This window comes from Patagioenas fasciata, chromosome 25 (genome assembly GCF_037038585.1).
Source record: "Patagioenas fasciata isolate bPatFas1 chromosome 25, bPatFas1.hap1, whole genome shotgun sequence".
NCBI classification, from domain to species: domain Eukaryota; kingdom Metazoa; phylum Chordata; class Aves; order Columbiformes; family Columbidae; genus Patagioenas; species Patagioenas fasciata.
In genome coordinates, this window is record NC_092544.1 from 2055860 (window position 1) to 2113867 (window position 58008).

Below are 58008 nucleotides of genomic sequence, written 5' to 3' on the forward strand. Positions count from 1 at the left end.
TTTCATCAGCTTCGCACGTGTTTGATCATATGAATAGGGACTGAACCTCCCCACAAGTGACAGCAGCCTGGCTGCCCAGGGTCTGTCGGGGTTTTGGAGGAAAGATGTCTGTTCTCATCCAGAAACTCACTGTATTCTCTGTGCACATGGAGAGAATTTGGCTCCTCTTGTCTGGCATCATGGCAGGGAAACAGCTTCTCCCTCTGCCCTGGGACAGGCAGGTGGCCACGCGTGGGAAAAGAGCACTCCTAAGGCATGCCTTCCACAAGCAAGCTCAGAACAAACGTGACGCCAGCATGAACATATAGAGAAGAAAAAGGTCACCCGAAGCTCAAGCGAATTTTCTTTTCATTGGGCTTTGCTGGCAGGTGGGAGAAAGTGTCCTGGGAAATGGCGTGGGTGGCCATGGCACCGCCTGGGCTGCACCAGTGATGCTTCCTTGGAACGTGCACCTTGGAGTACGCACTGGGGGTCTGGCTGGTGGTTGGCCACACAGCAACCAGGAGCTCCTCCTGCCAAATCCTACAGCAGGAGCTTTCCTGGACATCTCTGCTGTAGGCAATACGTGGCCTCTGCATTTAAACCCATTTTGCTTCATCTGGAGAAGCTTTGAGAAATGAGTCCTGCTGTTGAGCTGGCTCTTCTCAGATTAATGCCATGAGGCTGAGCGAGGCCGCGTGGGCAGGGAAGGGCTGGTGGGGGGCACTCAGAGCCCCCGAGCACCCGCCACATGCTGTGCTGCTGCGGGACTGCTTCTCATTGAGCCCTCCTCAGACCATCCCTCATTTTCTATCAGGGTGTCCATTTCCACAAGCAGGTGGTGATTCTGTTTACCAGGATCCATCCTGAGACATCTGGAGGGAGGCTGGCTTTCAGGTGATAGAAGCAGATGGGCTTAGTGCCTGTTGAAAATTAGGTCCTTTCTATATTGTCCTGAAGTTTCTAGTGGGTTTTGGAAATACAAGCGGCTGCAAAAATCTCAGTCTCTCCAAGGCAGAAGGTGGTGATGCCTCTGCTTTGCTGGTCTGGCTCTGCGCAGGGCAGAGCCCGGCACAAACCAGCGCTCAGCCACGTACGCACAGCTGCTGCGGGGAAATCAGGAAAGTTTCACTGGATCCATTTTTCACCAGAGAAGGTCAAGAGGTCCGGGATGGATGTCCCACGCTGGGAGATGTTGGCTCACGCCAGCAAAGCCACCAGCACGGCGGTCCGAGCCGCCGGCGGGCCGGGGCGGTGGGAGTCCCCTTCGCCCGGCTCAGTGTGACCGGTGGCCATTGGCTATTCCGGAGCTGGTTTCCATGAAGACTTCTGTTTTTTTGTAGAAATGTTGAACAATTCTGGATTCCTCCCCATGTGGAGCGGGAAAAATTTTGAAATCTTGAACATTTTTGAGGGCTTAAAAACAATTTCCCACCCAGTTCTAGCCACCAGTCTCATCAGGATGCGTTTGAAACCACTCCAGCAGGAGCTGAGCAGAGCTGGTCTCAGCTGGATATCGCTCTCGATGAGAAATGCCGTGGTCAGGGGTCATGTTTCTTCAGAAAAAAAGTATCTTCAATAGCTCAGGAAGTTATTAGTGTCTGCTAACAATAAGAGCTTTGGATTGATTCAATAGATGCTCCTTTTAATTGTAAAATGCCAGTAATGAGAAATGTGCCATCCAATGACTCATTTTTCCCTTGTAAAAATTTTTGGACATTTTTATTAGTTTTACAAATGACAGGACCTCGTATTTCTGAGAACACTTTATACAAGCCTTGCACAAGCCCACTCTCATAAAAGCGTGTCTGTGGTGACACCCGGAGCCACAAGAAGGAGAGCGGTAGAAAGGCCCAAAGTGGTGAGGACAGCCCACAAGTGGAGCTGGCAGGATGGAAGCCCCAGAGGGTGGGAAGGGGTGGATACAGCGCGGAGACATCAGCCCGGCCGCTCCTTCCCAGCAGAGCCGTTCTGCAGCGGCGCGGGGCGGGCAGGGGATGGGTGCCAGCCGGCGCCCGCGGGTCCGCCCGGCGCTCAGCCCCGCCATGGGGCAGCCGCGCCGGCGCTGAGCGATGCGCCGGGCACCGGGAGGGCAGGAGCCAGCCCCGGCCGGGCAGAGCTGAGCCAAGGTAAGCGCCGGCACGGGCAGAGCGGGGCCCTGGACCTCCTCCTCCTCTCCCCACCAGCCGCTGCCTCGGCCATTAACCCCAGCCCCGGCGTTATCCATCTTGGCGTTATCTCTGCGGCAGACAGCGGGGCCGGGTGCGCACCCAGCACGCCTGCTCTTGGCCGGCTAGGCGCGAGATCAGGGGTCGAGAGCGGGCAGGTGAGGGGCACAGGGACAGTGGGGGACAGCAGGGGATGGCCCGGCTGGGGCGGCATCGCCACGGGGCTGGATGGGGTTGGTGGGGTGTTCCTTCTTCTCTGGAGAACAGGAGAGCTGCTTTGGCCAGACCGTGCTCTTTTATGAAATCCAAGCAGTTTCCCATGGAGAATTACTTTGCACAAGGGAGAAAAACATCATTTTAGAGAATTTCTCATTTCAGCCTTTCATTTCTCCTTTCTTGTTGACATCATTTGTGTTTTTATTTACATCTCCTCATGACAAGTCATCTGTAACTCTGCGCAGTGTACCATGAGTTGGCATGATATGACATAACACGAGAGCTGAGATAGCCTACTCCTATTTTAGCTTGGAGGATATTTTAAACTTTATGTTATCCAGGAAATTTCTGAAATATTTGTCTTCATTCCAAGCCAGAATGAAAACAATTTTTGAAATGTTGGAAGTTCCCGTGAAACAAGTAGCAAGAGCTTCCAGCTCAGCCGTCGTGTGCGACAGGGCGGCCGGCGGGGAGGCCCCAGCCCTGCGCAGGCAGCGGGCAACGGGCAGCAGGGAACGGGCAACGGGCAGCAGGGAATGGGCAATGGGCAGCAGGGAACAGGCAGCAGGGAATGGGCAACCGGCAGCAGGGAACAGGCAATGGGCAGCAGGGAATGGGCAGCAGGGAATGGGCAACAGGCAGCAGGGAACGGGCAATGGGCAGCAGGGAATGGGCAGTGGGCAGCAGGGAACAGGCAGCATGGAATGGGCAGTGGGCAGCAGGGAATGGGTAACAGAGAATGGGCAACAGGCAACGGGCAATGGGCAGCAGGGAACATGCAGCAGGGAATGGGCAGTGGGCAGCAAGGAATGGGCAGCAGAGAATGGGCAGCAGGCAATGGGCAATGGGCAGCAGGGAATGGGCAGTAGGCAACGGGCAGTGGGCAGCAGGGAATGGGCAGCAGGGAACAGGCAGCAGAGAATGGGCAGTGGGCAGCAGGGAGTGGGCAACAGGGAATGGGCAGTGGGCAGCAAGGAATGGGCAGCAGGGAACGGGCAATGGGCAGCAGGGAACGGGCAGCAGGGAATGGGCAGTGGGCAGCACGCCTCTCCCCATGCCTGCCACAGCCTGGCACACGTTTGCTTTGCAGCAGCACAAGTGCCATCGTGCGTTGGGGTGGGGGTTAACGGGAGAGGAGGCTGGGGGACGGGCATGGGGAAAGCGTCTGGCATGTCCCTGTGCCCACAGGCAGCAGCAGGCACAGGGAAGGCGCCGGCTTGGGCCCGGCATTTGCCACAGCATCCCAGCATTATCCAGGCACGGAGCTGGGATGGGGAGCAGGACGTGTGGCGGTGTCAGCTGAGGGCAATGTGGACAGGCAGCAGGGCTGCAGGCAGCAGGGCTCTGGCCCTGGCGCTGCATCTGAGGCACCGCGGGACAGGCAGCGCCGGCGGGGACCGCGGGAAGCCAGGGTCCCTGCGTCTGCATGGCTGGGTGGAAAGTGCTGCCAGGTTCCCAAAGTATTTGTCTTTGCCTCTGTGCCGAGACGCTCAGTCCTCAGAGCTTTGTTTTGTGTACTCTGGGAACTGACAATTTGTAAAGACATGCTGCTGGGCTAATCCTCCATCAGCTCCCGGCGCAGAGACCAGCTGGGCTCTGGCAGCTCTCTCCCTTCTCCCACTTCGGTCTGCTGAAATAGCGAGTGTCTCCGCAACCAGTAGCTTACAGGTTTTGACTTATACGCAAAGCAGAGCCGCAGCTTTCTGCAGTCGGCAGCTGGGACTGCACAGGCACGTCGTCCTCCCGTGCCAGCACAACGACCTGCCGGGACGGCACGGGGGCTGTGCCAGCAAGGTGCCAACGCCGCACCGAGCGCTGGGGGCAATGCCAGCCTCGGTGGTGAAATCATCTTGGCTCTCTCCTGGCTTTGGAGTCGTTGTTATGCCCTGGAGATGCTCTTAGGGAAGGGAGCTCTTTCCATGGCGTGGTTTGCTGTGGCTCCGATCCACGAGCTAATGCATCAGGGAAGCAATAAAATTAGACTCTAAAAAAAGGTACCTTCCTCTTTGTGCGCAGGAAACCTCATGCGCTGCGCAGAGCTTTAAACAGAGAGCACAGTAGCACCGTGAGCCTTGGGGCGAGTTAAAGACCGCTGTGGTGTCTCCTCTGCTGAGCCCCAGCGTGCCTGCTGGGTGAGCAGCGGCTCCAGCGCCACGCTGGAGAAGCACTGGGGAGGCCGTTAGGAATGGGGAAATACTCGCGCTGCTTCGCTCAAAGCAGGCTGGGGTGAACAGGGGGACCTCTGGTGTGCTGAGATCTCTCCGGGGCCAGGAGTCGGTGTGTAGGTAGGTGCTGGCCGGGGTCAGAGCCCGGATCGTTCCCATCGGTTGGCAGGGAGTGACCGTGCGGCTGGAGCCCCTGGGCGCTAATCCTGGGTCTGCCGAGGCCAGAGGTGGCTCAGGGACACCCTCGGCGAGGCGGCTCCGCAGCACGAGGGGCAGGGCTGCCCGGGCACGGCAGGAGCCAGGCGGCCGGCGGATCTTCCCTGGAAAACAGGATCATCCCACAGCCCCCCGCGGGAAGGCACCGGTGCCATTGCTCTGCGTGTAAAGGGCCTGTGATTTTTAAGAAAACTCATTTTGAAGCTGACTGGAGCCTGTCAGAGCAAATTAGTTGCAGTTTCAGCTAGCCACTTGTTTCTGGTTTAACCCTGGGAAAGCAACTGGCCTACAAATGTTTACCTTATGAGGTAAACCATCAATATCCTTGAAACTTTGATTAAAAAAATACCGGATTAGAGCATCTTGTGGGTTTCATTCTTTTTTTTTTTCCTGATTCATTTCACAATATGCCAGAAGAATGGCTTGAGTTAGGGCTTTGGCAGGGGCTTTTATCATGATGGATATAGTGGAGGATAGAAAAGAAATTTGGTTATCAGAGGATGCCAGAACTCAACTTCCTAGCACATACATTTAATAATGCGAAAGTTCTCCTTTAAAGGTCTCCTTAGAACAAATCCTAGTCATCACAAAATCCGCGGAGATAAATTAAATTACATTTTAATAGTGGAGAACTCATTCCTGGGCCGGGTGCAACAGTGAAAGTATGTTCTCTCTTAGACAAAAGTAGCCTCATCTCCCATCAAAACCCTGAATGTTACCATATGAAAAACTTAATTGGAAGCGAAACCCCAAAGCTCCCAGGGCAGAGGCACTACGAGAGGCTCTCCAGGCTCTGGTAGCTCTCTTGCCGACATTGCAGTCACTGGAGCGTTATTATTCTCCCCCTTGTAAATGAAAAGAGGTACAAACGCTTCCCATGCAGACAGAGATATTTAAAGTGGATGGTGTGTGCAATAAGTGCGGCAGCGTGGGGCGAGGTGGGGTGATGCTGCCAGGGCCAACGTCGCCTCGGGGTCCTGCGCGATGAACAGTTGCAAAAACTGAGAGAAACGGGGGGAAAAAGGCAAAAAGAGAGAGGGAAGCTCTTGTGTTCATCCCTCCCGTCGGGCCGTGGGCCCATCATGGGGCTGGGCCTTGCTCCTTGCCGTGTCTGTACAATTACCGAAGTCCCTCGGCAGAATTAGCTCCTTGCAGAGCACTGCATTCAATTAATTATATAGTTTAAAACACAATACGTAGACATAGCCCATCTGCACCAGCAAAGCTTTTGTCTCCGCTGGAAATCTCCGAGAGCCACGGTGCAGCGAAGGCGGCCGCGCACCGGCCTCTCCGTGCTCCTTCGGCGCAGTCCCGGGAGACAGGTTTTAATTGCAATTAAGATAATTACAGACGTACTGCAAATGTCTCGGAGAATGCAGTGGAGCAAGCACATTTCTACAGCTTTTGCTGTGGATTTATTTCTGCTGGGTTCGGTGCAGCGATGCTCCTGTCTGACCCGCATGTCCCTCATGAGTGGGGACACAGGGACAGGCACTATTCACCTTTCGGTGCCACTTTGGTACCACCCAGAGCACCAGCGTCAGTGTTGCAGCCATTTGGGGGTCATGGAGAATCTCTGGTTGGTGTCTGTGGGGTTCCCAAGTTGCCCCAGGGTCCCAAAACCATCCGAGGGTCGCAGTGCCAGCCCAGCCGGCCATGGCTCCCTCTCTGCAGGTCACTGGCAGGGGGACTCGGGCCTCCCAAGGCCACCAGCTTGTGTCCCCACGCAGCGAGGGGAGCCCACAGCAATTACAAGCTTCCTGCGTGTCCTTCCTCTGGGGTTTTGTCACACATGATGTCTCACATCTGGGATTTGACCAGTTGGTGGGGATGGTAGTGCTATTTCCATGCCAAGCTGTAGCTTTTTTACCCCTAGCCGTTTCAGGGCTTACAGCTATTGTGTGCTTTTTAATGTTGCAAGAATTTATATTGGGAAAAAGAGTGCCTTTTTTATTTTTTTTCTCTTTTCTCAATGCCTTGGGAAATGTCATCCAGCAGGAATGTTCCCAAGAGTTGCTCATGGCCGAGAGGAGGATGGGCTCGAGCAGGGTATGCCCGGCTCCCATCCTTGTGCCCGGCCACGCGGGACGGGCTCTTTGGGCTGCGGGTCCCCTGGGTGCTCCGTCCCTGCTCCCCCAGCTCCCGGGGAAGCGAGGCCAGCCCAGCCCCACGGCAGCACCCGCTCACGCCATGCCACCGCTGGGCACAATGGCAGCAGAGGCAGAAGGGAGGCGGCAGGAGCCTGGAGAGGGACAAGCTGTTCGCTGAGCCACTCCTGCTGCAAAGGCTCTTGGTTTCGTGTCCCCTTGGCTGTGCCGGTGGCCTCTTCCACTTACAGCTCTGGACAGAGTTACAAGAAACGCTGGGAGTCCCAGCCCTGTGGTGTGTCATCATTTAAACTTGTCTTTAATAGCGTCCCAAAGCAATTTACTTTTCCCGAACATCAAAACCCCCAGAGCGATACTGGGAGAGGCAGGGCTTCCCCTGTGGATCCCAGTGGCTCCCGCAGCCCCTGCCCTGCCAGGCTGGCTGTCCCCTCACATGGTGGCCCATAGAACAGACCCTGCTTTGGCCCAAGTGAGAGTGTGATGTGCTTTGGGAATGGATTAGCTCTGTGCGATGGATTGGGGCTTTGTTGAATGGCTGGACTGAGAAAGCGCTGGATCTCGGGTGGGGTTTGAGGGCAAGGGGAGGCAGAGCTGAGACACATTGGGCAGGATGCGAAGGCAGATCTTCCCGGTGAAAACACAAGTGAGGTTTATATCGATTGCCCCACTGCCTTTTTCCAGGCTCAGCGTCGCGTCACAGACCATTTCCACAGAGCTCATTATGGGACAGAAAAGGCTGCAGGCAAATGTCTCTGCGTTCGCCAGTGGTTTTGCTGTGACTGACCTCAAAGGGCTCTGTCGTATGTGTGGGGAAGGGAGGGCAGAGAGGAGCTGAGCTGATGAAGAGCTGAGTTGTCTGAGAAAGGTGCTTGCAAACCCGCCTGCTGTTGGGCTTTTACACAGTGGGGAACATAAACTCAGAGAGAGCCAGCAGAGGGTAATGCCTGGGGCCATCCGTGGGGCAAGGCATAGGGTATGGCCTGATGACTACACACCTCAAAAATCCAGCCCCAGGAGCTGGTACCAAGGGGGAAAAAATAAAGAGAAGAAAGAAACAGCGAGGAAATGCCAGGCTGCATCTCCTGCCAGGATCCGGAGTGGTCCGCCACCCTCCTGCGTGCCAGGGGATGCTGGGGGATGCAGGTGGAGCAGCCCCTCAGTGGGTGCCCCCCATCCCACCAGCCCTGCCCTCCTCCCCAGCCTCAGAGGTTTTGCAGAGGAAATTTTATAGAGAAAAATGTAGCAGCTCCTGCCTCTACAAACACAGTGCGCTGTTGTCCTTGCCAGAGCTCAGTGCTGGTTTGCCTCAAGGAATCTGTGAGATCCATCCTGCTGTGATCTGTAACAATATTGGGATTAAATTAGCTTCCCTGAGCTGCCGAGGGGTCAGCGTGTGAGGCCCCCTGGTTAATCCAGCAGGCCAAAGAGAACAGAAGCCTCCCTGCATTGGGAAAGGAAAACAACGGGGTCTGTTTGCAATCCATGGAGCTAATTCAAACAGCATTCCTCAAACAACAGGGGAAAAAGGCCTTCGAAGCGAATGAAAAAGGAGCATTTCCCAACATGCGCATAACATCGCTCCTTGGAAAGAGGCGAAACGTCCAGCCTGCACAGGGCACGGTGTCAGAAAGCACGGCAGGCATGAAAGAGAGATCCTGAAAAGCAGGGTAGCACTCCAGGGTGCACACGTCCGCCCTCGGACGCTACAGCCCTGCCTGGTAAGCACAAAAGCAGCCGGTCCTGCCAGAGCCCTCCAGACCGGTGCTGGGGCGCAGGGGGCACTGGCACGCTGCCCGTGCCACGACTGGGCTGGCACAGCGTACGCGGACCTTGCTCTTCCTTCACCCACAGAGTTACACAGAAGTGGTTTTCATGGCTCTACAGTTCACAGCTGCTCAGCACCAAACCGGGGTGGCTGCACAGGGACACCCCTGGATGGAGATGTGATTCCAGCAAGAGCCATTGCTGGGCTGCCAATGCCGTCCCTTCCGAGCGAGGCCACCGAGCAGCGCTGCCTGGAGGCCCAGGCTTGCCTGCTCTGCCCGGGAAGAAGCGGCATGCCCAGGTGATCCCACCAGAGTCAGCTCCCCTTGCCCTCACTCCATGTCTCCCCAAGGAAGCGTGATCCCCCGTGCCCCCAGGCCTGACCCCCCAGCTCCGCTTGTGCAGCCTGTGTCAGGAACTTGATAGTTGTCTTTGCAACCAGAGCAGTTGTTTATGCAGTAAGTTAGGCACTTGGGATAACTGTATTACCGGGGACTGAGGACTGCAGGTGTTCAGATATTATTAAAAACAATTGCCTGGGCCATCAATCATTCTGCAGGAGATAAGCCTTCTGAGAAGCAAACCTCTGTGTCGAAGCAGGGTGCGCAGGTTGGGGCTAGGAGCGTCAGAGACAGCTTCAGGACGTTCTTGCTTTCCTTCTGCTTTCTCGGCCAGCGTCATTCTTACTTTTTGCTTATGCTGAGATATTATCAAAGGCTGATGAGGCACCAGGGATGAGTAATGCACCCTCTGTGTCAGCCAACAGCTTGCAGGCGCTGATACCTGCCCCTGCACACAGGGTTAACGTGGCAGGCGCAGAGCCCTGGTCTGACAGAAGCTGCGGTGCTGAGCGCCAGAGCTGTAGGGTGCAGACCCACCACGGCTGCGCCCAGAGGCTCAGGAACCAGCTCATCTCGTCCCCGTGGTCCCCAGGCAGGGCAGGATGGGTGACGGTCCTGGCAGCAAGGCTGGGACCGCAGTGGCCACTGGCCCCGGTTGCCAGGCACCTGCTTGGCCAGGACTTCTGTGGGCAGCAGGCAAAGCCTCCCAAGTCAGCAGCTCTGCTTTCAATCTGGAGCCGCTTGGTGTTTTTTACCCCGCTAAAATGTGGAATTTCTTGTCCTTTTGTACGAGAGAGGAACAGCCTGTTTAGGATTAATTTAGGATCAGCCTCAACAGCCATTGACTAAAGAAAAACAAAATGGTAAATTAGCTGCCTGTCAGAAGGGGAAGAGATGTGGGACTTGATGCTGGATTTATTGTGGAGGGTGTTAGGCCAGATTTAGTGCGATTTACTGTCCTCTGTAATGATACCTTCTAACATGAGGAGCTGGCACGCTCGCCTCCTTTGCCTTCAGAGGAACACGCTGCTCTGTTCGCTCATCACTGACGTGTCCGGTAGCCCTGTTCTTGCAGCCAGGTTTGTCAGCATTTCCATTATAGACCTCTGTCTTTGGGGCTTATTGCTCAGTTATAAACATTTGCTCCAGACTGAAACTTGATCTACAACTGTCAACTGGAGTTGCAGTGCTCCGAGAGAGGTTAGAAAAATGAGGTTCAGCTATTCAATGTGAGCATAAAATACAATATCTTCTGTTTGTAAGATTTTTTTACTCTTACCGTCAACTAAGTGACTTTGTACCAGAGCAATATTTGATGGCACTTCAGAATTTCCTAGAATAGGGAAAAACCTCCAAATATAAATAGAAAAGGTCTTTAATACGGACACTCGCAACAGTGACCACTTTGCACCTGCCCAATATTCTAAACACATTCATTAGTGCTCCTGCGAGATAGTGATGCCCTCAGAAGATATCGTTTACAAGTATGAAACTCGGGACATCTATCGAGGTGCCAAAGATCCACCTTCAGCGGGGGCTCATGGGCACCAGGGTATCCAAGGGGATCTGCCCTGGCCCCAGCAAAGGACCTGGAGGGGTTCAGGAGCCACCACAGGGCTTGTAACAGCCTCTGGTGGAGCCTGTGCCCCCCGGCTTCCAGTTGGGAGCTCTGCAAGCTCAGGGAGGGTTGAGGGAAGACAATGCTGCTCCTCCTCGCCTCAAGACTTGTGCTAAGCACTGCAGGCTGACTCACCCTGCTTGGCACGGGCGTCTCACCCGGCAGCGTGTTGTCCTGTGCTGTCCCTAGGAACACTTGGAAGCTAAGACAGAATTTTACTCATTACAGAAGAATTATGGCATCTGCTTGAGCGGATCTTACACCTAAAATAAATACTGCAAGTGTTCAGATGGTCGGAGAGTCGAGCTGTACAAGGGGGAAGGTAAAGCTGGAGCATTCAGTGCATTTCCTTCAGCAGCTCCCTGACTCCTGCCCATTGCAGGCTTGGGCTCTAAGGAGACTGACTACCTTGTGTTATGGCCAAATAACTTTTATGTAGAGAGTTTAGAAGATATTGCCATTGATCTTTGCAGCGCCACTCAAAAAACACAGCCTGCAAATTCCCTTCAGCCAGAGAAAGCCAGTGGCAGTTGGATGAGGAAAGCGTCATAGAGGGCACACGGCTCTGCCATCCGCTCGGGAAGACAGCGGGCACCACTCACTGTTCCGCACAGTGCGGGGTCCAGCACGGCTCCACAGCCACGTGCCGGAGGCAGCGGGTCCCCGCCGGACCCGGGGTGCAGGGCCAGCAGGGGGGACAGGGCTCCCCGGGGCTCTCCTGGGGACAGGCAGGCGCGCGGTGGATCAGGGAAGGCGCCTGAGCCCCGGTGTTCCCTGCGCCCGCAGGAGCGGGGTCTGTCCCAGGAGAGCTGCGGGACCACGCGGGGGTGATGGAGGGCAGGTGTCCCTGCACAGCCCACCGCAGCCACACCGTTTTGCCCAGCACCAGCATTTGCTCCCGCTGCACAGCCAGGGATCGAAAAATAACCCGGCGTTCGAGCTCTTTGCCTTAGTGCCTTCCCCCTCCCAGAGGATCATAAGCTGCTTTTAATATTTGACATGTTTATTAACAGATGCAGTTGTGACAGCTGATGACTTCATATGCCAGTTACCACTGAAATGTTAGTAATAACTCGGAATTAACTGTCATAAATAAAAAAGACTGCAAAGACAACTGGATGGTGTGTCACTCTGCCGTAATTTACTGAGACCCTGTTGGCTCTGGATGCAACGCTGGAAGGTCCTTTGTGCAGCTCCAGTCCGGGTTTTGCAACAGTCACAATATTTTGGCTGGATATTGTCTTAGGAGGTGGTACTAGTGGGGTGGAATTCCCTCATGCAGGAGTTTGCACTAAATGCCTTTACAAAGCTGGATACTCTGGTAATAATAATAATAAAAAGCCCCTACCCGGTGGATGGGGATGGAGTCTACGGCATTGAGACCAGGATTTATTAACGTGCAAATTGCTCTGATATGATCACATACTTTCTGCTTTGCATACGCAGGGAGCAGCGTGGGCTGATGGAGTATGAACTAGCCTGGGCGATCTTTACGAGCTGAAATCCTGCACATCACAGAAGGGGTTGTTTCTCTGCGCAAAAACCTGGGAAGCTGTTAGAAACCTGCTTCAAAAAAACAAGTGAACGAAATACCCAGAGCCAAACGCACCAGACTTCTCCATGAACTCGCCATGAATATATTTTTCACTTTTTTTGACAGAAACGTGCGTGTAACTTTCTCTGGAGGCACCGAGGATTTCTGTAGTTGGTCTTGTAGTGTTTTAAAGCTGAGAAACCAGTAGAGTCTTTTCAGCAGTGATGAGGGAGTGACAAGTCAGAGGTAAGGGTTTCAGAATGCATGTTTGTTTAGATGAAGCTTTTGCAATGTGGGCTGCTAATGAGGAACGCAAGCCTTGTCAGCATCCGACTTGCGGGTTTGCCTTGTGCAATGTGGATAATGAGTTCAGACAATGAAAGCTGTGAGAAATCGCAGCGCGATCTGTTGGGATCCCCGTCTCCCCCACCCCAAGGTGTGTGGGGCTGTGCAGGGAAGCTGGGCTGCTGCGCGCTGTCCCCTGCCGCTGTTTCACCTTCCCACAGCCGGGAAGGGGATGTGGAGCCTTAGTCGCAATATCGATCGGTTCGCTGGAGCTCGTTGCTGATACTGGACCAGCACCGGGGTCCCAGCGGCTGCAGCGCAGAGGCTGAGGGCTGCGCGGTGGCTGCAGTGCCCTGCCTGCTCCCCACCGACGTCCGGGGACAGCAGTGTGCTGAGCAATGAGGGGACCGGGCAGTTAAGCAGGTGCTGTCTCAATATTGCGGTGGCTGCGCCTAACTCAGCCTCCTGCAGAGGACGGCAGCCATGGGGGCACAGCAGGCACCCGGCGGGCGCGGGGTAAGTACGTCCTCCCCGGGTTTTCGGATGGGGGATCAGTGGGGAAATGGTTAACACAGCAACCACGGTAATAATTAGACGTCTGTGATAACAGCCCGTGCTGATGCATAGGGGAAGAGCTGGATCTGGGCGCTGGGCTGCCAGCCCACGGGTTGGCGAGGGCGCGGGGCTGGCGGTGGTGAGGGACCTTTCCACCTCCATCCTCCTGGTCCCCCCGTGCCAGCTGAGCCAGGGAGCTGCGAGACGTGGGCACAAGGGACTGGGGAATGGTGACCCCTGGACTGCTGGGGTTTCTTGTAGGTTCAGGTTCCCTTGGAGATGGATGAGGGGGTGTTCAGGTGATGCAGTTTGGATTTGAAGGGGTGTCTTCTAATAAAAGGCATTAAAATAGGATAATACCGACAGAAGCAAAGGTTGCACAGCATGACAGCCATGGAGCCTTTGCTCTCCTGCACAGGGGTTGGCGGCTATCAGTGCAAAAAATCCTGTTACCCGCAGGTCCGTGGATTTGGGGCAGGGCTTACCGTGCTGTTTGTGGTGGTCAGTTTTATGCTGAGATCCTGCCGGGACCCAGCACTTGCAGTGAAACATCTGCCTGGAGTGTTCTCCAGTTTGAATGATTTTGTCCAAAGTCCACCTGGACCTGGAGCAGATGCCATGGCTGCCCCATCACCCCATCCCTGCCATGGGGCCGGGGCTGTGGAGGCTGGGAGGGAGGGTGGCAGCAGCACGGCGGGCCTGGGAACGCTGCGACATGCCTGGAAACCACCCTGGAAAAAAGGCTGGTTTCAGCTGGATCAGCTCCCCGGCCCCGGCGCTGCGAGAGCAGCAGCTCCACCCTGAGGGATGCGAGCCGGGGTGCAGCAGCACCCGCACCAGGGTGCAGGGGCATGGAGATGACCCCTGAGCACAGCCCAAACGAGCTGGCCATGCCAGCGTGTGCAGGCAGCAATGGAGCAGAGCGTAAACCCCACGTCTCCATCACCCAGGCTGGGTGTGAACAGGCAGAGTGCTTCTCTGCTGCACTGCTGCCATGAGGCTGCAGCGAACACTAGAGCTGGGGCTAGGTCACCCCCACTGGCCTGTTGGGATGGACCTGCAGGGGGACAGCGGGGACACACAGCCGAGAGAGGTGGGGATGCCTTCCCTGGGGCTGTGCAAGGGTGACTGGTCTCCTGAGGATGGACGTGCCCATCTTTGCCTGAGCCCCTGGCAGACACAGACACAGCCTTCAGCCGTGCCCACCAGCAACAGCCTCCAAGCGCCATCCCCTGGGACTGTGGCTTCCCCACACGCCCTGTGCAGCGGGTGGCATGGGCTGCTGCAGGATGTCCTCATCGCAAACCACACGAGCAATGCCAGGCTCTGCAGAGCTCACTGCTGGGTCCCCCTGTCCTAGGGTGCAGGTTGCTATAACCCCTCAAAACGCCAGAGCTTTTGTCCCTGACTGACATTCAGTGAGTCATGGAACTGTAGAAGGCTTCAGGCTATGTGTACCTAATAGAAATAGGTTTGATTCTTCAGTGACTACAGCTAATTCCCAGGGCAGCTTCCCAGTGTGCGGTGCCGGAGCTGTGCGTGCTGGGATGGCTCTGGTGCAGCTTCAGATGCTGCAGCCTGCTGCCCAGCTTCTCTGCTTCCTTCTGCTCCCACCCAAGATGCCACCCCCTGCGCAAGTGGGGAGAGCAATGGAAATACCCCAGTAAAAAGCTTCCTGATGTTTTACAACGCTGGAGCACAAGCGCTCCCGGAGCGGGGCCTGTGGCGCTGCTAATCACAGCGTTACTCAGAGCAGCTGCTGTGCCGGGCACCGCGCAGGGCGGGCATGGAGCTGGTGCTGAGCGGGGCTGGTGCTGGTAGGGGGGCCCGTGCTGCTGCAGCACGGCCCCGGAGCGACTCCCCGCAGGCAGGAGCCTCTTCTCGGCTCTTCCCCATTAGCGGGTCACAGCACGGCTCTGCAGATTCGGGGAATGCAGTGCAGAAGCTGGTGGAAGGAGTCAGACCTCAACAATGCTGCGGAGAACTCTGCTGCCAGATTGGCTTTTATTATTTTATTTTTTCAGTGAAGTTTATGGGTTAGGGATTTTGGCACTCGGATAGAATATCAAATGAAGACCTTCTGGTTCGGAAATTTGACTTAATGCAGCCTTCTTTTATTGCTTCAAGGATTAGGCAGAACAAAGTGGCTCTGCATGTGCATGGGCAGAGATGTTTGCTGCCGGAGGCACGTGAGACACCCCGTGGCAGCCGCGACGACCCAGCCATGTGTGGGACCTTCTTCCACAGAGGCTTTCACAGCGCTCTCATGTAGCATTAAAGCTGTTTCTGCCTTGCCGACAGCGAAACCCCCCTCGGAAAGACAGCAAGAGACTTTCCCAAAGAGAATGAGGGCACCCTAACCCCGGTACCTGCTGCACGATGCCGTGGGGCTGGCAGGGCAGGCAGAAGCTTTGCCCATGGGGTCACCTGGCGCAGGTAGAGCAGAGGCGCTGGGTTCAGGGAGCAGCAGCACCATCTTTGTGTGCCTGTAAAATGGGAGTAACGGTGTCACAGGGCTGAGAGAGCTTCCTGGGGCACCCGGGTGGACAGGTGTTTGGTATCGCTGGTCCTGCAGCACCGCAGCTTGCAGTGCCACGTTTGTGCCATGGCAGCCATGCAGCCAGCACTGAGCCACCCTTTGGTGCTCGCTCCTTGCTGAGGCCGACTCTGGTGATGCTCCCTGACCATGGGTGGACAAGGGTCCCACCTCATGCCCCTGCCGGCACTCGCGTCCCCGTCCGGTCCCTGACACCCGCACCTCCCGGCAGTGTCAGGGAGCGAGGGACGATGCTCACTTGGGAGCTGGCTGACCCCGCTCCCTCGCCGGGCAGGGGAGCCATGCAGCCACACCTGGGGCCGGAGCGTTGGATGTCTTGGGCAAGCTCTGCCGGCCGGAGAGTTTTGCCAAGGGAGGGCAAGGCATGCAGCAAGATAACGGCGTGTGTGGGCTCCTGCTTGTTTGAAAGATGCCTCTTCTCCCGCTGGCTATATCCCACCTGGTGCCATTCAGCCGCACTGCAACAGCAGCTCAGCCACTGCTGGGACAGGGCTGGACTAGAGAGGGTGCAGGGGGCTCGTGGTGGCCACGAGGCCTCCAGATGAGGGGTGCAGGAGGCTGCGCCAGCATCGCTTCAACTTACTGCCGCTCGACACTGGCCTGGTGACCCCCTAAACAGACTCCCAAGGTGAAATTCAGTTTTTGTATCTAGTTCCAGGGCCTGGATCCCCAAATTCCCCCGCACATGTAGCTGATGTCCAGCCGGCCACTGGCAGGCGGCCTGACAGTTCTGGGGGTTCATTCCTCCTGCTGGAACCGGACTTTGTCCTGAGTCCAGCCTGTGCACAAGCATCTGGTCCTTCTCTCCCAGGCTCAGTAAACCTTTGGAGAGCCCGTTTACATTACGGATAGCCTGATACATTCAGCAAGAGGCAATATATCAGCAATTTAGTTATTGCGGATTAGGTCTTGAATATCCTGGGGATATAATGTTGGTCTTTCTCACCTTGTGTGTAGGAGGACTAATGGTAAATTATCTGGATGGTTTACATTTTCTGGTTTGTATTGGAGCTCCCAAGGACCAATTTATCCTGATTGAATTGCAAACAAGGCTTACTGTCGTCTCACATGCAGGGGCCAGGTCTCTCCATCAATTAATTCAGAGCAATTCAGGTTACCCCAGATTCTTCCTGTCGATGGGATAATGGCATAAATCCTACTAATGTTTAGACTGGAAATTGTTTGCAGCAAACTGAGCTTGACTGATAGCTGCAACAGCAGAAAGAATCATAACTTGTGTCCTGAGGTGAGGGTGGGAAGAGCTGGAAGCCCAGCCCTTCTGCTGCAGTTGGTGCTGGTGGCCATGCCGCAGGCACCGTGCCTCGCGGGGACATTTTGAGATGGGGACGGTGCCTTTTCAGCATCCAGGATGCCAGTAGCTTTTCTGTGCTGAGTGAGAGCTGCAGCCAGAGGTCCAGGCTCAATTTGGGCTGGAAAGCAAGGAAACGAGGAGGAAAAAGTGAGTGCCTGTCTGGTCTGATCTGTGCTCATGGTCCCAAGGTTTCCCATGGCACTTTCCTGCCCTTGTGCTGAACAAGCCCTGAGGGATGGGGTATGTGGCGGCAGCACAAGCTTCACACTGGCTCTTGGCACACTGGGGCTGTGTTTGCTGCTGAAGAACGTCCCTGCTGCTGTCCCCGCACCGAGGGGACTTTGCTAAACTGGGAGTGTTGTGTAAACACTGCAGGACGCGGAGCGGGTTCAGCATGTGCTTCCTGTGAATGCGTTTCACCTGCAAACCTGCTGTGATTAAAAACAAGGGGCAGCCAGATGGGGCGGCCACACCATGCTCCCTCCGGCACAGCTGGTGCTCAGCGCTAATTTGGGGAGAGTTCGGGTTGTGCTGCACTGACACTGCCCCGCGCAAACCAGCCAGCATCCCCAGGGTCCTCCGGCTGCGCCATGCATTGCTGTACCATACTGTGCATTGCCATACTGTGCCGTGCATTGCCATACTGTGCCGTGCATCCATCCAGAGGGCCCGTCCTGGCCCAGCTGCCTGTGCCACAGGGGAGCCCTGTGCTGTGCCCAGGTCCCTGCACATCAGTGTGGTATGGAGGGGGCTCCAGGGCTGGGGTGGGATCCCTCTGTATAGCTCTCTGCTCTGGTAAACACTCCCAACAGCCCAGCTTAAGCACTTGACAGTGTTTATAAAGCTGCTTGCAGCAAACAGACTTGGAAGTGCAGAACAAGTTGGTGTTTACACAAGCGACTAATTATTTATTTGAAACTCCTGTGGATGAGCTGTGGGCTGTAACGACAAGCACATGGGGAGCGCTGTGCTCCTGCCCCAGCAGCTCAACGGAGCCGCAGCAGGGACGGGGGGAAGGTTCAAAGCCATCAGGGCAGGAGGACGATGGCAGCATCTGATGGCCTTTGGGCCTTGCTGCCACATGTGAGCCAAAGCTGCTATGAGGTACCCATGCTGGGACACATCTCGGTGTCAAGGAACAAGCTCCTACAAGGCCCAGCAGCACCCGGGTCACATCTCCTGCAGCAGAGACTCAGCATGCTGCTAGCCCACTGTGCTGCCATGGGCAGCCCACTCCGGTCAGGTATTTTGCTGCTGTAGCTGTAACCAGCCCATGGCTGGGCTGAAGCAGGGGAGTTACTCTGGCCAGTGGTGCCTCAGCAGGTCCCCCAGCCCACGTTGGGCACGGGGGAGCCAGCACCCTGGGGACTGTGTCCATCCCACAGGCAGCACACGGGCTGTGGCCGGGCTTCCTTCCAGCACCATCGCCACCGGCCATTTGAGGCATTGGTGATTGCGCAGTGATTATAAAGGGATTAAAACCCTTTTCATTTGATTTCACAGGGTGAATGTTGTCACCTTTATTCCCACACAACATCAGCTGGTGGGGGGGCTTTGCCAGCTGCAGAGGGACGAGTGTGGCCCTGCCCGGCAGTGCCAGAGCTCCAGGTGCAGCCCAAAGGCGGCTGTTCCTGCACAGCAGCTCGGCAGGAGCAAGGGCTCAGCATCTCCTGGGCTGGCTGCACCCTGGGCTGCCATGGGCAATTTCCTACCGCACTGGACTTTCTTTGCTCTACAAGAAGTCCTTGCAGAGCAGTTGGTGTGTCACCCAGCCTGTCCTCCTGGCATCGCCGTCTCATGGTCCTGTCCCACCACGCATGTTGGGCAACTCACAGCTGCCGCTTGACGAGGGCAGAGCGGCACCCACAGCCACGCTCGCTGCCCTACCCTGGGCAACCCTGGCAGCGCAGCTCCCACGCTCGGTGCTGCCTCTGCCCACGCAGGCAGCGCTGACCCTTCCCTGCCGCTCCGGGGGAACAGGAGCTGGGAGGTTTGGAAATTCCCTCCGAGCAGAAACGCAGCGTTTTGGGCAGCTCACAGGACGATCCCGCCCCGTCCCCAGACAGCCCCATTGCCAGCTTGAGACTGCAGGCTTGCTCTCTGCTCCTCCACCGGCCCCAGAGATGCCCACTTGATGGGAAACATCTTGTGCGCTTGGCATCCGCAGAGGCCATCTGCTATGTGAGGAGGGGCAGCCGAGGGGGACTGGCACCATTTTAAACAACTTTCAGCTATAACCGTGTGCAGCATCGGCAGATGGCAAAGCTGCGTTAGGCGTTCCGATGTGCCTCACTGTTATTAAGCAATGCAGCGCCTCGGGGATGAGCTTGGAGGGAGATTCACCCTGCACCCCCTGTGTGCCGCTCCCCCTGTTCTCCCCACGATTTCCATGCTCTGTCGCCGCCGTGCTGAACCCAGATGATACGGGAGCAATGTTGACCGGCGAGTTAATCTGTTCTCTTCTTCCTTTGCAGTTCCTGCGAGCACACTTGGAACCTGCCAGCAGCTAACGCTCGCTGCCGGAGCCCCAGATGGGACTAGAGCCCAGCTCCTGCGCTCCTCACGGGGATGAAGGTAGAGCCATGTTACCTGCTACCTAAGCTCACTGTCGCTGCTGTAGTGTGTGGATATGGTCCCGTACCAGGCTTTGCGCACAGACTCTCAGCTCTGATCCAGCCCGAGACGTTCTAGCGGCAGCAGAGGGATCCCCAGCTGTGGATCGGCTCCTCCAACCACCCTGCCACGGAGGGGCCGCAGCGCTGGAGCGTTACTATGCAGCTTGGACTGTTTGTGGTGGTGGTTTTTCTAAGCTCAATGGATCTAACAGGCAGCAGCAAAGTGGTGAAGGGCAAGAGGCAAAGACGAAGTATGTATGAAATGCTTTTCTTCTCTACTTCTTCTTGCGATGCTTTGCGCGGATGGTGAATGTGTTTGCCAACACAGAGCGCTGGGCAGAGCCTGGGGTGACCCTCGGCACTCCCCAGGTCCCTGTCACATGCGGAGATGTGCGGTGCCCTGTCCCATGGGAGCTGCTGCAGCCTTGAGCTGCCGGCGATCACCTCGGCAGCTGTTCCCGCTAACCCCGCAGGCAGGGACAGGCAGGGATGGGAAGGCCGTGGGGAACCCGGGGTGCATGGGGTGTTTATTCTCCCTCCAGCCTGGCCGGTCCTCAGCCAGTCCCAGCCTGGCACTCACGCAGGGCAGCTGGGCTGAACCGGCACCAGAGCAGCCCCATGGGTTGGCCCTCATTTCTGTACACTGGTTTTAGAACTGTTTTACATTAAAACCGCTTTAAATTAAATTATATTAAAATGTTGTTGTATTAAAACTGGGATTACTGAGCCCTGTGAGAACAGTGAAAACTTGACGTCGTGGCTAATGCCATAAAGCGCACTTTCCCGCGAGGGCCAGGTTTATCCTTTGTTACGGACGCAGGGCACTGGGGCTTAGCGCTGCAGGATGGACGGGGCTGGATCCCTGGGGGTCCCTGCAAATGCCAAGGAGATCCCAGTCCAGACCGAGCAAACCTCCTGGCACCGGGTGCAGAGGGTCTGTGGGGCTGGGGACCCCTCTGTCTTCTGTGTCACCGCCCGAGGCTGCGGCAGCCGCTGGTCCTGCAGACCCAGTGCTGGGGTCTTGGGTCACTGTGGAGGTGGAGGAAAGTTTTCTTACCTCTCAGCCTGGCATGTGAACACTGAGATGCTTTTGAAGTGTAGTAAACACAGTATTTAAAAGAATACTTTTTAAAATACACAGCTTTTCTATAAACAAGGACGCTGCTTGCATAATAAACTAATAAAAATAACCTGCATTCTAGCCTGCAAAGAATGCTATTGGTTTCAAAACAAGCAGCATTTTCTATGATAATTAAAAGCAGAAAACTCTCAAGACATGGGATTGAGTATTTTTCTTGGACTGAGTTTAGGAGCTGAGGACACATCTCTATTTTGGGGGCAGTGAAACCTCCTGCACTGCCAGATACAGTCAGCATGAGCGAGGTCAGAGTGAGATCTAGCTGGGGATGCAGCCGGGCTCGAGGCGCAGCGCAGAATCAGTCAGAGGGTTTTGCCCCAGCACCGCACAGCTCCATCCCGGCTCGTCCGGCAGCGTGCCCACGGCTCAGGGCATCGGGCACAGGGCTGTGCCACAAGCCACGGTGAGGTTGTCGGTGCAGCGGGACCCCAGCCCTTGGGGTCGCCATCTCTGCCCGTCCTGCCCGTGATGTCGGTGTTGCGGGGCTGGGGATGGGGCGTACGGAGCCCCACGGCACAGCTGGGCACCAACCGCTGCCTCTCTTGCTCTTGCAGTCAGCACCGAGCTGAGCCAGGGCTGTGCCAGAGGCTGCGACCTGTGCTCCGAGTTCAACGGGTGCCTGAGATGTTCCCCCAAACTCTTCATCCTTCTGGAGAGGAATGATATCCGGCAAATTGGGATTTGCCTGCCATCTTGTCCACTGGGATACTTCGGCCTTCGCAACACAGACATGAACAAGTGCATCAGTGAGTAGGGGGTGGGAGGGAGCGGGCAGTATGGAAGGGGAGAAGGCAGTGCCGATCAGGGCAGCCGTCTCTCCCCAGGGAATAACCCCATCATTTGTGCTGATGATGGCCAAGGCACCTCGAGTGCCCAGCCTGGGGCTGCGTCTTTCAGCCAGAGCACCAGAAAGAAACTGGACATGGAAAAATGCGATCACTTCCCTGGCAGCTTCACGCAAACCACCCTCGTGGCCAGATTTCCATCTAACCCCATCCCTTCGCAGCCCGTACTGTAGCTGCAGCTGGAGCAGTGGATATGGGACTGTATTCCTTGCACTGTCCCCCTTTGGCTGACTGATCCTCAAGCTGAACGCCAGCCCGAACCTTTTCCACCCTGCCCAATTCCAACCTGGCAGCAGCTGCTGTTGGCCGCGGGAGCTGCAGCACAGCAGCTCTGGCCTGTACCAGGGGACAGCACAGAAAACTGACTCTATCTGAATGGCAAAGCCAGGGCTGGCAGGACGCTGACTTGCCCTGGCTGTTGGCAGAGCCCCTGGAGCCAGGAGCACACGCCAGTTAGCAGTCACAAGCTTCCTGAGGCTTTTGCTCACCTCGGGTTACGTGACAGGGGTTTTTTTGTGTGTTTTTTTATTTCCCCAGAATGCAAAATTGAGAACTGTGAGTCCTGTTTCAGTCGAAACTTTTGCACAAAATGTAAGGAAGGTTTGTATTTGCACAAAGGGAGATGTTACGTCACATGCCCCGAAGGCTACTCTGCTGCCAATGGCACCATGGAGTGCAGCAGTCCTGGTAAGTGATGCTCGGGCACCTTCCACTGAGCTTTCTGTGCATCTGTTGCGCCCGGTCGCATGTATTGCTACAGTTTGGTTTGGAAGATAAAATGAGCTCCTCAGAGACGGCAGCTCATCGTACCCGTGTTGGGTGGGTGACGGCACGGGCCAGACCCAGCCCTTCAGAGGGCAGAGCCCTCTGGGAAGCAGCCAAGATGGGGAGCAGCACCCCAGCATTGCTGCTGCCTGTCTGGGCTGTGACTCAGAGTCTGTGCAGTGCGCCAAGCAAGGGGGTGCCCCGGAAACTGAGGAAGCTGCTGGGGAAACACACGTACCCATCCAGCCCAAAGTGGGGGAGAGCTGCGACGGTGTGCAAGGGCGCCGGGAATCCTGAGATAGCAACGGACAAACGAGAGTCACTGCTGGTCTCTCTTGTTATCTGGCAGCACAATGTGAAATGAGTGAGTGGGGGCCCTGGGGGCCCTGCTCCAAGAAGAGGAAGCTCTGTGGTTTCAAGAAGGGCAACGAGGAGCGAACGCGGCAGATTCTGCAGGCTCCCTCTGGAGACGTGTCCCTGTGTCCCGCCACCACGGAGCTGCGACGATGCACCGTGCAGAAGAACCAGTGCCCCGAAGGTGAGCAGGCATGGAATATCTCACATCTCACCATCCCTCCCCAGCACCCTTTATTTGTCAGGCACAAGCATCCAGCCCATTGTCCAGTATCACAAATGCGCTGCTCGTCTCACTCCCCCTCTGCAGTATGGGGAACACAAAGTGACGGCAGCAAGAGACCCTGGGTAGAACCGACACAGCCCCCGGGGGTGATACCCAGCATGGCCGGTCGTGTGTCCCACGGGCTGTCAGATATTTTAGCTCCTTCCCTGGGCTGAGAGCAGCAAGGAGCTGAGCAGCAAAGGTGCAGACCTGTGCGCTGCGGTGGTGGGAGCCGTCTTCTCCTCCACCTGAGCGCTTAGGTCTGTGTTTTTCCCAGGAATGAGGGTGTCTTCAGGATGAACGGTGACTTGGTCATCCTCCCATGGGATGGACAAGGATTGCAGCTGGGTTGAGTGTTTTGAGGGAAACCGGTTCTGAGCAGTAACTAACACCGCAGGGATTAAAGAGCCGGGCAGGGGGAGGCAGACAGAGCCGATCTGCTCCGCTGATGCACCCGGCAGCCCGCGTTAGCTAAGGGGCTTGGTATGCAGCCGCGGAGCAGTGCAAGTGTTAACACTTCTGCTGGAGACCGACAATTACACAGCTAAATCCAGATTTGCTCCTTCTTCCCTGTTTGCTCGCAATGCAAAGCACAGCCTGGCAGACGGGTGGCTCGGGGGCACCTCTGCGTGGGGAGGGTGCAGGCCCTTGGGCCACCCCCGGCGGCAAAGGGCCACGGGCCAGCTTGTTCTGCTAGAGAGCCTCACCGTGCCCCTTTGCTTTCCTGCAGGGAAAAGGAAGAAAAAGGAAGAGCAAGGAAAGCAAGACAATGCGAATGGGAACAGAAATCGGAAAGACACCAAAGACGCTAAGTCTGGCACCAAGAGGAGGAAGAGCAAACAGAGAGGGGCCGCGGTCCCCGTGACGTCCGCCAGCCCTGCCCAGTAGCTGCCCCTTTTCGTCACCTGATGGCAAGACTTCATTGCTGCTATGTATATGAAAGCTTTAATGAACCAGAGCACTGCTACACAACACGTACACATGTCCAGAAAGACAGACATATACTCCCAGACCGACCCACAGACCCAACGGAAACCACATACACAATATTTAAGGAGGCTGCAGACGCGCGCGCTGCCCGGGAGCGCGGAAGGACGCTGCCGAGGAGCGGGGCGGAGGGAAGCCCAGCTCCCCGGGGCTCGCGGGGACGCTGTGGGGAGCAGAGGTGCGGGGGGAGTCCGCCAAGGACCCAGACCCAAGACTCCATGACCAAAGGCCTCAACTTGAGACCGGCCCCAGCACTGGCGTAGCCAGCGGGACGAGACCGGACCCGCACGGCCGCTCTGCCCAACGGGGACCTGGACTCACAGAAAGGCAGCGGTCTCTTTCTCTTCTCCCCACCCTTTATTTTGTGTTTTAAGCTGTATGACTTTATCATTGCGAATACATGTTAAACGTTTGTGGTAAGAGGTCAGTGGTATCTGCCCTGAATCTGCTTCAAAGAGTTATTTCAAATTAAAAAAAAAAAAAAACAAAAAAAGTCAAAATGACAACCAGCTTCCTGAGTGTGTGGTTCGTGCCTTGGCCCCTATGGAGGCTGGTGTCCCACAGGACAAAGACTTTCTGGTAGAAGGGAAACCCACCAAAGCTTTAAGGAAAGCCCAGAAAACATTGCCAGCTGCCCTGCAGCCACAAACCGGCCGTCCTGCGCTCGCGGGCCCCAGCCGTGCTCTGCAGAGCCCCCCGAGGAATTCCCACTGAAGGATCCAGTTAACACGCAGCAGATTGAGAAAACGAGAGGTTACAACAAACCGCAGGTTGCCGAAACGTTGTGACTCTGCTTGTACAGTCACGGCTGCGGGACCCATCCCGGGCTGGGGACGCGCTCGTCGGTGGTCCGGACACCCCCAGCGTGGGGCAGGGGGGGCGGGCGGGAGGGGACAGAACCGCTGGGGCTCTGCAGAGAAGAAGCAAACTGTTAGTTTGGTAGAACCGCCGGTCTGCACGCTGTGCTACCGGCTGCGGTTGCCTGGGTTCCACACGAGCTGCTCTGCGAGAGCCGACACCGGGGCAGAGGCAGCGGGACGAGGAGCCCACGGGACAGAGACCTGGTGAGACCGAGTGGCTACACCAACACTGCGTCTGCACGGAGGGCTTTGTCACGAGGTGGCATACAGCTCCGTTTCCCTTACATTTTGAAATGTGCTTCCTCGATACAAACATGTGCAGGTATTTAATTCCTCTGAAGTTCAGCAAAAGCCCTCTGGTCCGGGGGCTCCCAGAGATGTGCCCAGGGGGGATCAGGGATCCGCTGCTGGAGCTCCCAGCTCCCCTGGTAAGGTGATGGGCAGGGAGAAGATCACCGCAAAGCTAAACCTGGAGAATACGATCTCTGCCACCCTTGCTTTGCTACCACCTGCTCTGCTCCATGGTTTGGAGGGCACGGGAGGCAACAAACACGTGGGGACACCTGTGCGGAGCCCTCTGCTCGCCCCAGGGATTGCCAGCCTGTGTCTGCCTGTCCTGGTCGTCTCCTGGCACCCACCGAGAACTTGGCTCCGCAAGGGACCCCAAAAACCCCCCTTGGCCCGGTGGCTTTGCAGCTGGTTGGGCTCGGGGTGGGACGAGGGAGCCGCACGGTTGTTTCGGCTGTGGAGCTGCCCCAAGCTCTCCGTGACTGCCCCGCTGGCAGCAGAACCTTTCAGCCCATCATCCACTTTGTGATTAAGTAAACAAGAAGCCGTTATATCTTTTAAAGGGGATTCCATTACAGCACAATGATAAATGACCAGCATACCAGGCAGAGAGAGAAAGAGGTTCTTAAAAGTCACCCCTTGAGTTGTTTATGGATCATGTTCAGACGATTCCTGAAAGCCTCCCAGCTGAAAGATCAGATCTCGCTTTATTTTCCAGCCTCAGCCAGTCTGTGAGATAAGTATTTGGGTTGTGCCACGGCGTTGCATGTAATCAGAACCGTTCTTCCTTTCCACTTTCCAGCAGCGATAACCAGTAACCCTTTCATGAGCCTCGGCTTGTGAATTCAGAACCGATTTGTCCACATTCCCCCCACTCAGCAGCTCAGCCCCAGTCCTGTGGGGTCTTAGGGGGCGTTGGGTTTGTACCCGGAGCTCCATTCACCGGGGGATCCCCAGCGCTAACTCACAGCAGTATTAGCACAACTATTTCCAAACTAAGCTGCATATAATAAATCAACACAAACCCGACAAGCTTCTTTCTGCTGTAGCCTTTTCCAGTCTGTGTTCCTTTTTCACAGCAAAATGCGAAGAGAAAGGAGAAAGGCAAAGGAAAGTTTAAAACGGAGTATGCGCGACTTAAAAATTAAATTGGGCTAGAAAAAATAGGAGGAAAATATTTTAAAACATAACATTTCTTTTTATTTTTAATCAGCTCAAGAGCTGTGCTTGTGCCCATCCCAGAGAGCTGGTTCATCTATGAATTTAGACACATTTTGCCTCTGAGTGACGTGATTTGCATGCTGAGCTCAACAGCCCAAGCCAGAGGTTTCCTCAGACAAGTTGATGCCACCTCAACTCAATGCACGTGAACAGTCTCTTTCAGCCCAAATAAAACCTGTCGCGGTGTTCTCTCCATGGCATCGCTGTCAAATACGCTTCTTTGAACGCATAAATAAACACATGGGTTTGCTGAACAAGCTTTGTTTGCTTCGTTCGTCAAAACTGGAGTCAAATCCCAACTGGCCAAAATGTTGGGAGGCAAGAACCTCTCCCCAGTGACCCGGCTGGGGGGTAATTCATCCCGTGTAATGGGGAACAAAGGGCAAGGAATAATCTGTTGAACAGCTCGTAGTTATGGGTTTGGAACTGTTTAATTTTGATCTCATTTGCTGGGATTTAGGAGCTAAGGCAGACAAATTTGGCCAAACACAGGTTGGCTGTGTGATGTTCTTATCCTCTCTGTGTAATATAAATCTGTATTTTTCATCAGCTGCAGTCAAGCTAAATGTGTGCACACATACTCCTCAAACAATAATTTACTAGCTTTCTGCCCCCATGGAGATAGAGGCAATGTATATACTTTTTAGCTCGTGTTTATGTTAAAGTGATTTCTCACTCAGAAGAAATCTCAGCTTTGATGAAAGGAAATCGAGTAGGATAGCGAAACAGGTTATCCCTAGCACTATTATGTGGATTACATTGTCTGAGAACATTCAAAAGGGTATTTTAGATATATTTACAGATTTTATTAAGTCAATAGTGTTCACAAAGAGAGATGTTAGGCATAACATTTAAAAAACCCACAAAACTCTATTAAAATTACAGGAATACCAGCTGTATTTAACCAGTCACCATAAATAAATCGTGAGAGGAGAGCAAGATGGCTGGCGGTGCCTTCTTCCTGTTAAATAGAGCAAAGTAGCTCAATACCACACTGAAAGTGCTCCGAGTACAAGTCCAGTCTTGTTCTGAAGTCTTGGAAATCTATTTTTCCTTCATTTAATTGACAAAATCTGTAGATCATACAAAGAAGGCAGTCCCTGCCAAAAATCAGACATCACTAGTTTTTAATAATACAATGGGAATAACCTCTTAGAACATATGTAATTATGGCGATGAGTCACTCTGACAGCATCACGGAACCACATTCACTGGGATTTTGACAAGGAAGAGGCCACATGCAATTCAAAATTATTTGATTTCAGGATATTGGGTTTGTTTTATCAATGGAGCCGAGGCCGGTTGGCAGATATGATGGATGTGGCATCTGTCACCGTCCTGTCCGGCACACGGGATGGACAACAGCCCATTAAAAAGTTAAAAATGGAAAGAGGAGGATGCACCAATAGCAGATGAAAAGCTTGTGAGTCATACGGCAACAAAAAATTATCTTATTAGAGTAAAAATCTGACTCGCATGTTATCAGATACACAAGTAAACAACCTCAGCTACAGAGATACTGCAAGTTGAACATGAACCGCCAGCCCCAACCATGGAGCTTTGGCCAGGAAAAGCCTGCGAGGAGCATTTATTTATGAATTTATTCCAGTTTGAATGCAACTCCCAGACATTATCAGCGTGATCTTTTCTTAAGATGGAAAATAGGGGGTTGTGGCCCGCTCGGGCTCACCGCGGGCAAGGCCGGGCAGTCGTGCCGAGACCTCCCCGGTGAAGCTTTAACGTGGGAACAACAATTAACTCGGACACATTTGCAATAGGAATTCTCCACAACGTAACCTCATCTCTGAAGCGAGCGATTTCTGCTCTTTCACAGAAAGAGGCAGCAATTGTCTGGATGCACTCCAAGGTATCTTGCTAACAATAAAAAGAGTGTTTTCTTAAGGAAAAGGAAGAAAGAGTGGGGGAGAACAGAGCAAGTATTACTCAACTATTTAGTCTAAAAATGTGAAAATCAAAAGGATCTTCTGACAGATTGATATCAACCCTAATAGAAAACACACTTGTCCTGGGAAAACTCTTCAACATGAGCCTCGAGTCTGATAGCTTAAACAATTATCTGCAATTTGGAATTAATTTTTCATGCCCACATCAATGTGTATTTTTTGAATGCCCAAGGCATAGATAATTCCATTAAGAGAAAAAATGGAAATTGTAGGCTTAACCAAAACAGACTGAAAATTGAAGGCTGCCATCTTACAAAACATCGCACAAGCCTTGACTCATTAGGGCTCCATTGTACGCCCGGGACTATGCACTACCTAAAAGCGAAATGCTGAAAATCATTAAAAGAACAAAACCTCAGCATCTCTGTTATTGTTCTGGGTTGAGAAAAGCATTAGCAGAACCAGAAGGAAACTGAACAAGCTCTGAATGCTCTGCTGCTAATGAGTGCGTAGAGACGATGGGCGAGAGCTCCGTTTGGGGGATGATTCCCCGACGTGCTGGGCAGTTCCGCCCCAGCCCGATCTCTGGTATGAATTAACACGATTTCAGTGGAGCTTTGTTAATCCCCCCAAGGTGAGAATCTTTCCAATGGCTGTTAAAATCCGGCAATAGCGTGAACACAGGCGTCTTTAGACATATAATTTGACTTAAGTTTCTGCGCTGTCCACGCAATTCTCTACATGCATAGAAAAACGACAGTGTTGCTATTTCTGATTTTAAAAAGTCACAGCTGGTAATCCAGAGGAAAAACAGGGCCCGGATGATTCTAATTGTGTGTCTGGAACAACCAGCGGTCACGGACAATGGCGGCGCCGGGGCCAGCGCCTGCTCGCTGCGGCCGTCGCCGCTTGGAACCGGTCGGCCGTGCCCAGGGCGGGAGCCTGGCCCGGATCACACGCTGCGAACGGGCCGGGGGGAACCGGAGAACCGGGAAACCGGGGAACCGGGGGAGCGGGGGAAGTGGGGCCAGGCCGGCCCCATGCGTTGCCATGGCGACCGGGGGTCCACACGTGGTTGTCAGGGCAACCTGATGCGCCTGCGCAGCCGGAGGATTGCTTAGCGGAAGTGCGTAATCCCGCCGACCCGCACACCGGAAGCGTTTGTGCCGCCGCTTCCTGGCTGGTGCGGCGTGTGTGGCGGACCGGCCTCCGGCTTCTCCCAGTTTTCCCCGTTTTCCCGGTTCTCCTCGACCCAGCCCCGCTCGGCACGATGGTGAAGCCACGCTACAAAGGCCGCAGCACCATCAACCCCTCCCGCGCCAGCACCAATCCCGGTTTGTGCGAGGGTCACGGGGCTGCCCTGACCGGGCCGAGCCGAGCTGTACCGGGCCTGCCCTGACTCTCTCTTGTCTCCGCAGATCGCGTGGGGGGCGCGGGAGGAAACAACATGCGGGACCGAGCCACCATCCGCCGCCTCAACATGTACCGGCAGAAGGAGCGGCGGTGAGTGCGGGGCGCAGGCGGCTCCGCGCGCCCGGTTTCCCTTCGGGGCCGCGCAGGGAGCGAGTTTCTGGGCACAGACCGGCAGCCTGGCCTCTGGTGCCGGTGTGTTCAGCCCCTTTCGTCGCAGGGCAGCCCCGGGAGCCACCGCGGGGCTCCCACTCCAGGGGAAGGGCTCTGGCGGTCCCTGGGTGGTGTGGAGGTGGGGCTGGGGTGGGTGCCCCTGGTGCAGTGAACGGCAGCGCTGCTTCCAGAGGAAGGAACCCTGGGGTCTCTGGGCTGTGTGGAGGGGCTGCTGGTCCAGTGAACGGCAGCGCTGGGGGTGGGTGCTCTGCGCGCACTGACGCGGGTGCTCATTTCTCCCGTAGGAACAAACACGGCAAAGTGATTAAGCCTCTGCAGTACCAGTCAACGGTGGCACCGGGCACAGTGGCAAGAGTGGAACCAAATATTAAATGGTTTGGTGAGTTTGGGTTTTTTTTTCCCTCTCAACTTTCCGACTTGGCAAACTTAAAAACCACTGAATGTTGTGTGTTTGTTTCTGAATTGTGGTCGCAGTTCTGTGTGGGACAGAATACTTTAAAAATCTTCTTTAAGTGGTGGGAAGGAAAGGGGTTGGCTTGTTTATGCCAGTTTGGGGGTTGTCTTAAGTAAAATCCTGTTCTTTTGTCGCTGTTTTATTCCAGATAGAATATTAACATTTTATTAGTGTAGCTGGGGTCTCTGAAGCCATTAAGCTGAGGAATGATAAGGTGCAATACTTGTTTTTACACACAGGAAATACTCGTGTGATCAAGCAATCATCCCTGCAGAAGTTTCAAGAAGAGATGGAAACAGTCATGAAAGATCCTTACAAAGTGGTCATGAAGCAGAGGAAGTTGCCGATGTCCCTTTTCTATGATCGGATTAAACCTCACGTGAGTGCTGCGATGTTTTTTGTCTTGAATGGGAAATTCCTGTGCACGCAGCCTTTCATTTTGTGTACATCTAGTTTTAGTTATTACCAAGTTTCTTTCCTGATATCTGAACTATTATTTTGGGCCCTTGCTAGCTATTTTTTCACATGGAAGCTTTCCAGGTTTATGTCATGAAAATATTACCTAAATTAAAGATAAAGTTAAAAGAAACTACATTACAAAACCAAGTAACTTCTTTCAGCAATGGATTGGATGCAGTTCCAGGAAAAGCTGGCATTCATTACAGGCTTGAAAATCTACAGTCTTGATTGTAATTACCCCTGACAAAAATCTGCAAATTTGTCAAGAATGGTGCACTTGTTAGAAAAATAAGAAATGATCAAAGATAGCAGCTAAATTTTCATCATTGTACCTTTAATTACATTTGACATAATTTATGCTGAGGGAACTGGAGCGTAGTTCTCTGGCAAGTGCAATGTGTTTTGTTGCTTGTTAAATATCCACTGTTATGTTTCTCAAAGATTAAGCTGGAAAACTCAAACATTGTTAGGAAAGTGCTTGTAACTCTTGTCACAGGTTGCAGGGTTGTGAGGAGCTGAGGTCTTGTTTACCGTGTGTCGTGAGAGATGGGAAAAACAGCACTTGGTGGGTTTTTTTTAACCAACCTGTTTTTCCTTAGACTTCCAGGGTTCACATTCTTGACACAGAAACATTTGAAACGACGTTTGGCCCCAAAGCGCAGAGGAAAAGGCCAAATCTCTCTGCCAGCGACGTGCAGTCCCTGGTGGAGAACGCCGAAGCCTCCTCGGGATCATACGATCAGGGCAAGGACCGAGACCTGGTGACGGAAGACACTGGTGTAAGGTAAACAGAAAGGAAGTTATCCATTGTTTAAATTCAGAAAAGCCACCTCTATTTTTCAAGAAGTACTTAGTACATCCATCCATGCTGTTACTGTACGAGGAGTAAGGAAATAGAAATTAGCTGAATTTGGAAATTTTAATCCTGTTTTGTCCTTGTGTATTTAACCCAACTTGCTGCCGTGGGACCCTTCTGTCTTTATTCCTAATTCATTTTCTGTTGCGTGTCAGAATATTTCCAAGCTCATGTTTTGGGTTGGGTGGGGAAATGAGCAGTGGGCAAATGGGGGAATCACGTGTTTCGTGGGTTCTTTCTGCAGCTGGGCAGACAGGGCATGGGGAGGGGAGCAGAATCCCAGCTGTCTGTCGCTTGGGCCTCTTCTCCTTCAGAGAAGACAGCACCGTAACCTGTTACTGTGCGTGCTGATGTCTCTGTAATCCACTTCCAGGGATGAAGCGCAAGAGGAAATATATAAGAAGGGGCAGTCCAAGAGAATCTGGGGTGAGCTCTACAAGGTGAGCAGCAGAGTCAGGTCTGTCTTCCAGCCTTTGTGAAGTCAGGTGCTTCAGCACAGCATTTGGAAATCCTGTACGGCAATACTCAGAAAAGCTCTGAAAACCATTCATTGCTGCATTGGGGAGCTTTGGTATGATTGAATTTCCTGTAAAGTTTCTTAGAAACATTCAGTGACTTTCTTCGGGCAGAGATGTCCTGAGTTCGTCACTCCCTCTCCTTTCCCGTCAACCCCGTTGAACGGACTGACCAGGAACCGCACAGCCTTTTCCTGGTACTGACCCGGAACATAAACGGGAACCAAGAACAGCTGCTGTAGAATGGAGCAGAGATTAATGTTCCATTTTCTGTCTGACTCAGCTCGGTTCTTCAGCTCTTGTCCACTGGAACAAACATCCATCTATGATCTAGAGATGGTCTGGCAGAGTGAGGGTGTTGGCTTCACCACAAATAAACCAGTCAGAGAGTCTTTAGTTTCTTTAGGCTAAAAAGGGTCGTCTTTGGGAGGCGCTGAGCCTCAGTTCCCTGAGAGTCACCTTGTCTGCTAGAAAAATGGAAACTGAGAAGGAATGAGGGTTGTAAGAGCAGTTTCTGTGCTCCCCGTGACTGTTAGGTGTGCACTTGCTTGAGCTTTTGCTCAAGCTAAATTTCTGAATGTAGCTTGAAACCTTTTCACTTGGATTTTAAAGCGCTGGGAACAATAGAGCAAAACAGATTTCAGTAAGATGCTGCCAAAAGTGCAGGAAATAGCTGTGAAACAAGTGCACGAAATGACAGCTCCCTGCTGTAGCTGCTTCATGGGCTAACAGCAGGTTCCTGCCTGGTGTGCGTTTCATATTGATCCAGAAAACACACTTTATGTCGTGATCCTTTATGAAAAGGCAGAATTGAATTGCTGCAGGATGGATGGCGAGCATTGTTTTTGTCTACTGAAGCAGTTGATTTCCCATTCGGGTGCAGTATTTTCTTTCCCAAGCGCTACGAGCAATTCCTGGTGCACACAAACAGATCAGAGCTGCTCAGCTGTCCAGCCTGCTGGGGGGGTTTGGGAAGGGAGGGTGTGGAGGGCCAGTGCATGTTGCTCTGAGCTTCACTAGTCTGTGGGGATGGAACAGTTGTTCGTGAAGGATACGAGGTTTTTAAATTAGTGATGTAGTTTAGAAAATTAGTGGTTTTCGTTTTGAAGGTATAGATGTCTTGCTTTCTGTAAAATCCTTTCCTTCTGCATGTTTGTTTTTTAGGTGATAGACTCATCAGATGTTGTTGTTCAAGTTCTTGACGCCAGGGATCCCATGGGCACTCGCTCCCCTCATGTGGAATCTTACCTTAAAAAGGAGAAACACTGGAAACATCTCATTTTTGTCCTGAACAAATGTGATCTTGTTCCTACCTGGGCTACTGTAAGCACAGTCCTGCCTGTTATTCGGTGGGCTTTCTTTGTTCCTTTTGTAGCCTCTGCTTTAATTCTGTTGCCAGTCCTCATGCTGCCTCAAAGGGCGTAACGTAACCGGAGCAATGGGAGCTCTGCTTGCCTGCTGTAAAAGTAACAATTACAATGTAAATCTGTCCAAGTTTGGCTGAGTTGGGCAACACTCGCCAGCCACAAATTCTCTACTTCCTCTGTCTGGATTAACAGTTCAGCTGATGTCTCCAGAGTATGCTAAATGTTAGTCCGCTTAAGATCCATATCCACCACAGCTGGTTTGCTTTAAATTGCTAAACTAATTAGCTTTAGCTAGCAGTGAAGGCGTTTTTGGGAAATTGTTTGTCTCTTATAAAAACAATGCTCAGTGCTTTTAGCGTTGGGTTGGTGAAATGCTTCAAAGGTTGTTACATAGCAATTTTCATAGATGGTTACATCCGTGACCAAAGTGAAGACGCTGTGTACTTGTGCTCGGAAGCAGATTGTTTTGGCGCCTCTGCAGCGCAGGATCCCTCACCGCGTCCTGTTTTCCTCCGCAGAAGCGCTGGGTTGCTGTCCTTTCCCAGGAGTACCCAACACTTGCTTTTCACGCCAGCCTCACGAACCCTTTTGGCAAAGGTGCTTTCATACAGCTCCTAAGGCAGTTTGGAAAGGTACAGAACAATTTGGGGGGGTTGTGGTGTTGTTTGTTGGGGGGTGTTTAGCATGGAGTAGTTTATTTTGTTAGTGTTTGGGGCTCACTGCGCTTTCCTATGGCTGTTCCATCAACAAAGGACTCCATCAATAAAGTTCCCTTCCTTGGAGAGAAAATGTTCCTTCAAATATTTTCAAAATGTTTGTCAGACTGAGGAGATCCAGAACAAGTGGGTCTGACCATCTGCCTTGCTCTGTGTGGTGTTGAAAAGACGTGTTGTTTCTTAACAGCTACACTCTGACAAGAAACAGATCAGCGTGGGTTTCATCGGTTACCCAAACGTGGGCAAAAGCTCTGTGATCAATACGTTACGGTCTAAGAAGGTCTGCAATGTGGCCCCTATCGCAGGTGAAACAAAGGTAGGAAGAGATCCCTATATTAAAATTAGCTATGTGAGTGTATTGTCAACGGCAGAACTCATGTAAAATGAGCTCAGTGATGTTCCCAAGCACTTGAACTGTGCAGGCGGTGTGACCTGTGCTCTGCTGCTGGGAGCTGAACGCTCGGTTGCCCTGCTCAGTGTCTGTGCTTTCCCAAATCAAATGATTTGGTGTATTTGTGCTCTCAGGGTTTGCTCGTGCTGGTTTTCTAACGCTGTTCTTCAAGAACGTGACAGTAAATGCGAAGGCAAAGTTACAGGAATCTTCTTTGTTAGCTTGTTTATTTACTTCTAAATATCACTAAAGAATGGTGGAAGAGGAAAACCAGAGAATATCAGAGTTTGTCATAATTGTAGTTTCCTCACCTTGGTCCTGTGAGTTAGTAGTTTGATGGAAAGCCGTAGGGATGGCATTGGCTGATGCAGAAGGAGCAAGGTGCAGTACATCTTGTCCAGCTCACAAAAATGCCAAGTTATATTGTGTTTCTGTGCATTAATACCAACTTCCTAAGGTGATTCCTGTCTATTAGAACTGTGCATATAAAAAGGAGACTTGAGGGCGGCATGGGAGGAGGTAACACGGGGAACTCTGGATCTCTTTCAGGTGTGGCAATACATCACCTTGATGCGGCGGATCTTTCTCATCGACTGCCCAGGTGTAGTTTATCCATCTGGAGACTCAGAGACAGACATTGTGCTGAAGGGAGTGGTACGTAGCTGCACTAAACACTGGAAAAGATTTGTTGTTGTCGATGTGGTGGGTTCAAAGAAATGAATGCACACTTTGCAAAGAGGTGATACTCTACTGTTCGTTTTCAGGTTCAAGTTGAAAAGATTAAGAGCCCTGAAGATCACATTAGTGCTGTGCTGGAAAGAGCCAAACCAGAGTACATCAGGAAGACGTACAAAATTGATTCCTGGAACGATACTGAAGACTTCCTTGAGAAACTTGCTGCTAGGACTGGGAAACTGCTCAAGGTGTGACAACTTTCTGCATTTGCAGGCTGGAAGAGCCTGTGGCCTGTTACTGAACGTGGGGAATGTGAATGTTTCTGTTGCTTACAGGTAACAGAAAGGTGGTGCGTCCTGCAAACGTGGACATAAATTGTTACTGGGTTCTTTCAGGGTGGTGAACCTGACACACAAACTGTGAGCAAGATGGTTCTTAATGACTGGCAGCGAGGCAGAATTCCATTCTTTGTGAAGCCACCGAATGCAGAAACGGGTCCCCAGGTAAGAATGTGATGCTCGTGCCTCTTCTCGTATATTATTCAGTTTTCCTAATAGTATTTGCTGTTGTTTTTTTCCTGGAATGCCATATAACTTGGGCAGTGGACATCTTGGGTGCTGCCCAAGTATGGTGATTCAGGTACACTCGGATTTGGTGAGGATTAGGTAGCAATTCTCTTCACAGATGTCTGAGCCATTTTACAAGCGTCTCATCTTACGCTTTTTCCAGAGATAAAATAGAGATTGCTCTCAGAGATGCTGGGGCAGACTTTGTGGTTAACGTATCCATTGCACTCTTTATTGTAGCCTACTGCGTTGGAAGCAGCTGTGACATCAAGCCAAGATAATAATGAGGAGAAAACCCCAGAGTCAGGAGCAGCAAATGTGGAGCCAGCAGAACAGAAGAATAATGCGAACACCGAAATGAGGCAACTCATGTCACATGTTCGGCAGAACTTTGGGAAGATTAATGTGGCACCTGAGTTCTCGGAAGAAGACCTGGTTCCTGTGGATGTGCCAGGCTTTGATGAAACAGACAGCGATTCTGCTGGAGAGGAGGAGCAGGAAGAGGAGAAAGAGGAAAATGAGCCACATCAGGATTCAGTGGCGGGGGAGCCACAGTTGGCGGTGCCAGGTGCCAGGGAGAGCTCTAAGACAGTTCTTAAGGCTTTGGAGGAGAAGATTGCAAAATACAAAAAATTTCTGGATAAAGCCAAAGCCAAGAGATTCTCGGCAATAAGGTATCTGAACCTGTTCGGTGGCTCGGGTATCCCACAGCAGGGAAACAGCGTTAATGTGGCTCTGCTGCCATTTCCCTCCATCCCTGGCTTGCGTGACTGGTTCCTCTGTTGCCACACACAAGTTGCCATGGCTTACCTACTTAAGCCATAGGTATTTGAACTTTGGCTAAGCAGCAGTTCAGTTTTGAAACATTATTCCAAGAAGTCCTATTTGCCATCATAATTGAAAATGTTTCCAGTTTTGGAAAGCTGCCTCTTAAGCTTTGGATTAGAAATCTGTTGGCATTCTGGGTAGCAATATGATAAAATCATCGAATCCCAGGTTGGAAGGGATCACAAGGATCACCTGGTCCAACCTTTCTTGACAAAAGCCTGCTCTAGACAGGCTGGCCCAGCACCATTAAGTGTCCAATGTTGGGGAATCAACCACTTCCCTGGGGAGGCCGTTCCAATGACTGATATTACAACAGTGTTTTTTGCTTATTTTGTCTTTTGTAGAATCCCTAAGCAGCTGACTGAAAAAGTGTTTGCGAAATCCATGCAGAAGTCTGAGGAACCCAAGGAAACTGAAATCGGAGGTAAAACAAGATTAGTAGATGTTCTTAATTGACATTTAGAAATCTGTAAGCAATAGAAGAGAGGGAGTTAAGGGAAGAAGCGTTCCTTAGCTCCTGATTGGAAGGGTTCTTTCCCCCCAGAGCTATTTAAATCTTTCTGTAGCTCACCTAAGGGCTGCCTTGCTGTAGCCTTTCTGTAGAACCTCTGTCTGTACAGTAAGTCACATCCCTCTCGTAGCAAATGAAGGTAAAGATGATGTGTTTCCAAAAGAGTGGTGCTGAGGATGGGTTGCAGTCTGAGCAGCTTCCGTCCCACATGGTGTAATGTTACACAAAGGGAGCGGAAGGGGTTTACAACATTATAAAAGCCCAGAGCTACTTCAGGCTGTAGGTTTTACTGTGGTGATGTCAAGAGGCTGTGGTTTCGGTTTCCATAGTAAGTGTGATTAAACGCAAAATCACATGGGAGAGCCCTATTCTGACACGACTATGAAATTCTTCTGGACTTTGGGGCTTTGAGCAACTGGCTTCTCAGAAGCGGTTTATGGTAATAGCCAGTGATTCTCTGGTAAGAAACCTGTGGGTTTGTTTGATAGAAGCTGTTAAAATACGACCAAAGGAATGCTTTGCTGAAGTAGATGGGGTGGTCAACCCACTCTTAAGTTTGGCATGCTGTTTTGGAAGATGCCTGAGTATGTGATCTCTGCTGTTAGCAGGCAGCATAGAGAAGAAAAGAAAAAGGAAAGCAGAAGAGGAAGATGATGATGACCACGCGGGTAAACAGCCTTGCAAGAAGCTTACATCCAAAGAAGTGAGTGTGATTTTTTGGGCAATGGGATGGTTTGGAACTAGGTGGGCAGTGGGTGGATTCCATATTGATGTCCATATACACACATCAGTAATATTTTGTTTCAAATCATTTTACTTAAAGCATGTGGAATGCAAAGTGAACAACGTGAAATAATGCAAATAAATTCAGGATGTGGATACCACGGATTTACTAATGTGTTCTGTGTGTATTTGCAGAGAAGACGAGCTGAGAGGCAGCAGCGCTCCAAGAAAGTCGGAGTCCGGTATTATGAAACTCACAACGTGAAAAATAAGAATAAGAACAAGAAAAAAACTGGCTTGGAGGGACAAAGATCAAAGCACAAAAAATACAAACACAGGCAGTAACTGCTTATTCTATTAAATTTTACATAAAACAGCTCTAGTATGCAGTGGCTTTTTTTAATATAAAACTTGCAGTTCCCATTCAAAGCCTGGTTTGACTTGTTCCCAGGAGTAGCATCTCCCTCTTTGTTTCTGCATCATCTGAAAGTCCTTTATGCAACTGGAGATGATGGTATTTCCACATCGCCATCTCAGGCCAGGAACACTGCACTGGCAGAACGTATCCCGAAGTGCTCAGTGGTGGTAGTTTTGTTGGGGTTTTTTCTTCTGGAAACTGGTTTTGTGGAGTTGTTCATGTGCCTGCAGCGAGTTCTCTTTCTGCTTGCTGCGTACAACCAGCCGGTCCCACAGGTACCTCAAGTCACGATTTCAGTCACTTGCACTGAAAAGCTGATGCTGGGAATGGTGTCGCACCCTCGTTTCATGGGGGATAATCGTGCTGCCCATCCGAGGTGACCACCAACAGTTCTGGCAGGGATTTGGATGTACGGTTCACACCTACTCAAGGAAATACCCTCCAAATACCTGTCCGAGAATTACCTGCCATTGGATTCTCAGTGACTTGTGTTTCTAGTACACACTTTGTATATTGTTTCTGAATTTTCTACATTTTCAAAGTAATAGTGTTACAGAGATGCTTGCATATAAAAATATGTATTAGTTTATTGCTTTGAAGGTCACTAGTGTATTACCACCAGGCCAGTCTCAGGTTCACTGCTAAAGGAGTTGAATGCGAAGATGGCACTGAAAGCGCGCAGGAATTAACAACGCTCTTGAAGAGAAAAAGGATGAAAGAATACAATTACACTGCCTTCAGTTACCGGTAAGTGAAAATTCAAGATTGTTTTATGAAGACAAATGTTTGCCACTAATTGCAAACTTCTTGCTTTGCCAGCTCTTCTGAGCACTGCCTGGAGGACAACAAAAAACTACTTAGCTGGTGCAAGGATGCTTTCAAGTTGGGCCTGAAAAACAAATGAGACAGTAAGTCAAATTAGATTCAACCTACAAAATAAAACTGCATTGCTGTAAAGCGATAAATTAGATATTCAAAGCGAGGAGCTGAGGGATGCTGCAATACTTCACAAGAGAAGCAGGCCAGGGGTTTTTTCATGAGCTATTTGATTCCTTACTACATGTTTTATAAATTAGCTTTTCATTCTTGGCATGCACACTTGTTGCATTCTGAGAAGAAAAGCGCTGGCCTTGGTTCCATACGATGAAAGGCTCATTTTATAATGTAAAGCATTGAAGAGGAAATTAAATAAAAGCTGTTGAAACAGTGGTCTGAAATCTCTGATTTCAGGCTGGACTGTGTTAGTGAAATTGAGTATTTGGAACACAAACCAACTCTGGGACAAAAGTAGCTGGGAACAGCGAGTTTCTCAGTTCCTGAGACAACTTGACGACCAATTAGTAGATTGATGGGGGAGTACCCTGTGCTTGGGGAGCGCGCGGAGCATGAGGCTTCCAGGACTCACTACAACAATTGGTCATTTTCTGAACGAATTCTGATCTCTCCTTGCCCAATGTGTATGGTCAAAATTCAATTAATCTGACCTGCTGTTGGCATCATCAGGTTTATTAGCGTTTACCAATCGCTGACTGAGCGAGGAAACAGAGAAGGCAAAAGCACAATCTTCCCTAAGAAGGAAATTGTTTTTATATTGATGTAATTAGAAAATGAGAAGTCCTATTATTTTACTGACCTTCAGCTGCTGATTTATTTGTTTCAGGAGCTGAACCTCTTCAGCGTGTTTTTTCTCTTCTATCAGTCGCCGTTCGCTTTCACGTTTTTCGATAGCTTCACATTTCGCTTTCTGCTCGTTCACTTGTCTTTGCAATTCCCGCTTTTCCTCTTGTAGCTCTGCAATCTTGGAAAAGAGCACAGACCTCTCACGTTTTGTTTGTTAATAAGTTTCAGTTAAGATGGGATGAAACTGTATCTTGTACGGTCCTTAAAGTGTTCCAGATGCAAAGCAGACGAGTTAGGAAGTGCAATTAAAGAAAACAGTAGGACAAGTATTTTGAGCTTTACTGCCATCCAGTGGAAATGGAAATGAGTGACTTAAGGATATTGCATATAAAATCTTATGCTGTATCACCTGCAGAAAACTGCTTCATGGGTCTGCCAGCCCAACTTACTGTTTTTTCCAAGTCAGCTTTGCCTTTCTCGGCGTGTAGCGCCTTCCGCATGCCAAACGCGACGCTGCTCTCGTACAGCGTCTGGTGCGCGTCGATTGTCATCCGGATTTCGTCCCTGACGCGGAGCAGCAACAGCCCTCGCTCTGCACAGTTGATTGTAGTTTCCCGGATCAATTCATCTTTAAAGAAAAAGAGTGCAACCACCTCATTAGAGCAACTACTGTAGGTTTATGTGTGAATGGGTTTCTTCTCCCTCACCTGTTCTCTGCACCACAGAAGCAAGGTGGATTTACTAGAGGCAGTCGTTGTTACATTTACTTGCTAAAACTTGATGCTAGAGCTGTAAAGTGGAGTGGTGGTACAGAATCTACAGTAACAGCAGTGCTACTGAACAGCAAACACCTAAACATTTGTGATGGTTTTTGCAGGTGGGGTGAAGCTCCAGCAGAGTGAAGATCCCCCCCCAGGAGCCTCCTGCTCAAACAGAGGCCAGCATTGGCATTTGACCAGCACCACGTCGTCTGAGTGTGTAAGAGTTCTCACACAGTGGTTTAAGTTATTTCCAATTAACTGTTGGATTAAGTACAACTAGGGGAATTTTAAGCTTCTTTGCATCTTTTACTATTATGATGTGTAGGTACTTCACAGGGTGTCTGAGCGCTAGCTTTGTGTATGACAGGAACGGTTCTGTATAGAAGCCGATGGCTTTGCCGGTGTCAGCGGTGGCACTGGCTGGTGCGGGGGGCAGCCCCCGGTGTCCCGCACAGCCCCGGGCGGTGCTGAACCCGTGCCGCTGCGGTGCTGACCGAAGCACTGCGTGTAGAGCTCCCTGCGCACGGGGCAGATCCCAGTCTCCCGTGCCTGGCGCTGCCGCAGCCGCAGGTCCAGCAGCTCCTGCAGCTGCACCACGTCCACGCGGGTGCTGGGTGTGCTGGACACCTCCTGCACCCAGCGCTGCGTGTCCTCCTCCCACTCCCTGCAACGACAAGCACCGGCTGTCACGGGCGGGCCCGGCCCAGCGCTGCCCGGTCCGCCCGGGCCCGGCCCAGCGCTGCCCGGTCCGCCCGGGCCCGGCCCAGCGCTGCCCGGTCCGCCCGGGCCCGGCCCCGCTCACCGCGGCGGCAGAATGGCGTTGAGCAGCTCCTGCGGCGGCTTCTCGGCGACGGCCGCCGTGCGGGACGGTGGCGGGACGGGCCCGGCGGCGGCGGACGGTGGCGGGGTCCCTTTCAGCGGGTGGGCCTGCGGAGAGAACGGAGCGCGGTGGGCGGCCCGCGCCGCTCCCCCCGGGAGCGCTCACCCGTTCGGCGGCTGCCGGGCTCCGCTCTCCCCCGGAGAGCGCCGCCCCGTGCGGCGGCTGCCGGGCCCCGCTCACCCCCGGGGAGCGCTTCTCCGTGCGGCGGGTGACGAGCACCGGCGGGTTGTAGCGCAGCAGCGAGTCCGGCGGCGGGATCATGGCGGCCGCGTCCCGGGTCGCTATGGCGACGGCGCCGTGCGGAGGGCGCGTGCGCGGGCCGGACACGCCTCTGCGCAGGTGCAAAACCGCCCGGGGGCGGTGCCGGCCACACCCGTTCCGGCGGGAGTGCTGACGGGCGGCGCGCGGGCCGGAAGTGGCGCTCGGTTCCCTTTGTGGCCGCCATGGAGGCGGCGGCCGAGCGGCGGCGGGAGCGGCGGCGGCGGGAGGCGGCGGTGAAGGCCGAGAAGCGCAGCCCCCGGCGCTCCCCGTCCCGCTCGGGCCGGGGCAGCCAGTCTCCGCCGGCCGGGTCGTGCCAGGGCAGCCGCGGCAGGAGCAGCAGGTAGGGCCGCCCGGCGGCTGCGGGCCCCGCGCTGCGCCCGGCCCGGCCGCGGCTCATCCCGCTCTCCTTGGCTTCCAGATCGCCCAAGAGGAAGAGCCGCTCCGGGCGGAGGAGCCGCTCCCCGCGCGGCAGGAGGAGCCGCAGCCCGCACCAGGTGAAGGTGAAGCAGGTAAATGGCGCCGCCGGGGGCAGCGGGGCCCGGGCCGGCACGCACAGCGGGACCGGCGCCTCGGGCCCTTCCCGGCGGGACTCGGCCGAGCGAGGTACGAAGCCCCTTTCCCCCGGCAGTTACGTTGTTGCGGTGCTCTGGGCAGCTCAGCGCGGTAGCCCGGTCACACCGCCCCTGGGCCGGAGGATGCAGCCGCCGTCTGCTGATCCCGCGTTGTTCGGTGCCAATACAAATCTCAATAACCTGGCAAGGGAGTAAATTTCTCTCGCTTTGTGTCAGATCCGCACAGAACGCGCCCGAGCGCACGTTTCCCAAGCGTAGGGTTGTGCGTTTCTTACAAGCCGAGGTAGACTCGCTGCTTTTTCATGCTGGTTCTGAACACATCACTGTAAGTGGTTCTTGGTTGCAGGAGCGAGATGATCATTGTCGCAGAGGAAACGAGGAGCGGAAGCAGAGACACCCAACAGAACAAGAACACCGGAGAGACAGGAGCGGGGACAGAGAGCGACACAGAGACCACTCAGACCGGAGGAAGAATCCAAACGAGAGGCCTGGAGCTCGGGGCCACGAGCGGGAGAGGGATGTTCAGAACATCCGTGAGCAGCAAGCGGAGAGGGAGTTTTACAACGAGAGAAGACGGGAGCATCGACAAAATAACGAGGGCAGCGGTGTCGACCAGAATCCAGAACTCAGGCAACCTGATAACAAACCTAAAGAAAAAGCTCCTGTAAGCAAGGAGAAACCAAACTTTGAACTGTCTGGCGCGCTTCTAGAGGACGCCAACACTTTCCGAGGGGTGGTGATTAAGTACAGCGAGCCCCCCGAGGCTCGGATCCCGAAGAAGCGATGGCGCCTCTACCCTTTTAAAAACGACGAGTTTCTGCCGGTCATGTACATCCACAGGCAGAGCGCGTATCTGCTGGGCAGGCACCGCCGCATCGCCGACATCCCCATCGACCACCCGTCCTGCTCCAAGCAGCACGCCGTGTTCCAGTACCGGTGAGTACGCGCTGCGGCGACTCCAGCAGCAGTTCAGGAGCTTCTGAGGGAAAAACAAACACACAAACAGCCCCAGTTGAGAGGTCTGAGTTTGCTGTAAGTACGTTAGAGAGAGACAGGGAATTTATGTTTGGCTGCTGCGTGTCATCCTAGCAGTAATCGGAAATATCTGTCACTCTTCTCATGTAACCACAAGCAGCCTTGTAGTCAGGCTGATAACCCAGCGGGGTTAAACACAGAACGGTTTGATCATCTGAACTGGAACAAACCAGCAGGTGTAATTGGCAGAACAAGCATTTCAAGGAGAGGTTTTATTCGTTTGGGTTTTCACAATGGAGGTGGCTGATCCGCAGCGCTGGGAACCGCGGTTACGGCGTCACGGGAGGTTTTTGGAGGGCGTTCTCTGTGCGTGTTGTGGTTGAGCGGGTGCGTTTTGTTTTCCAGGCTGGTGGAGTACACGCGTGCCGACGGCACCGTGGGCCGCCGCGTCAGGCCCTACATCATCGACCTGGGCTCGGGGAACGGCACGTTCCTCAACAACCAGCGCATCGAGCCCCAGCGCTACTACGAACTGAAGGAGAAGGACGTGCTGAAGTTCGGGTTTAGCAGCAGGGAATACGTTCTTCTCCACGAGTCTTCAGATAAATCTGAGGCCAACGCAAAGGACGATGATGATGAGGAGGAGAAGGAGGAAGAGTCTGACAGTTAACGGATGAGGAGGAAGCCGGGGGGGGGGCAGGGGAGAGCAAGTCTTTGCAGCTGACCGTGCATTGGGCTGTAAACATTGGAGCGTCGCAGCACTGATGCCTCTTATTGCCTTAAAGTCCTTTTTCTGTTGTTGATCTGTTCTCGTGGTTTATTTTGGGGGACTTCACTCATTATTCATCTTTGATAGTTCTGCGTATCAGGGAATACAGATTTTTTCTTCACTTTTTATGCCCCCGACAAGCAGAAGAGCACCTGGATGTGAACACTCTGATGCTGGAAATACTCAACAAAAGTTAAGAGACTGTCCTCTTCTAGGAAGGGTGTGAAACACAGATGGCAAATGTTAAATTATTTTCATTAATTGTTTCGTTGTAGCCCTTGAAAATGCTACTTAACTGAAATAGTAGTTAGAAAGTAACCCAGTGCTTTTTGTAACACCTCATTTGGTGGAGTTGGCCAAATCCCTTTCCCTGGTAGAAGTTCTAGGCAGGAGCGTTTTCCCAGCAGGTCATTGGTCTTGTGAAGCCCTCCTGGGACAGACGTTGCGCTGGAACGCGCTGCCTGGGAATTGCAGGGTCACCTGGATGGACGTGAACGCTTCTGGGATTTTGGGTGACAATACTGGGATTTTGGGGCTGAGGTGGGGGGGTCGGTGTCTGCCTGGGGTGTGTTGCAGCATCCGAGGAGCAGCTCTGCCTCCTTGGTTTGTTCGTGTCACACATAAATACCCTTTCTGTGGTCACGTTTTAACCAGAGTTTGCACTATTTAAGTTTTATAAAACGTATGCTGTCTCTTGTTCTCTAGTCTTCTCCCCCGTCAAAGAAAACGATGCTTTTGGAAGAGAAAAGACAATTCCACTCATGGAAAGTACTTACATCTTGCCTGGTTTTGGATGTCTTCTCCCCGTGGTTTGCTTAATGGTATAAGAAATGTACATTTTCCACACTGTTCTGTGGTCAGGAGCTCTCCCTACCTGCTGTGTATATACCTGGTGTATACAAGTGTTGCATTTTGTACACACGGGCTCCAACGTTGATGGTGTAAATATGGGGCATTGATGCCAGTTTCCAAGCAGTGGGCAGAGTGAGTTTTGACGAGGAGGATCTCCTTTATATATGCTCTAGGGATTTTTAAATAAAGAATTTGTAAATTTAACCCTTAATTTAGTTGTAATATTTTTCTAGTGTCCCTTTTATTTTCCTTTAATATTCCCTGAAGCCGATGAACTTCCCGTATTCATTTCAGTATTAGCGACACCTAATAAGTTGATTAATAAGAAGAGTGTGGGTGATTTGTGTAGTGGGGAATGTGGAGGGTTTGTGCTGCACCCCAGGGGTTCGTTCTGTGCCCCGGCTCTTTGTCCCGGTTCACACAGAAACGGGAAATACCCGGGGGGTTCGGGGCAGGACCGGGGCCGGGCAGGGCGGTCGGGGCCGGGCCGGCCAGAGCGGCCGCTCCCTCCAGCAGGACGCGGCGGGAGCTCCAGCACCCGGTTCGGTGGCACCGGCACAAGGCTGCGATGGCTGTTCCGAACCGGCTTTTCGGGGGCGCAGAGCCGGGACGCTCCGCAAGCGCGGCCCCGCTCGGTACCGGACACCCGGCGGACACCGGGGCCGCCCCGGAGCCGTGTGCGCGGGTCCCGGGGCCGGTGGGCGGGCTCGGGGCGGGGCCGGGCGGGCTCGGGGCGGAGCGGCGGGGCCGGTTCCGCTCGGCGCTGCCCCCGGCGGCCCCTCCCGGCAGCGCAGCCGCCGCCCCGCCCCGCCCGGCCCGCGCAGCCGCCGCCGCCATGGCCGCGCTGCACGCCAAGGCCGGCGGGCCCCCGCAGATCCCCGACACCCGCCGGGAACTGGCCGAGCTGGTGAAGCGCAAGCAGGAGCTGGCGGTGAGCGGCGGGGCCGGGGGCGCGGGGCCGGAGCGGGCGGGCGGCGGGGCCGGGGCCGGGGCCGGGGCCGGGGCGGGCGGGGGCCGGGCCCGCTCCATGGCCGCGCCGGGCCCGCTCCATGGCCGCGCTGTGCCCGGCAGGAGACGCTGGCCAACCTGGAGCGGCAGATCTACGCCTTCGAGGGCAGCTACCTGGAGGACACGCAGATGTACGGGAACATCATCCGCGGCTGGGACCGCTACCTCACCAACCAGAAGTGAGTCCGGGGACGCTGCCGGTGCCGCCGGTGCCGCCCGCCCGCCCGCCGGGCCCCCGCCATGCTGCTTCTCTCCGTTTCAGGAACTCCAACAGCAAAAACGACCGCAGGAACCGCAAGTTCAAGGAGGCTGAACGGCTCTTCAGCAAGTCCTCGGTCACCTCGGCAGCGGTGAGCGCCGGCCTGTCCCTGTGTCTGTCCCCATCCCCATCCCCATCCCGCCCTGCTCCTCCTGGTTGCCAGGCTACTGCAGGACCAGTTTTCTATTTAAGCCCCGACCCCAAGCATCTTCACTCCCCCTTGCAGCCTCTTTCCAAACCCCTTTTCCTGATGCCCAGAGAGGCGAAAGGAACCACTGTGTAGAGCCACCTGTGCCACACACTTGTCACTGCCACCTGTGTCTTTTTCTCTTTGCTTCTACCCCCCTTGTGCTGTGCTGGTGCTGAGCCGTAAGCCCTTCCAGGCAAAGCCCTGAGGTGTCTTTCTCTGTGCTGTGATCCCTGTGGTTTCTGAGTGTTTGAAAAGCGTTAAGTGAATTCCTGCGCTTATTAACACCCCTTTCGGTTTTCCAGGCGGTCAGTGCGTTAGCTGGAGTCCAGGACCAGCTCATTGAGAAGCGTAAGTCACTTCTTAATTTCTCTCAGAGCCTGGGAAGAGCTGCATTCTTCCCACACATCAGCTCCCCCGGTCGCGTGGGTCCGTGCTGCTCCCGCGTGGGTCCGTGCTGCTCCCGCGTGGGTCCGTGCTGCTCCCGCGTGGGTCCGTGGCACTTCCGCGTGGGTCCGTGCTGCTCCCGCGTGGGTCCGTGGCACTTCCGCGTGGGTCCGTGCTGCTCCCGCGTGGGTCCGTGCTGCTCCCGCGTGGGTCCGTGCTGCTCCCGCGTGGGTCCGTGGCACTTCCGCGTGGGTCCGTGCTGCTCCCCATCCTCCGACCGCTCCAAGTCAGCAAAGTGGCCCTGGGAGGAACAGAAGTAAAGCTGAGCTTCCTTTCTTGGATCAACCTTTATGCTCAGCAAGGATTTACTGTGCATCAAACTTATTCTTGGTGCTCTTTGAAGAGGCTCGGATTGCTGAGGCAGCTGCCTGCGAGTCACCTGGAAGCGACACGGGGAGGAGCCGCTTGTGTTCAGGATTTTAAGAGATGTTTTTGCGGTTCTAGCGTGGTTCGGCCGCTGAGGAGGCAGCTTCCGGCCTACTCTTCAGGTTCAGTTATTTACCTCTGGTGCCGTAATGCTCCGCCTGTCTCTGCTGCCCCGTGCGCTGTTTCTGGGGGTCACTCCTGTGCGGGGCTTTTTGGGGTGTAACCTTGTGCTCATCCCCTTTGTCACGCTCTAGGGGAGCCAGGCAGTGGCACAGAAAGTGACACTTCTCCAGACTTTCACAACCAGGAGAACGAGCCCAACCAGGAGGATGCCGAGGAGCTGGATGGGTCTGTGCAGGGGGTGAAGCCCCAGAAAGCCGCGTCCTCCACTTCGTCCGGGAGCCACCACAGCAGCCACAAAAAACGGAAGAACAAAAACCGACACAGGTTAGTGGCACCAGCAGCCTTCTTGTGCCTTCTGAGTGCTTGGCTCTTGGTGAATCAACTTTACTACGCGGCAGGAACCAATAATTTGTTAGAATGGGGAGCAGCTCAGGTCGTTTGTGTGGCGTTTCTCTGGTTTTCGGCTGTGTGTGTCTTGTTCAGCTCTCCCAGGAGCACAATCTGCAGTCCCCAGGGCCAAACAGGATAGGAATGTCAATACTTTCTTTGGGAAAGAGGGTGAAAGAGCCAAGGGAATGTTTTGGGGGTTGTGGACGCTCTTCACTCAGATTTCCCCTCCAAGCCCTTTCAGTTTGCAGTGTCCCAAACTGAGTCTCTTTTGATTGTCACATGGAAGAGTTGCTTTGTCACGTTAACCTCAAAGTGTTTGCTATTAAACTCGCCCGAAATGAAGCTTTCCCGCACTCTTCGTGGTGAACTGGGATGAGTTCTGCCCATGAAGGTTTGTCTGCAGCGCCGTGGGCTGGGGGCTCACAAATCTGGAATAACCCCCGGCCTCACCGTGCTCCCCATGGGCCAACACACCCTGCTGCGCAACCCGGTCCCGGTGCCCTGAACCGAGGGACAGGGCATGTGGGTCACTCCCCAAGGGGAAATAATCCCTGTAAATCCACGTTTTTAGAGAGAGGAGACACTGCAGACACAGCCTCTCTGGACGTGATTGCTGGAACTGCTGCCTAAAGATTATTAGAAGCTTTTAAAAACCAAATGTTCTTGCTAACTTTGAGCTTGTTGGCTTCATGTATGGATGGGCTTTCCTCTTTAGGGGCCCATCCCATACATTACAAGAGAAAAATGTTGTTAAGAGAAATGGTGCAAATGTGCAGGTTTCTGGGGGCAGGATGGTGTGGGAGATGCAGAGGTAGGTACAGCACTTGGAAAACGTTTAACTCCTTTCTCTCCTTCGTTAGGTTGCTAGCATATCTTTAATTCTTAGATCAGAATTTTCTTCCTACAGCCTTAATTGGGCCGACATCCTAAAGTACTGGGTGTCCCTTTGGGAACACGAAGCAGGTCAGAACTCTTTATTTTTGCCTTTAGATAATTGGCAAGAAGTTCAGGAATAACGCAAGAAACCACATCCCTGAGCAAGCTCTGAGAAATAAGCTGTAAATGGAAGTACAGCTTAAGACAGGTGCCGTTTCAGAGATGACACGGCCAGCAAACCAATCCAGGTGCCGTGGGGTGCACCGAAAATGCTGGAAATGACAGAAATCCTTTTGGTTGGTTGCACGACCCCGACTCGAGCGCCGGGATGAGGCGGCTGCACCCACAGGTCCCGCTGCTCTGGGGTCTCTCCTGCGTCCCCCCTGGGACAGCGATTCTTGTCACCCCGAGGGACGCAGACACATTGCAGTTAGGAACTGAGGCTCTGTAATGCTCGGCATGGCCGGGCAGGTAGATGATTAAAAGAAGATAAATTTGTGATAAAAACACTGGTAAAATTCTGCATGCCGTTACTGGCCATCCACCCCCTGAAATTGGTAGGAGATCAAGCAATTTCCAAGTCTCTCTAGGTTAAAAAAAGGCCTGTTGAGAGCGGAGCTGAGCGCTTAAAACGGGACAGAGCGCGAGAGGCCCCGCGGGGCTGTTCCTTGAGTGCATTGGGATGATTTTATTTCAAAAATAAGGCGATCCTGGTGTTTCTTTTGGCTCAGAAGCTCTTCCATGTGCCAGCAGAGGTGTGAGCTCTGGCCCTGTTGTGCTGGTGAGAGCGGGGGAATGGGCTCGGACGGGGCTGGACTGGTGGGAAGGGGCTGAACTGGGGATGTCCCAGCGGTTGAACGCAGAAGCAGCTGGAAGTCACGGTGTTGCTATCGGGGCCGCCACAGGAACACAAAGATGAGCGTTTTCTGTTCTATCAGCGCTTTTCGCGGCTAAAAAGTCTTTCAGGAGGAAGCAAAACTGTTTGCACCGAGAACCCCAGTGCTGAGGAAACCCGGTTGCAGGTGCTGTGGTGACAAGTCCTGTCCAAAGTGGCGACAGCGGGGTGGGATCGTCCCCAGGCCGGAATTCGCTCCAGTTAATGGCCCGCTGGGCTGTGGAGGGGCAGGATGAGGACCGGTCGGGTGCTCATCCCAGACCAGCTGTGCTTTGTGTGACACTCGGGGCTTTTCCCACTCAACGGGGTTCCCTGTGCACTGAGCCGCTCTGCCCCGGCACCCCCCGCTCCCCAAAACGTGGCCGGGGGGGACCCTGCATTCCCACACCCGGGGAGCTTTTTGTGCCCAGCTCTGCTTAAGAAACCTTAAGAACTTTATGGCATTTGAACACTGGCTTTATTATTTTTAAATTTTATTTTATTATTTATTTTTTTTAGTAATCTCGCTAGGGTGGCTAATCAACTAATTTATTTAATTCATTAGTATATTAATTTCTATTGCTTTCTTCCTTTCAAATGCTGCCCCTCAGCCCGTCTGGCATGTTTGATTATGACTTTGAGTAAGTTTGACTTGAATTAGTACTTGTGCTGTGTTGTTAGTGTGTAGACACCGATGTGCCTTTTGAGACCTTTCTAACCCATAGTTTATCTGTTTAATTGTAGGTATGTATATTAGGTTAGGCTGGGAAGTTTTTTTTAAAAACAGAAAAGCGTGATGGAGGTAACATTTTATTTAATAACTTCAGCAAAATTAAATTAACTTCACTCTTCTTTACCTTTCTGTTTCATTTTTTTTGTTTAAATATATCAACTTTTTAACTTAAAATCTTAGTCTAAAAACTGATTCTTCTGGCTTTGCTTAAGGAGATTAGTGTAGACTTGGATATTTCCTGCTGGAAAAATGTAATGAACTCAGTACCTTTGCCTCATGTAATCCCTGTCCTCTTAACCTCCTGCCTATCTCTATTCCAAGTAAATAACCATTACCACTATGTCTGAGTAATTACCCGTGGCATAGTTACACATCTAACAAATTAACGTAGAGCATGCGTATTTAACCTGAGCTCTTTATGCTGCGTAACTCCCCTGTGATTTTCATTACGAACCTTTATTAACTCTCTTTGTGAGTGGCCGGAATATGCATTTTGGCAAATAATAAAGAATCCACTCTCGGTCTCTTTGCTGCTCTCTGGTCCAGTACCACTGGGACAGCGATTTGGCTCAGCCGAATTGAGAATGTGGATTGAATTAACCAAATAGTCTTTGTCGTAGCCTGTGCCATATGCAGTAGCTGGTTCTTTGAACTCTGGTCTTGGTTTAATGTATTGAAATGGACGTTTCTCTTATCTTTCCAACCACAGGATTGATCTCAAGTTAAACAAAAAGCCAAGAGCCGTAAGTATCAGTGCTCTGTCCTTGTTTTCATTGCCCATCTCTAGACTCGCTGACTCCCACCCTTACCGAGCCTCCCTCTGCTGTAATTCAAGACCTTGTTTTCATGGCTGAGGAGTATCGTGGTATGAAATGAAATAAGCATTGTCTTGTGGATTTAACAGTAAATGAGCCCAGGCTGGCTTGTTATGATGCGAGGTCACAGTCAAGTCCTATGCACTTTTCATGAAAATAGCTGGTTTGTGTCTTATTATCTTGTCATGATCTGGAGCATTCAAAGCATCTGGTTTGAGTTGATGTGTTCTTGAACTGAGGTTTTTCAAGGGTCCTTTCTTTGGAATGTAAACACCTCTTTTCTGTTTTGCCTGCAACTATTGGTGTGTAGGAATGAGAGAGGCCTGAGCATCCCAGCTCTGATGCAGAACCGGAGGCGGAAGGGTCGTAACGTGCCTGTCGTTGCCTTTCTCCGCAGGACTACTAGAGTCATGGGCACCGATGGCGCTGGGATTTAGGTCCACGAGCCCCCTCTGAGAACCACGCCGGTGGACTGAAGGAGCCGGACGGCAGCTCTGCCCACGCTCTGCAGATGGGAGCCGCTCGCTCTAAAGAACTTAACCGGGGGGGAGAAAATCTTGGACCACGTACTTCGCATCATTTCTCGGTCACCGCGGTTGCAGGGGGCGCAGCAGCGGCAGCAATTCCTGACCCCTGTGCTCCCACCTCAGTTGGGAACCCCTAAACTTGGCTCCTGCTGCTGCTGCCCCCGCATCTGCAGACCCACGAGGGCGTTTCTTTCTCCACTGGAACGGGGTAGGAGTCAGTATGTCCATGCGTGTCGTAGGGCTTAGATTACTTTTGTTGCTGATACTTAGCTTTGTAGTTTTAATTTTGTTTTGGGGTCGGTGTGTATTTTGTTGTTGGTGGGTTTGGTTTTTTTCTTTTTTTTTAAACCAAAGTGTATAGTTAACAAATCAACTTTTGGTTTCTTTGGTTTAATCCATGTAAAGTGGAAGGTTCTTCATTTTGTGGAACAGCTGATTTTGATTCTCACTCAAGCAGAGAAGGGGGTGGTGAACCCTTTTCTCCCAACACCATCCCCTAAAACTCATGCAGGGAAGGCTGGAGCTCAGAACCCTCTTGCTCTTTGCTATCTTTGAGGCTGGGTGGATTCTCTTTTTAATACAAACTTCTGTCATTTGTACATAAACAATAAAAGTTACGTGTTTGTCTCTCTTCTCCTGCTTTGTTCAGTTCAAAATTTGACTCCTAGTGCTTTTTATTCCCCATCTGCTTTACAAAGACTTTGCTGGAATCCTTCCACCTTCTCGGGGTAGCTGCTCCTTGTCTCGTGACCATGAGGAGGATTCCTTGCTGCTTTCTTTCCTCTGGTAGACATAACAGCGAGCACTTGAAAGGGTTGCCAGGCACTAATCTCCAGCTGTGTTCAACTAATCCCGCTTCAAGGTAGGACGGGGATGTGAGTCAGTTCTTAAGCTCCTGGCGGGCCGCCCGCAGATCAGGAGCTTGTGACGGGAGCTGGGTCAAGACAGCAGTGCTGGTGTTGAAACAGGCGCCGCTTTTCTGAAGGGGGTGAGTTGCCTCTGTGGCCGCTGTTTTCCTGCACCACAGGAAGACTTGTGTCACCTACAGCCCCGGTACCAGCACGCGTCCTTGTCCCCAGTGACAGCTCGTCCCCGAGTGCTGCCCCTCCACTTTCCTGGGGCACCACAGAGCAGATGCAAATGTCTAAGTAAAGCTGCCCCACAGCAATGAAAGCTGAAAGTAGCAATTAAAAATAAATCATGAGTCCTGAACAGAGCAAATGGGGAGGGTGGCAGAGCAGCAACTGCCCTTAGAGCCACCACACGTGGAGCAGGAGGGACACTGATCCCTGAACAGCCTCGTCACCAAGAGGATTAGCAGTTTATCCAGCCCGAGCAGCAGAGCGGGAGGGTCCATGCATGGGTAAGTGGAGAGCGGGGGAGCGGGAGCCACTGTCCCCCAAGCACATGTCCCTTGGGAGGGCAGAGCATGGTGGGGCCAGAGGTCCTGGGGACGTCCCCTCTGTGTCCCACTCCGCAGGGTCCCCATGGGCCGGCGGCGCATCCCGCCGGTGCCGAGGTGGAGACAGCTCCTGCGCGCCGGGTGCTGGCGGCTCCTGTCGCTCTCGGGGACCGTACTGCGGGGGCTGCGGGGGCTCTGGAGGCTGCTGTGGGTCAGTACCATGGGGCCTGTCCTCAAGGACCTTCAGACACCCATGATACTCCAAACCTGCTGTGTGTCCAGAGCTGGGGGCCAGGATACGGGGTGTGGGTGCTGCCAGCACTCTGCCTCTGTACTGGTGGCACTGGGGGCTGTGGGAGGGGGTTACCACTCCACCTGGCAGTGTGACAGGCCTCAGGACCCTCATCTGGGTGTCGTGGGGGGGTTGGTTCTATCTCCCATGAGCTCTGGTGACATTGCTCCAAGGCTTTGTGCTCCCCAGGGTGGGTTTGAGCCACCACTCACCATGTGGCCACATCCTCTCCCCAGTACCTACTGATCTGCTACAAGATGTGCTGGGACAGCGCCTTCCAGGGCACCGAGGAGGTAACTGTCCCACCGTGTCCCCACAGCGCAGGGGCTGTGGAGAGCTCTGAGCCCCAGGACGTGCTCTGCCAGTGGCCCTGCAGGGGCTGTAGGTCCCCAGGGCCCCGCATGGTTCCCCGGTCTGGGTCAGTCCAGGCTCGGCATCCGGTGTCTCCGTCAGTCCCTGCTCTCCATGGTGGTTTTCAGCTCGGCCTGGCACTGCGGGCGAGGCTGGAGAGCAGCAGCGAGGAGGAGGAGGAGGAGGACGGGGGCTCCACCTCTGCGCTGGAGCCAGGGCAGGCAGGTGGGTCCCAATGTCCCTGGAGCGGAGGACAGGTGTCTGGGGCTGTGGCAGCAGCAGAGCTGTGGCACCAGGGCAGCGGCGCGGTGACCCTGGCGAGGCCGTGCTGGAGAGGCTGGAGGCGCTGGAGGCCGACGTCCGATTCCTGTGCACCGAGCTGGGCGCTGAGAAGCTGCTGTGGAGCAGCCGGTTCCTGGAGCTGCTGCAGGAGCAGCAGGGCCTGCGCCAGCGGGTGAGTCCCCATGGTCCCTGGCTCCTCTGTCCCTTCTGGGACCCCAGGCCCTCACGCCCCCTCCCAGCTGCAGGAACGGCCGTGGCGGTGGGACAGCGGTGACAGTGCCGAGCTGCTGGGGGAGGCAGAGGATGAACCTGCAAGTGGGATTGAGGGAGAGAGCCCGGCAGGTGGGGACCTGCTAAAGGACACCAGTGGATGGAGCCACCCTGGCACCCAGCCCCTTGCCCAGGCAGCCTGTAGAGGCCAGCAGTTCTGTGACAGGTAGAACATGTAAGTGAATGTGCAAGCAGGGTGGTGGCAAGAAGAAGGAACCCATGTCCTCCATGCCCAGGCACCATGGGACGTGGGCCAGGATGGCACAGTCCTGGCTGTGTTCTCATGTCCCCGTATGTGCCGCCATCCCCCGGTGCCAGCCGGGCCCTGCCCCGTCCTGCCCGTTCCGCAGAATTGCAGCCACTTCCCAGAAGCAGGAATGGCAGGGAGGCAGCTCCGGGCAAGCTGCTGCCTCCCGCGCTGCCCAGGGCAGGTCCCAGCCCCGCTGTGCCCAGGGCCACCCCCGGCTCACTGTCCCTGGACAGGTTCGCTGCCAGCTCCCGCTCACCTTGCACAAGCTGGAGACGCTGGTGTCACAGATGAATTGCAAAACCCAAGTCCTGCCCCGTTTGCTTCCTTGTTGGCCAGACAAGTCCCCTCCATCAGATGCTCCACGCATGTTGCAGCTCTTGGCTCTGGGGGTCTCACCCCCAGAGAACGGCTCAGCCAGGGATGCTGAGCTCCCATCTGGGTCGTCAACGGGTGACTCTGGGCTGTGGTCCTGCTGCCCCCACCCTGCCAGGGATCATCCACGGCTGCTGCGAAATACAGGCGGCTGCCTCCCACTTGGTTGCGTTCGCTTGGTCTTTCCCCTGCGCAGGCTGGGGCGGCTGCACCACCGACTCTGCACAGACCCCGGTCCCATAGCTCCAGGGAGGGGGTGCCAAGGCAAGCAAAAAGGGGACGGCTCCCCAGCCCAGCACAGTGTGTGCCCAGGGGTGACTCAGTCAGGGAAGCGTTCCCTGCCGAGGGGAACAGGTAGCAGCAGTGCTTCCCACCCCAGAGCTAATCCTGCCTTGCGAGAAGCCCATGCAAACCAGCTGCTCCTCACCAGGAGATGGGCAAACCCTTTTCATCGCCGTTCCCACTGCTCGGAACACGTCTCGCCAACCCTGTGTGCGCAGCCCTTCCCTGCGGGCCCTGGCACCACGCTGGCTGCCACCGCCGGCTGCCTACGCCCTTGGCAGCGCTGACCCCACGAGTGTCTGGCACCCAGTAACTCCTGATGAGTGCCAGGTACAGGGGAATGGAGCCACTCACTGGCAATTGGCCCATTGCAGAAGCTGCAGCTGCCCCAGAGACAGGGCAGCACTAACACGGGAGCATCCGCCCTCTGCCACAGGCAGCACAGACCTGGCCTCCAGCCCTCAGGCTCGCATGGCAATACCTTCATTCCAGTGTTATCGCCAGCACCAGGCAGACTTGTCCGGTGCTGCCTAGGAATAAACCCTGCAATGCTGAGGAACAGCTATTGTGACCCTGCTGCCGTCCCCTGAGCCCTGGAGAGCACAGGGGAACCATCCCCACAGCCCGGCTGCAGCCTCTGCACCCTCCCCCGGGAGCTGGTCCGGCGCAGGGACTGGGGACAGGCTCCTTCGGCGAGCTGGGCTCACCCAACGTGCCCAAGCAGCACCCAGACCGTCAGGGAACTGATGCAATGCAAATAACAGCAGCCTGACTCAGCCTGCACCAGCCTGGCTCCTGCGCCGTGTTTGAGGTGGGACAGCCCCACGCTTCTTACAAATACCAAAATAAATCAGGTCCTGCAAACAAGCCACTCCTGCTGCAGCAAACCCCAGCCCCAAACTCCCACAGCAACCACAGCCACACAGGACGTGGTGGCAGCACCGGCCGTGTCAGACGGCAGCGATGGCACAAGGTCCTGGTGCTGCTGCAGCTCAGCAGCAACACACAGGCTGTGCTGGAAATCCCCGGCCAGCCCCGCTCCACCAGCAGCCACGGACGGGCTGCAGGAGGCGAGATCCAGCAGCATAGGTACATTGGGCTGCATTTCCCAGCCCCCGCGCAGCCCCCGCGGGTGGGCAGCCCCGATGCAGCCCTTGCACCATCCGCACACAATGAGGCAACAGCTGCCGCGCAGGCTGCAGAAACCCCTCTCCAGGGCCAACACACCATGTGAATCCTCCTGACCTATTGCTCAACCGGACACCGCGCTAAATCCAGAACATCTGTGCAACACAGCCCTTGGGGAGGCCACGGGGAAGCTTGGGGCCGCCTCTTGCCCGTGGCTTTGCCAGGGGCTGAGTGGCTGCTGCCTCTCCAGTCCCTGCAGCCGGGGTTGAGCTTTGCTCGGGGCAGTCTGCTCCAGGACAGACTGCGGTGGCAGGACAGCACTGCAACTCCCCAAGGGAAAGCTTTCCCCAGGCTAACCCTGGCCTGAGGGAGCATGGGGTGTTCAAGGCCTGAACCCCAAGGCACTGGGAAGGCTGGTGACAGCTGAACTCATTGTGCAGCTAGAGGAGGGCGAGTGCTGACAGGGACCTGCACCTGCAGCATTGCCAGCTCCTGCACACCCTCGGCGGGACCCAGACCCCTCTGTGGCTCTGTCACCTTTCTGTTCCCTCAGGTGCAACATTCACCCTGTGCACTTACTTCCTGCATTTCTGTGTCACAGCAAGACTGAGCCTTGAGCTGCCTCTGCAACACGGGGTGCAGAGCTGCTGCTGCACCTCTTCCTATCTGCAGGGAAAGAACCAGCCCTGTGGGCTCAGCGCTGGGTGAAAACAGCGGTTTGACGCTGAACCTGCTTCCTTGTCGGGTGGCCTGGCGGCCGGGTGGCACAGCCACAGCCCCCACGTGACACCACGGACACATGTACTGCCATTCCTTCACAGCCCCTTTCCCACGGCCCAGAGAGGGGCCTGGGGTCAGATTCCTGCCTCTGGAAATGCCTTAAAATGTTTTGAGTCGAGCCTGCCACATCCTGGAAATCCCCCGAGGGGAGGGACCAGATGGGTTCAGTGAAGTTTGGTGAGCAAGAAGCACAGCAGGCGGCTGGCGCAGGGGAGGGGACGCTGGGGTTCAGACGCCTTGTCTGGGCTGGGGCTGCACCCACCGCCCAGGGGTCAGGGACAAGAACCCAGCTGCCTCTGCCCCAGGCTCTGCCCAACACAGCTGCCCCTCTTGTCCTTCCCTCTTTTGAGCACTGACTTAAAAACACAAGTGAAGATATCCCAAGGAGCACAACCAACCACTGCTGGAGGGTAAAGGATGGGACGCTTAGTTTGGAAGGACAGAGCTGGCCATGGATGGGTTCAGCGCTTGTTTTGCAGAGCTCACAGCCACCAGGCAGCTCCCGTTGGCCTCGCTGTCCCACAGAAACAGCCTGGGCCACCTCAGACACTCTCCTGCTCCTTCCCATGGCCGTGCCCTGACACTTCTGCAGCCCGTCCTCCAGCTCAGCCTGGCTGCTCATCTTTCCAGGGGCAACAGCAGCGATTCCTCACCCTGCGTGGGTAGGAAAAGCAGCTGGGAGAGGATCCAGCCCCCAGGGCTGAGCACAAGGCCAGGACGGAGGCATCGCAACCCCCAAAGCACAGGAAACAACTGGGTGCCTGCGTGTGACCTCTTTAACTCAGGCCTAACTTTTAGAAGGATGAGAAACAAAGGCGCATGCACGGCAGCCACGATGGCCCCCCCGAGGAAGCGGTGAGCCACAGGACGCGGCTGGAACGCTCCCCAGGCACAGCCCGGGCTGCAGGCAGCTCCTCCGCTCGCAGAGGGGAAAACACAGCGGGGACGGATCAGTGACACCTCCATCGGCAGTGCCCGCATGTCCCGAGCTGCTGAGCAGCACTTACACAGGGACATCGATGCTCCTGAGCAGGAGGCAGCAGCGTCGCTCACGCAGGATCCGCATTTGAGAGGATTCAGCGGCTGGATCTCCGCAGGGTTCTCGGGTGGCTCAGCAGCAGGTTGGGGGATAATTTTGACCGGTTTTGTGTAAGGGACTGACCCTCCCACACTGCTCTGTG

The 58008-nt window shown here is 53.9% G+C and overlaps 5 protein-coding genes across 13 annotated transcripts; 4 read left to right on the forward strand and 1 right to left on the reverse strand.

Moving 5' to 3' along the window:
* Positions 1–1987: 1987 nt before the first annotated feature.
* Positions 1988–24280, forward strand: RSPO1 (R-spondin 1). Of its 4 annotated transcripts, none has more exons than XM_071799150.1 (6): positions 1988–2108; positions 19293–19392; positions 21126–21317; positions 21954–22103; positions 22531–22719; positions 23531–24280. In XM_071799150.1, exons 2-6 carry the CDS (start codon positions 19350–19352, stop codon positions 23686–23688), a joined length of 732 nt encoding a protein of 243 aa, XP_071655251.1. In that variant the 5' UTR covers positions 1988–2108; positions 19293–19349; the 3' UTR covers positions 23689–24280. The 4 variants fall into 4 exon arrangements, with proteins under 4 accessions (XP_071655251.1, XP_065713356.1, XP_071655250.1 ...); XM_065857284.2 differs by lacking the exon at positions 1988–2108 and adding an exon at positions 11848–12355 and having other exon boundaries at positions 19293–19684; XM_071799149.1 differs by lacking the exon at positions 1988–2108 and adding an exon at positions 11848–12355.
* Positions 24281–29214: 4934 nt separating this feature from the next.
* GNL2 (G protein nucleolar 2) lies at positions 29215–38081 on the forward strand. Of its 2 annotated transcripts, none has more exons than XM_065857000.2 (16): positions 29215–29394; positions 29479–29563; positions 29929–30023; positions 30338–30477; positions 31157–31341; positions 31787–31853; positions 33093–33251; positions 33814–33927; positions 34199–34327; positions 34952–35056; positions 35167–35325; positions 35473–35580; positions 35884–36317; positions 36816–36895; positions 37588–37685; positions 37901–38081. In XM_065857000.2, exons 1-16 carry the CDS (start codon positions 29331–29333, stop codon positions 38048–38050), a joined length of 2172 nt encoding a protein of 723 aa, XP_065713072.1. In that variant the 5' UTR covers positions 29215–29330; the 3' UTR covers positions 38051–38081. The 2 variants fall into 2 exon arrangements, with proteins under 2 accessions (XP_065713072.1, XP_065713073.1); XM_065857001.2 differs by having other exon boundaries at positions 37591–37685.
* Positions 37779–41682, reverse strand: DNALI1 (dynein axonemal light intermediate chain 1). Its single transcript, XM_065857010.2, has 6 exons — positions 41565–41682; positions 41307–41431; positions 40999–41168; positions 40193–40371; positions 39757–39921; positions 37779–39012 (listed from the first exon to the last, which is right to left on the reverse strand). Exons 1-6 carry the CDS (start codon positions 41643–41645, stop codon positions 38977–38979), a joined length of 756 nt encoding a protein of 251 aa, XP_065713082.1. The 5' UTR covers positions 41646–41682; the 3' UTR covers positions 37779–38976.
* Positions 41683–41796: 114 nt separating this feature from the next.
* Positions 41797–45024, forward strand: SNIP1 (Smad nuclear interacting protein 1). The gene is made up of 4 exons (XM_065857008.2): positions 41797–41985; positions 42064–42154; positions 42564–43153; positions 43598–45024. Exons 1-4 carry the CDS (start codon positions 41828–41830, stop codon positions 43860–43862), a joined length of 1104 nt encoding a protein of 367 aa, XP_065713080.1. The 5' UTR covers positions 41797–41827; the 3' UTR covers positions 43863–45024.
* Positions 45025–45589: 565 nt separating this feature from the next.
* MEAF6 (MYST/Esa1 associated factor 6) lies at positions 45590–52051 on the forward strand. Of its 5 annotated transcripts, XR_010652848.1 has the most exons (9): positions 45590–45744; positions 45885–46000; positions 46084–46171; positions 46573–46618; positions 47335–47527; positions 49955–49984; positions 50088–50145; positions 50786–50819; positions 51289–52051. XR_010652848.1 is itself a non-coding variant. In XM_065857012.1 (8 exons), exons 1-8 carry the CDS (start codon positions 45649–45651, stop codon positions 51295–51297), a joined length of 612 nt encoding a protein of 203 aa, XP_065713084.1. In that variant the 5' UTR covers positions 45590–45648; the 3' UTR covers positions 51298–52051. The 5 variants fall into 5 exon arrangements, 3 of the variants coding, with proteins under 3 accessions (XP_065713084.1, XP_065713085.1, XP_065713087.1); XR_010652849.1 differs by lacking the exon at positions 49955–49984; XM_065857012.1 differs by lacking the exon at positions 50088–50145.
* Positions 52052–58008: the final 5957 nt, after the last annotated feature.

What these genes read in the sequence shown, in the direction of transcription:
- DNALI1 (XM_065857010.2), bottom strand. Translation starts at nt 41,645, where the DNA reads ATGATCCCGCCGCCGGACTCGCTGCTGCGCTACAACCCGCCGGTGCTC. An exon ending in CGGAGAAGCGCTCCCCGGGG is followed by an intron (nt 41,432 to 41,564) that starts GTGAGCGGGGCC and finishes TTCTCTCCGCAG; the next exon opens with GCCCACCCGCTGAAAGGGAC. An exon ending in GCTCTACACGCAGTGCTTCG is followed by an intron (nt 40,372 to 40,998) that starts GTCAGCACCGCA and finishes TTTTCTTTAAAG; the next exon opens with ATGAATTGATCCGGGAAACT.
- RSPO1 (XM_065857284.2), top strand. Translation starts at nt 19,591, where the DNA reads ATGCAGCTTGGACTGTTTGTGGTGGTGGTTTTTCTAAGCTCAATGGAT. An exon ending in CATGGAGTGCAGCAGTCCTG is followed by an intron (nt 22,104 to 22,530) that starts GTAAGTGATGCT and finishes GTTATCTGGCAG; the next exon opens with CACAATGTGAAATGAGTGAG. An exon ending in GAAGAACCAGTGCCCCGAAG is followed by an intron (nt 22,720 to 23,530) that starts GTGAGCAGGCAT and finishes GCTTTCCTGCAG; the next exon opens with GGAAAAGGAAGAAAAAGGAA.
- SNIP1 (XM_065857008.2), top strand. Translation starts at nt 41,828, where the DNA reads ATGGAGGCGGCGGCCGAGCGGCGGCGGGAGCGGCGGCGGCGGGAGGCG. An exon ending in AGCCGCGGCAGGAGCAGCAG is followed by an intron (nt 41,986 to 42,063) that starts GTAGGGCCGCCC and finishes CTTGGCTTCCAG; the next exon opens with ATCGCCCAAGAGGAAGAGCC. An exon ending in ACCAGGTGAAGGTGAAGCAG is followed by an intron (nt 42,155 to 42,563) that starts GTAAATGGCGCC and finishes TCTTGGTTGCAG; the next exon opens with GAGCGAGATGATCATTGTCG.
- GNL2 (XM_065857000.2), top strand. Translation starts at nt 29,331, where the DNA reads ATGGTGAAGCCACGCTACAAAGGCCGCAGCACCATCAACCCCTCCCGC. An exon ending in TACCGGCAGAAGGAGCGGCG is followed by an intron (nt 29,564 to 29,928) that starts GTGAGTGCGGGG and finishes TTTCTCCCGTAG; the next exon opens with GAACAAACACGGCAAAGTGA. An exon ending in ACATTGTGCTGAAGGGAGTG is followed by an intron (nt 35,057 to 35,166) that starts GTACGTAGCTGC and finishes GTTCGTTTTCAG; the next exon opens with GTTCAAGTTGAAAAGATTAA.
- MEAF6 (XM_065857012.1), top strand. Translation starts at nt 45,649, where the DNA reads ATGGCCGCGCTGCACGCCAAGGCCGGCGGGCCCCCGCAGATCCCCGAC. An exon ending in AGCGCAAGCAGGAGCTGGCG is followed by an intron (nt 45,745 to 45,884) that starts GTGAGCGGCGGG and finishes TGTGCCCGGCAG; the next exon opens with GAGACGCTGGCCAACCTGGA. An exon ending in CGCTACCTCACCAACCAGAA is followed by an intron (nt 46,001 to 46,083) that starts GTGAGTCCGGGG and finishes TCTCCGTTTCAG; the next exon opens with GAACTCCAACAGCAAAAACG.